Source organism: Marmota monax, unplaced genomic scaffold (assembly GCF_021218885.2).
Source record: "Marmota monax isolate L192 unplaced genomic scaffold, Marmota_monax_Labrador192_F-V1.1 WCK01_AAM20220418_F8-fsc00160, whole genome shotgun sequence".
NCBI classification, from domain to species: Eukaryota; Metazoa; Chordata; class Mammalia; order Rodentia; family Sciuridae; genus Marmota; species Marmota monax.
In genome coordinates, this window is record NW_026694183.1 from 3,663,535 (window position 1) to 3,732,636 (window position 69,102).

The 69,102-nt window shown below is 52.3% G+C and overlaps 2 protein-coding genes across 10 annotated transcripts; one reads left to right on the forward strand and one right to left on the reverse strand.

Annotated features, from left to right (window-relative positions):
- Positions 1–556: 556 nt before the first annotated feature.
- On the reverse strand, positions 557–22,483 carry Zswim9 (zinc finger SWIM-type containing 9). Of its 3 annotated transcripts, none has more exons than XM_046465961.2 (4): positions 22,201–22,483; positions 20,900–21,183; positions 13,502–13,814; positions 557–3,369 (listed from the first exon to the last, which is right to left on the reverse strand). In XM_046465961.2, the coding sequence occupies exons 2-4, from the start codon at positions 21,172–21,174 to the stop codon at positions 1,381–1,383; spliced, it is 2,577 nt and encodes an 858-aa protein (XP_046321917.1). In that variant the 5' UTR covers positions 21,175–21,183; positions 22,201–22,483; the 3' UTR covers positions 557–1,380. The 3 variants fall into 3 exon arrangements, with proteins under 3 accessions (XP_046321917.1, XP_046321918.1, XP_046321916.1); XM_046465962.2 differs by having other exon boundaries at positions 22,197–22,483; XM_046465960.2 differs by lacking the exon at positions 22,201–22,483 and adding an exon at positions 21,280–22,031.
- An 86-nt stretch (positions 22,484–22,569) lies between these two features.
- Lig1 (DNA ligase 1) lies at positions 22,570–56,283 on the forward strand. Of its 7 annotated transcripts, none has more exons than XM_046466305.2 (28): positions 22,570–22,684; positions 27,211–27,270; positions 28,452–28,541; positions 31,182–31,317; positions 31,781–31,907; positions 34,213–34,323; positions 37,749–37,856; positions 38,562–38,696; positions 38,939–39,014; positions 40,674–40,754; positions 40,966–41,022; positions 41,709–41,881; positions 42,602–42,768; positions 42,973–43,049; positions 43,492–43,583; positions 43,785–43,884; positions 44,704–44,789; positions 45,454–45,569; positions 46,649–46,744; positions 48,395–48,505; positions 48,997–49,068; positions 50,829–50,973; positions 51,071–51,153; positions 52,244–52,396; positions 54,146–54,199; positions 54,824–54,967; positions 55,832–55,924; positions 56,062–56,283. In XM_046466305.2, exons 2-28 carry the CDS (start codon positions 27,254–27,256, stop codon positions 56,143–56,145), a joined length of 2,784 nt encoding a protein of 927 aa, XP_046322261.1. In that variant the 5' UTR covers positions 22,570–22,684; positions 27,211–27,253; the 3' UTR covers positions 56,146–56,283. The 7 variants fall into 7 exon arrangements, with proteins under 7 accessions (XP_046322261.1, XP_046322259.1, XP_058442070.1 ...); XM_046466303.1 differs by lacking the exon at positions 22,570–22,684 and adding an exon at positions 23,086–23,195; XM_058586087.1 differs by lacking the exon at positions 22,570–22,684 and adding an exon at positions 23,086–23,195 and having other exon boundaries at positions 37,749–37,814.
- Positions 56,284–69,102: the final 12,819 nt, after the last annotated feature.

Sequence of the window (69,102 nt, forward strand, 5' to 3'; positions counted from 1 at the left end):
GTCACCTCAACCAGGACTTTCTAGCCTACATCAGTTGTGACAACAGAAACCCCAACTGAACTTCCCTAAATCACTAAGGTATCTTTTATTTAAGCAGTCCTGTGGTAGAGCAGACTCCAGGAACTCCCATCAGCCAAGCAAAGATCAGACTGTCTTCATGTTTCAGCTCAGTCCTCCACAGTGTGGGTTCCTAGTCACACCATCTCAGGGTGACTGCAAAGCAGGTCTAGACCAGACCATCTCATTCTGAAACTTCTTAGGAATGAGGGAATCTTTCTTAGAAGTTCCACCCCAACCTGAGCAGACTCATTGGCTAGGACTGGTCACAGGTCCATTCTCAAACCAATCACTGGCAAAGATGATCAGCAGGGGCCAGTCATTTGAGGGTCCAGAGGAGACAGACGAGGCCTGAGCTGCCATGGCTTGATTCACTGTGGCTCCTCCATCCATCTGGCCCCAGGAGGCTTTGTTGATAGAAAATAGAGGGACACTAGCCAGCTCAATTTTCTTCTGCTTCTGGACCTCCCACTTTCCCCCTGAAGCCATGAACTCAGCATGGAAACCAAAATAATACTGCTTTATTCCGGTCTTTAAGCACAGTAGTCCAGACAGCTCCCCTTCCTGAGGAGAGTCTCCAGCCCATCCCTCCAGACCCCTGTTGCCCTTTCCCCCTTTTTCCAGGAATGGCCAACCAGAAAGTGAAGAAAAGCCAAGTGGAGAAACACCCAGACCATTCTCCTCTCAGTTCTCTCTCCACCTCTCTTTTGTCTCATCTCCTTTTAAAATTCCCTCTTCCCTGTCTCCTCCTCCTCCTCTTCCTGGTTCCCATCCTCACCCTCTCTTGCCTCCCCTGCATTTCCTTACTTCTTTTCCATTTCTGCATCTTCCTGTGTCCTCTCCTCCATGGGTCTCCCCTTTTATCTTCTCTGCCCTTCCCTCTCCATGTCTTCTTGTCCTCCTCTGCTCCCCCACCCCCTGTGCACTCCCTGGCCGGACGAGTTCAATTCGGACCAGACCGTCCCCACATCCTGGTGTCATCCCTTCCCTCCACTATTGCTCCCTCCCCCCAGCTCAGCCCCTCTCCTGCTTTCCACCTTGGCCTGGCCCTGTTTATACCTCTCATCACACGTTTCCTCTTCCGAGGGAAGCCCTCTGAATCCACCCTGGCCATCGGCAGTTTCCACAGCTGTGGCTCTAGGACCTCAGAGACCATTGCCAGCTTCCCCTTGGACCCAGAGAGGCAAACTGCCAAGATGAAGTCCCTGGATGACCCAGGAGGTGACCAGAGGGACTGGGGTTCCCTCCTTGGCCTCAGCACTGTTATCTTTGGGATTGAAGAATGCCCTCCAAATGGAGGGTGGCAGGTAGAGGGCAGAAGGGTCAGGGCTCCTGGGCGCTCCCCCAGCAATCCCTGAGCAGGTCCATGTGGAATAAGGCTGCCCCGGTGAGGAGGCGGGCTGCAAAGAGGTGCCGGCAGGGTAGGTGTCGAGCCGCATGGATGGAGCAGCTGCAGTGGGTCAGCGCTCCGTCCAGGAAGAAGTCTGAGGTGCCATCCTTAAGAGCAAACCCAGCTCCGGTCCAGTGGAAACCCCGGGTCCCGTGCTGCCTGGCGAAGGCCAGCTCCTCAGCCACCAGGTCTGCCAGCTCTGGCCCACAGGCTGCTCGGAATTTGGCCAGTGGCTCCCAGTCTACCTCCTCCTCTCCTGAGGGGCAGCAAAGCCTCTTTGGTTCCCTTGGGCCTTCTTCACTTCCTTCCTGCAGGGTCTCCCTTGCAGCTGGGGACTCACTCCTCATCACTGCCCGTTCTGGATTGCCTTCCAACACAGTTCCCATGGGGGTGGTGCACAGGACCCCATTCCCCAGCCCTGGACCCCTCCCTCCTGTGTCCAGCCCTTGTCTTGCTCTGTTTGTGGGGCCCATGGACGGGGCTCCCTCTCCGTCTCCATTTGCCACACCTGTGACCCTGGTGTCCCCGAGCTGGATCACAACTATGTCTTCCAGGCCTCGTCTTCTTTTGGCCCCCGACCTCCCTCCTCTCTCTTCTGCTAGCTCTGGCCCCCTCCTCCCCTCTTCTCCCCCCAGGGACCCCCTCCGATCTCCGTTCTCAGGGACTAAATCCAGGGGCTTCTCCAAATGGATCCCCCTCCAGTTTCTGAGACCCAGTCTCTTGTTCTTGTCCACTTCCGCCTGAGGCCCCTTCCAGTCTCCGAGTTTCAGACCACTTGCCCTTTCTTCCTGCAACGGGACCCCCCTCCAGGGGCTCCCTTCAAGACCTCCTGCCTTTTCAGACTCAAACTGGGTTCCCCTCTTTTCTATGATCTCTAACACCCTAATCCTTTGATCCTCCAACTGGCCTCCCCTCCAGTCTCTGATCTCTGGCCCTCTCAAGTGATCTTTCTCCAACTGGGTCCCTCTCCAGATAATCCCATCCAGCCCCCTCACTTTCGGGTTCTCCAACTGGACTCCTCTCTGTTCTCTGGCCTGCAATCCCCTCCCCTTCTCACTTTCTGGCTGAGCTCCTCCCCAGTCACTGGTTTCCAGACCCCTCACCCTCTCATTCTCCACCTGGGTTCCCCCCCTCCCGGGCTGGCTGTCCAGCCATGCTCCATCACCATCAGCGCCCTCGGAGGCTGCCTCCCCCACTGCGTCCGCCCACTGCATGGCCACCAGGTCGCGAAGGCACTGTGCCACACTGTGTGAGGGGCTGAGGCGGCGCAGAAGTCTCTTGCGGTGGCCACGCACCAGGGCGCACGCATCCAGATTACGGGATGCTTCATAGGCACGGAAACGCACCCACATGTCATGGCGGGGTGCCCAGTTGTGCTCGAAGTATTTAACAAAGGCGGCCGGGCCCTGGGCACGCAGCTCGGCTAGTGCCTCGGAGTAGGCTGCATAGGATGACGCGCCAGCCAGGCGGCACAGCAAGGGCCACAGACCTGGGTCTTCTTGGCTGGCACCGCCCAGCTCCTGAGCCTTGCTGAAGAGCGTCTCGAGGCCTTGCGCACGGCAGATCTGCACTCGTGCGCATGGCAGCAGCTGGCGCACGGCCCGCAGCTGTGCTGCCACTTCTGGCCCCGCAGTGAGGCAGCGCACTCGGCCCTTGACGTCGGGTGCGCTTTGAAGCAATGAGACCAGCACAAAACGTAGGAGGCTTGGCGTGCCAGGGCGCGCCACACAGCAGGCAGCCTGGCGTGCGCGTCCTGCGCTGTCCACGCACAGCACCGCCAGCAGGTCCAGTGCGCCCTGCAGGCCGGGCAGTCGGTCCACCAGGAGTATGCGCGGGAAACGCCGCAACAGCGCCCTGGTGCGCGATGTCAGGAAGAACACAGTCTCTACCACAGCTTGATCCTCTACGAACACCAGCTTCACCTGCGGGCGAGGGCAAGGAGGCAGGAAAGAAGTCAGGGAACAAAGGGGCCACCCCGCCCAGCTCCCCAGACAGAGGCCAAAGGGGAAAAAAAAAGCAGACTGAGCCCGATTGTCTGGGTTTGAGATCCAGGCACCACAACCTGTTAGCAATATGATATCTGCACACACACTTTTTGCCTAGCTTCATTTTTTCCTGCTGGGAACGGAGTGTTCATTGCTTCATGAGTCGTCAGGCGGCCTAGGGGCAGTGATTCTCAAAGTATAGGCCCTGGACCAGGAGCAGCAGCTGACGGATAGACATGCACCTTGTGGGGTTCATCCAAGACCTACTAAGGCTGAAACTCTGGGTGGGGCCCAGAAATATTTTTTTACTCCTCCATGCTGGGGCTTCCTAGGGCTGAATTAGGAGGCAGTCTAGTGGTAAACGGTGGACCAAAGAGGTAGAACGTCCAGATTGAGTCCTACCCCTACCATAGCCTAACTGCTTGACTTTCCCTCTCAGTATCTTAGTTCAGTTCCTCCTTAAACCCTCTGGGTTCTGAGACTTCTCGCCCTAGGAACTGAATACTCATTTCTTCCAGCAGAAGAGAGCAGCAGTTGAAAGCAAAGCCCCTGAGGACAGACTGACTGGCCAGACGTCCTGGGATCTCAGTCCTGACCCTTCCTGGCTCGCTGGCTCTTGAAATTTCCCTAACCTCCCTCTCATCTGTAAAGTGATAATAGAGTTCCTCTGTGAACAGTCCTCAGTGGGCAGTGGCACGCCTGTAATCCCTGCACCCTGGAAGGCTGAGGCAGCAGGATCACAAAGTTTGAGGCCAGCCTGGACAACTTAGCAAGACCCTAATAATAATTATAGTAGTAATAATACTAGGGCTGAGTATGTAGCTGGGTAGTAAAACAACCCTGGGTCCAATCCTCAGTACCACCAAACAAAACAAAACAAAAAAACCCCCTCTGATTGTTAGGATGAAATGCATCTAGAACTTTTCCTGGCACAAATAGCATCACTACTGTTATTCATTTGACAAGTTGTAAGTGCTCTCTAAGAGTTCAATATTAGAATAATGAGCTCTGCCCCAACACCACCATCCCAATTAAGCCAAGGCCCCATCTCTCTCCAGCTCCTGTGGGACATGGCACTTGCCACCCTCCAGGACTTGGTATCTTTTTTGTCAATTCACCCACTACCTGTTGGCCCTCCCTAAGATGTAAGCCCCACAGGGCCAGAATGTTGTTCCCTTTTGCATCTCTGATGCTTTTCAAGGCACCTGTCCCAGGAAAACAGTTTGAAACATCTGGAGGGAGGGAGGGAGGGAAATCCAATGGCCACTTCTCAGGAGTGGAGTTTCAGATAACAGACTGCATTTGAATCTCAGGTTTGCCTCATTAGTTATGGGACCCCGGGCAGTGACATCCCCCTCAATGAGCCTCAATTTCCTTGTCCGGCAAAATGAGAATGTCTATTTAAAATGGGATGTCCTGGTGAGGCTAAAATGAGGTCAGTCCTGTCCAAGGTTTGCAGCAATGCCTGGCATGTACAGATCCCAGCTATAGACCATCCACCTGTAGCTCAGGCCCAACACTCGGGGCGATGCTTCTTTTCTCTCCTTCTCCATCCTCCATATGCAATCCATGCCTAAATCCCAGAACTGTTCCTCAGAATGAGTCCAGATCCTAGCCACTTCTCCCTAACCCCACGGCTACCATCCTGGCTGGGGCCACCACATTCTCCCACCTGGGCTTCAGGTGTCCACTTTCACCCTGTCTGTTCCCCACAGTGGCAACAAGAAGCATTTTCAAAACTCCCATTAGATTGCTCCCTCCCCTGCTTGAAAGAGCTTCCCAGGCCTTCTCCTCCCACTCCAATTAAGATCAAGAATCCACATCACAATTATGGGCCTTGGGAGATGCTGTGGCTTGAATATGGGCAGTGTCCATATGCTTAAACCTTGTCCACCAGGGCAGCAGTATTGGGAGGTGCCATTGGCCTTGAAGTGCTGGGGCTTGTTAGGAGGTCCTGAGGTCATTGGAGATGTGTCCCTCAAGGGAACTGAGGGACCCATTGGACTCTCACTGTCCCTTTCTCTCTCTCTCTCTCCTTCCTGGATGGACATCTGGGTACTTGCTTTGGCCTGTATAGGCACCGCGAGGTGCCATCCTCACCAGAGCCCCAAACCAGTGGGGCAGCTCCATCTTGGACTTGGACCTCGTAGAACCATGAGCCAAAACATACCTCTTCTTATTTCCCAAGCAGCCCATGCCTGGTGTTGGCTACAGTGATACAAAGCTGACTAATAGGGGAAATTAGCCCTTTTGATCTCATCTTCTGTCTCTCTCCCACTTTGGTCTCAGCCACTCTGGCCTCATTATTGCCAAAAAGTCACCTGATGGGGAGGAGAGATTGGTAGCTATGAGCCAGGGTCCCCCATACTGTGCCAGTGGCTGGGGTCCCTCAGCCAGTCCCTAAGAGAGCTGATGCACAGCTGCAGAATGAGGCAGGATTGAATCCAGTTGTCCACACGTCTCTCCATAAACATCTGCACCACCCAAGCCCATCCTACAGGACTGTTTCACGTTTCAAAAGTGTTGCGCTGTGCTCTGTTTAAAAAAACAAAAACAAACCTACTGTTCGGTTCAAAAAGAAGAATGAAATGCTTTCCTAACCCTGAAATAATATATTCAGCATTGAAATTCAAGATATTTCTTAAAAAACCAGTATGCTTACAATTGCGTGAGTTACATAACTGCTAACAATTTTTTGACCATCATTAATCTGTACATTATTACTCTATGATTTAATCTTTTTAGTAGATGTTCAATCTAGACCAGCTCTGTCCTGCTAGCCATGAATCCCATGTTTAAATTTAAAAATTTAAGACTAGGGATGTAGCTCCAGGGGTAGAGCCCTTGTCTAGTATGAATGCATCTCCAGCACTGCAAGAAAAAAATTTAAATATATAAAAATTCATTTCATCAGCTGCATTAGCCATATTTCATGTGTTCAACAACTACATGAGGCTAGTGTCTACTAGGCAGCAGAGATATATAACATGTCCATGATCACAGAAATGGACAGCAATGGTCTAGAAACTGACTTAAATATAAAAGCCATAATGGGTTTTTATAAAGTGCACATTTCTACAGAATTAGGGAAGTTCACATCTTCTTCTCCCTGGGAGTCAGGAATAGAGATAGACAGTAAAACATTTGCCTTGAGACTTGTCCAAAAGCAAGCACTTGACTAACCAGAAGCTAATTTCTGCTCTTCCATGAACTACTCTGATTCCTGATCTTGGGTTTTCTTCAAAGTGGGGTCTATAAGCTTTTTCTTGTATACCCACTTTTTCTTTAAACCCTATGCTAGGCCAAAAGGAGACAAAAAGACCAAGGCAGGCCCCAAGTCCTGCCCTGTTGGACTGGTCAAGAGTCAATGAGCAATAGGACAGTTGGTGCTGCTTTCAGCTGAGAGGCACAAGGATCAGAAAATTAAGAGTTCCTAGAGCCAAGAGCCAGACTGTCACAGAAATCCAAATCCAGGTTTGTCTACCTACCAGCTGCGTACGTTTACACACCAGCTGTGTGACTTATGGAGAGTGTCTGTATTTCTCTGTGCTTCACTCTTTCCTGTCTGCAAAGACAGGGAGCATAACTGCATCTACTTTATAAAGGTAATATGAGGACTGAAAGGGTTAATCTATGTGAAGCACGCAGGCAGTGCTGGCGTGAGTGTTCGCTGGGTGTTAGTGGTTACCTGAGTGTGGAATGCATGCTGAACAGAAAGGCTAATGGGACCGGGTTGCTGTGTCTCCCTCTGATGGAGTAAGGGTCATCGCTGAGAAGGAATCATTATTTCCCAAGATTGCAGATATGCACACTGAGGCTGAAGGGCCCGAATGTGCAGTAAAGGATGAACTCAACAGACCTGGGCTGTCCAAACCCTGCACACTTCAAAGAAAAGTCTGGTCCTTGATCAGCTTCTGGGAGGGCCCTTCTAGGCCCTTGGCCATTCTGCCTGATAACAGAGTCTCTGTTCCGCAGACACAGGTCACATCAAGCAGTCTATGCTAACACTGTGTGACTCATGGTGGGGGCCTTGGGCCATGCTGTATATGCTGGACCTCTGGAGAGGCTGGAGACTAAGGTCAGACATGTCTATGTGACAGACCGCCACCAAGAACCCTGGACACCAAGGCTCGGGTTAGAGTCCCTAGGTGGTAATGCTTCATGCAATGTTGTCACCTGTCACTGCTGGGAGAACTAAACATTGTTTACATCCTCTCCTCCAGGCAGGGACACCTGAAATCTCATACCTGGTCACTTGGATTCCATCTGGTGTGCCTCTTGCCTTTGCTGACTTAAATCTGTATTTTTTGCTGTAATAAATGCTAACTATGAGTATAATGATTTCTTTGAGTTCTATGAGTCCTTCTAGTGAAACACTGAACCTAGGGATGGTCTTAGGGACCCCCAACTACCCCAGGGGAGTGACCTGCCAAGTCCATGGAATTAGCAAGTGGAGGGGCTGGGAGCCAGGTTCAGGCCTTTAGGAATGGTTGGGGATCAAAGGTAGGGGTGGGAGGAGATGTGTGGGTGGTACTTCAGGGGTGTGGTGACATGACCAAGGTGGGATTATGTAATGAATGCCTTGTTCTACCAAAGGCTTACTGGGCAAGTGCGATGTGCTGGGTACTGGTCTGGACACTGAGGAGAACAATAAGACATCCCAGAGTGGGAGGAGACAGCCAACAAACCGAAATGAATAAATATAAAGAAGATGATTTCTGTGAGTAAAGTCCTTGGGAAGGTAACAACGCACATGAAGTGGGTTCCCTGTGCCAGGTACAGTCCTGTGCACTGACTCTTTTAAACCTTATAACCACCCTATGAAACAGAATTATCATCTTTCCATCCCTCTGTACTCCCTTCCCCAGTACTGGGGATTGAACCCAGGGGTGCTTTATCAAAAAGCCAAACCCCAGCCCTTTCTGAGACAGGGTCTCATTAGGTGCCGAGACTGGCCTTGAACTTGTGATCCTCCTGCCTAGGCCTCCCAAGTTGCAGGGATTATATGCACACACTATCATGCCTGGGTCATCTTCCTGTTCTGGAAGGGGAAACTGAGGCACTGAGGTCCAGCTGCTTGCCTCAAGTCACCCAGATAGTACCTGCCAGGTAGAGCGAGGATTTGATCTGTTTGTTATCACTGTACACTCACGACTTTGTGAAAGTGACCAAACAGGTCTGACCCAGAGTTTTCTGGCTGGAGGTATATAGTGCATGGTGGTTCATTTGGGGGCACACAGGAGCCCAGGGAGGAGCAGACTTTGAGGACCCAAGTGAGTGTAGGTGTCACTTCCAGACACACAAGTTGGTAACAGAAAAAGCATCTACCTTAGAAGATTCTACATGTGCTAACACCAGAAATCACAGCACTATGTTCTACCTATGCCTCTTCCTACATCTGAGTCTACATTTCCTTTATCACAAGATCAGAATAGTACTATTTTCCACTCTGATGTGCGGGGGACGGCGGGGGGGGGGGGATTGAGGGAATAAAAATACTAGCTGGAGAGCTAACACCTAGAGGGCTTCCTACTTTCTGGGCATTGTTTTCTCCTCTTCCTGTTACATACAAACCTATTCCTCACATAGCAATAGGTATTATCTGTTGTTCTATAAGGTATTATCTATTGTTTTTGTCCCCAAACTGAGGCTCATAGAAATTAGGTAGCCTGTTCATAACTTGTTCAATGTCCCAAAGCCACACATAGCACAGTCAGAATGTGTAAAAAGCTGTCTAGCATATATCAACATAGAAGTTGGCAGCTGTTATTTTGTCCTTCCAAAGTTGGCTGATCTAATGCAAAAATAGGCTCTCATAGAGAACACTCCTGCTGGGAGTGAGCTGCAGGAGGCCCAGAGTCTACAGAGCAGGGGGACCCTGAGCCCCAGATTCAGGCAGGGTTTTGGGAGGGTCTTGGTGAAGTGGCTCCCCAGAATGTCCTTTATCCTTTTCCAAGTAATTGCAGTTCTCTCCATCCGGGACACTAGGTAATTATGCACCTCTCCTTACTACTTGCAGGTAGGCAGGGTCATGTGACTTGCTTTGGCCAATGAACTGTGAGCAGAAATGACCTCAGACATCACTTCTGGACAGAGCCCTAACTGCCATCCCAGACAGATAGAGTACAGCCTGTCCTTCTGGGTGCCCAAATGAAAGACTGGCAGTATTTCCTGCTTCCTCTCCTTGTGGGTGAGCAGTGAGTAAAGCCCACTGAGCTCAGCCACTGAGATGCCAGGGCTGGTTGTTACTAGAGCAAACCCCAGGCCTGACGCAGCCCCATCATTTGCCCCCTAATTTTTCCTCTTAAAAGAGAAACAAATGGGTATAGTACATTGGGACTATTTCACACTTTTCATTTTCTTTTTAAAAATTAATTATTGGAGCTGGGTATGGTGGCGCATGCCTGTAATCCAAGAAACTTGAGAGGTCTGTAAGTTTGAGGCCAGCCTCAGCAACTTAGGGAGGCCATGTCTCAAAATAAAAAATAAAAAGCGCTGGGGATGCGGCTCAGTGGTAAAGTGCCCTGGATTCAATCCCCAGTGCCAGAAAAAAACATTAATGGTTTGAATGTGCAAATTTCACATGGCCCAAAAGTGAAACGATGGAATTCATGTAATTAAGCAATTAAATGTCACACTCACAGCTCTCCATTCTAATCATCCCGTTTCTGCTCTCTATTCCACCCCATCCATTTCTCTTGGCATGCTTCTAAAGTTTCTTTCTGTGAATATAAGCAAGCATACCTGTATGTCTTATTTTCTCTAATTTATACATAACATGGCGCATTGTGTGCAGTTTTGCAACTTGCTTTTTTTTTTTAAACACAAAAATGCATCTGAGAGGGGCTTGGGTTATGGCTCAGTGGTAAAGCACTTGCCTCGCATGTGTGAGGCTCTGGGTTCGATCCTCAGCACTACAAAATAAATAAATAGATAAATACATAAATAAAGGTATTATGTTCATCTACAACTAAATATATATATATATATATATATATATTAAAAAATTCATTTGAGAGATCTTTCCAGATCAGGGCCTAGAGTTTTCTCATTCCTTTTTAGAACTTCATAGTGTTCCATGATGAATGTGCCATAGATTAACTAACCAACCATCACCCACTGGTGACATCTGGTTGTTTCCAATCTTTTGCTTTCACCAATTACAGTTATCAACTTTGTACCCAAGTCACCCCACAGCTGTGCTGCCCAGTCTTGGACTGGAACCTCCAGAACTGTGAGATACATAACTTTCCCCTTTATAAATTGATTGCCTTGGGCATTTTGTTACAGTGACCCAAAGAGATACATTCTCCTTTGGAAGACTGCTGCAAATCGAAAAGAATAATGTATGACACTTGCTTAGCTAGTCTTGGAATGACAATAAAGCATTCTTTTTTATAATTATTGACATATTAATAATGCAGAACTCTTTAAATAGACCCTTTAAGTGAAAGCAAGCTGGTGAAAGTATGTGAGTGATGGCCTGGACACACCTCACTTTCTCTTGAACCTCAAACCCATCTATAGGAATGACTTTTTACAACCTGAAAGAACAGGGGCAATAGGAAAGATGGTAGGTACCAAGCTTTGGAATTTGGAAAACAGAAGAACAAGCTGACTCCTCTCCTACCAAAAAAACCCCATAAACCTTAAGCCAGAGCTAGGGAGTACTGAGTACCAACCGCACAGTCCTCCTACGGACCTGGCAAATCCGCAGTGAGAAGTTACAATACAGGTGCAGTAAAGAAGCAACTTGACCCCCAAATCCCACCTTTCCCTCCTCCTACCCTGTCTGCTGGTCCCCATTACTGTAGACAGTAAAGCAGAAAGGGGCACTGGCCTTGGGGAATCAGGCCCATCTGAGGATGAGGGAGGGGGAATCCCATATGGGACTGGGTGCATTTTGCTGACCAAGAGCCAGCTCCCCTGCCTCTTCCCTGTGAGGTTCCAGAAGTGGGCAGCCTGGCCTTCTCCTCCAGCCAGGAGGATGGAGCTTTCTCAAGGGGATCTGACCAGCCCCAGAGGAAGAATGAAAGACACTGACCCCTGGCCCTCCCCAACACAGAAAGCCAGAAGCAAAGTCGTGTGCAGAACACGCAGCCCTGCTGAGTGGCAGGGGCGGAGGAGTTAATGAGGTTAAAAATACAGAAATGCAAACTTACCTGCACATTTATAGCACTGTGCTGTCCAACGCAGAAGCCGCCAGCCACATGGGGCTGTTGAAATTTCCATTACTTTAAGTTTTAAAACTCCAGTTCCTCATTCATACTAACAAAGTGGTCAGTAGTCCCAGGAGCCAGTGGCTACTACACTGGACAGCACAGATGTTTCTATCATTGTAGAAAGATCCACTAGTCAATGCTGGGCCATAGAATAAGAAGATATTAAATCTATGAGCAACTGGTGACTCTGCTGACCTGTGAGGAGGGGACCTGGGGCCAGGAGGTGACAAAGGGGCTTTTCATTAAACCCAGTTTGGGTTGGCAGCATTCAAGATGGAAGTTTTAAAGCCAATCCCATTCCACAAATGGCTTTAATTCATGGAAGACCTGCCGGGTGCTTCTGGGGAGACCACCTGAGGTTTATTTATTCAGTGGGGACAGTGGGTGACAGTTATTAGCTCTGTGAAGACCAGTGGAGTAGGGAGTTTGTGTGTGCATACCCCCATTTTTCTCAGGGCAGCAAACTGGCTTGGGTAGGGCTGTTACCTTCTGAAGGATGGGATTGTTGGAGTGGGGCTGGGCCATGCTTCCAACTGGGCAAGGGCACAGCAGTGAAGACTACAGCCTGGATCCAGACTGTGGGCCCCAACCCCGCTTTGCCATTAAACAGCTCAGGACTCTGGGCCAGTTACTTGACTTCTCGATGCCTCAGGGGTTTTGTTTGTTTGTAAAATGGGGAATGAGAATAGTGAAGGCCCTCCTCATTCATCTGAGGTGAGATTTCAACAGTGACAACGAGGGCTGGCATGGAGCTCGTGGTAAGCACTTAAAGCCCTGGGTTTGATCCCCAGATCAAAAAACAAACAAACAAACAAAGGACAAAGAACAGAATAAGGAAGGAGGATATGGAAAGCACCTGATACACTGAAGACTTTAGCTAAGTTATCAGCGTTATCTGAGGATACAGGCGGTTACTGGCCAGGTGATGGGTGAGTACTCTGGGCCTGTGCAAGGGGGATGGGTGCACATCTCAGCTCTACCCTGAGCTGAGTTCATTTCTAAGCTTGAAAGACAAAGACACAGCCACGTGGAGATATCAGTTTCCTCCCTCCTTGCCTTTTTTAAATTAAACTTCAAGCCCCCTCCCTGGGCTGCAGAGATGGAGGGGCAGCACCCTCGACTCGCCAAGCTTGCTCCAGCCTCTAGGCCTTGGCACTGGCTGCCCCCTCTCCTGGAGCTCTTCCCTCTGACGACGTGGGCGCCCCGTCCCTTCCCTGATTCACCTTCTCTTTAAAAAGGCCTTGCCTGACCACTCAGATCAAACAGCACCCTTGCAGCGCGTCTCTGAAAGCCCCGGCCTTGCTCTGCATTACAGGTCTCCACTCGGTCACCTTCTAGGGCACAGCACCCCCTTCTCATTCTTGATCTGGGCGTGGAACCCTGTGAACACTCTTCAAACTATATACTGATCGTTTTGTACTGTGCATTTTCTATCTGTAGTTTAATTTAAAAACAATTAGCATCTTCTGCCAGCTTTGGCGTCCTCCCCCTATTCCCCCGCAGTACTGACACCTGGACGTGTTTGTCCACTGCTGCTTTCTCCTACTGGAACTGCAAGTAGCCGACGGTCATAAATGGCTATGTGAATTTCAATGGATTAATATTAAATGCATCCAGTTCCCCTCACACTGGCTGCAATTCAAGCACTCACAGGCACAGGATCAGAACATTCCCACTGGGGACAGGTGCACATTTCTGCAGGGGACAGGGACGAGTCTCTCTCTGCCCCATGCCGGCTGCCCACAGAGCTAAGGAATGTGTGGGTGCAGGGAAGGGGTGCGGGGAAGGGGTGCAGGGCAGAGTGGGTAGGGAAGGGACAAGCGACTCGCTGTCTCCTGAGATCCTACCTTGGCCTCGGGGTCGGTGCGGAAGAGCCCCTCCAGCACGTGCAGGGCGTCCAGCACACCATGGTCGGGGCCCTTGCAGTGGGACAGCAGGCGGCGCACGTCGGCGGGGGCCACGAACTGCTTGGAGATCTGGTTGGTGATGCGCACTGGCAGGCAGGCGTTGGCCAGCAGGTGCCCAGGGCGGAAGTGGTAGGCAAACTCCCGCGGGCAGGCCGGGTGCGAGTGGGTCAGCTGGCACTCGGACACCACTAGTCGGTCCCGCAGGGGGCTCAGCTTGACGGTGATGAAGGCCGGGCAGCTGGGCTGGGGGGGCCTGCGGGAGGAACCACCACAGCAGGTCACATCCTTCTGCCGCTCTCTCCTTCCTCTCTGTTTTTTTCTTTCTTGTTTTTAAATAATTAAGTTTTAATCATAGAGAAGAGTAGTGGGCCTTTTAAGAATATGCCGGCTGTGTGATCTTGGGCAAGTCACTTCAGGTCTCTGTGCCTCAGTTTCCACATACATTCAAAGGTGGGTTAACAATCATCAGACCTTCTTCATAGGGTTGAGGATGGAAAGGGCTGATACGTGTAGAGCACACAGTAAGCACTACATGTTTGTGAAAATTCTGTACCCACCACCAGCTGTCAAAAGTGAACCAATGCTTTATTATATTACCTCCAAAGACTTCAGCAATAAAACATCTTAGTCTTGTATCTGCTTCTGGTTTAGCAATAACAGCATCACAAGTTGAAGCCCTGGGTGAATTCTGCCCTAACAAAACCCTCTTCATTCTGCCCCCAGAGGCAGCCACTACCAAAATCATGGACTTCACCTTCCCACATGGTTTTACGTGCCCCTAAGCAAGGGAAGGTGTGTTTCTCTGCTTTCCAACTTCATATACCCCAGGGGCAATGACCAAGGAGATGACCAGTGAAAAACCCAAAGAAATACCACTACACACCAGTAGGATGGCCCTAAGAGACCAGTGAGGGACATGGTGGCAGGAGCCTGGAGTCCCAGCTGCCTGTCAGACTGAGGCAGGATTGCTTGAGTCCAGGAGTTCAAGGCCAGTCTGGGCAGCCCAGCCAGATCCCTGTCTCAAGCAAAACAAAAAAACACGAGAGAGAGAGAGAGAGAGAGAGAGAGAGAGAGAGAGAGAGAGAGAGACTCTGATAACATGCAGCCTTGACAAGGACACAGAGCAACCAGAACTGTCATGCCACCAACAGGAGCATCAATGGAAAACCGTGTGGCAGACCCACTGGCAGGGCCCCGGCTCCCTGTGCCCTTGCCATCGTACTCCAGATAAATGCCTGCACATGGGCACCAAAGGAGACGTGCAGGTGCTGTGAGCTGGCTTGTTCACCGCAGTGCCACCTACCAGCCAAATACACGAAACCCAACATCCAAGAGTGAGAAAGCAAGTTGTGGCAGATCCCAAGAGTAAAATGCTCATCAACACTGAGAAGGCACAACCTTTATGATCTCCAACATGGACGCCCTCCACACACCAGCTGTCAGAAGCCAGATAGACTTCAACAGCAGGCAGCAGCAAGTGGCTGTTGGAGGAGGCTAGACAGCGATTTCCCTGGGCTTAACCCTCAGGGGAGGGAGGCAGTGTGTGGGGGGAGTTAGACATGTTCTGGCTTCTGTTCAGGGTGCTAGTTACACGTTTGATTTTGGGGAAAAATCACCATGTTGCCCATGTATGATGTTATATTAAACTTTTTGAAAGTTTGATCCCAGTGGCTCTGGGAGGCTTAGACAGGAGAATCGTGAGTTCAAAGCCAGTCTCAGCAAAAGCGAGGCACTAAGCAACTCAGTGAGGTCCTGTTTCTAAATAAAATACAGAATAATGTATTTTGTATAGGGTACAAAATAGGGCTGTGGCTCATTGGTCAAGTGCCCCTGAGTTCAATCCTTGGTACCAAAAAAGAAATTAAAAAATTAAGGGTCCTAAAATGGGGGGATTCTGGATTATTGGTCGAACCCAATGTCATCTCCTTCAAGAAACAGAGACAGACGAAGATGCTGCTCTGTTGGCTTTGACAATGGAGGTAGGAGCCGAGCCAAAGAACTTTGGTGGCTCCAGAAGCTGGAAGCAGGTTCTTCCAGAGCCCCTGGGAGGACCGCAGGCTGGAGTGAGACCTTCTGACCTCCAGAACTCTAAAATAATAATTATCATCTCGGGCAGTGTGGTGGTCGTGGCTCATTACAACAGCTATGGAGAGAGAGATGGCGTCACCATGTCCCTTGGCAGCCTGCCAGCTACTGCTCAGAGGTTCCCTTTTCAGCCTCGTTCCTTCACCCCTGCCTCACGCTCACTGCAGACTCTCTGGCTGGGAGGGTTCGCAGGTCTTCCTCCTCACAAACAGCATCCCACTGGGCCCTCTCCAGGCCACCTCTGAGTGTAAGCAAGCTTGTCTGGAGGGTGGTCCTCAAACTGCAGGGTGTAGCCCATGGCACAGGCAGTTAGAACCCCAGGATGAAGAATGAAATAGAACGGGAAAAAGAAATTGTGTTTGGGTTTGATTCCCAGCACTGTAACCAAACCAAATAAAAAAAGAAACAAAAAGTCTCAACCCGCATCTCCCTGGTAATGTTCATGTTGGCATCTGCTTCCTTAAAGGTCGGGGAAGGGCCAGTGCTTCTCCATGAGGGTGTGACATCAGCATCGTTGGTAGGAGGTTTCAGGTTTGTGAAGGAAACTTTTTCCACAAAGGGCCAGATAATAAACATATCCTGGAGCTCTTCTACACACATGCCATAGACAATGTGCAAATGAATGGATGTGGCTGTGTCCCAATAAAGCTTTAATTATAACAATGGGTCACAGGCTGGGCTTGGCCCCAAGGCCTCCTACTTGGTTGAGCTTGGTAACATTCCAGGGCCCAGCCAGTAGTGAAGAAGCCCTGGCTCCTGGTGAGGCAGTAGTGCCCCCTAGAGAATGATCACACATTTTCTCCATGTGCTCCTGAGAAAGGGACCCCCCTCAGGACCACCAGGATAAATACTCAAGAATTTTCTTGTTAAACCAAAAGGGGATCTTTGACACCCCCCCTTTCCTCTTACATGACAGTTTAAGAAAATCTGGAATTAGAAACTTTTTTTTTTTTTTTGGTACTGAGGATGGAACCAAGGGGCCCTCATCCATTGAGCCACAGCCCCAGTCCTTTTAAATATTTTATTTAGAGACAGGGTCTTGCTAAGTTTCTGAAGTTGGCTTTGAACTCAGATCCTCCAGCATCAGCCTCCATAGTCTCTGGGATTACAGGTGTGTGTCACCACACCTGGCTAGAGTTAGAAACTTTTTGCCTAATTTAAAGCAACAAAATAATGCAAATTGAGAAAAATTTTAAGCATGTAAATCATTATAAATAAAACAAATGTCCACTCACCACGCGGCTTCAGGTGAAAGCAAAAGAAACTGTCAACAGCAGTTTTGTGTTGGTTTGTTTTTGCAGTGCTGGGGAATAAACCCAGGGACACTCTGCCACTGAGCTACATCTCCCAGCCTTTACTTTGCCCAGACTGGCCTCCAACTTGATCCTTCTGCCTCGGCCTCCTGAGTCACTGGGATTACAGCGCCACCATGTCCCACATGCAGCTGTTTCTGATGTACCAAATGGCAAGTTCACAGGATTCTACCCAGGCCATTTTCCTGGAACAGTTCATGCACTTTTGTGAAACTGGTCTGGCCTCTCTCAGCCTAGGAGTTTCAGCCCCTAGGACAGGCCCTCCCTCAGGGGAGGCCACCTCTTCATGAAGTCTCACATAACCACCTACAAGTGCCCCAACACACCATTGTTGTGATTTCCTTCCACCTGTGGGTGGGGGTGGTAATGCTACCCATCCCCCACTCTAAATGCAAACTCCACATGGACAGGGACTTTTGTCTGTTTTACCCATCTTTGTGTCCCCAGCACCTAGACCAGTACCTTGCCTCTGCAGGTGTTCAGGAAGTATACAGTTGGCCCTCCATATCCACAGGTTCCACATCCTCAGATTCACCCAACCATGGATCAAAATATTTGAAAATAACTTGTGTACTGAACATATAGACCTTTTTTTTTTTTGTCAATTCCTAAACAACACAGAACAATTTACATAGCATTTACACATATTAGGTGTGTCACCTACAATTTAAAGTAGATGGGAAGATGTAGAGGTTATGTGCAAATGCTAAGCAACTGAATATAAGGGACTCAGCAGCTGAGGATTTTGGTATCTGGAACCAATCCCCAGGGACAACAGTATGATAAGTGAACGCCTGAATCCACTTGGTGACCTGGACACTTGTCACACCTTCCCTGGGATATGCACCCCCATCCCATCAAAACCATCCATCACCACCACCTGCCCATCACTCCTCGGAAACCTCTCTTGACCATCCAGATTTCTCCACAGCCATCAGTGCTTCCTCCTTCATGAAACACCCTTCTCCCTTCCTTCAACCTAGTCCACTCTTACTCATCCTTCAACTGCAGAACCAGCACCACCTCCTCCAGGAAGCCTTCCCTGACCATCTTTGGTCTAGGACAAATTCCATCACACACCAAGGTGATGGGTTTGATTGATGCTGTCTGTTCTGTACACTCCTCAGAAAACCCCAGCATCGAAGGTATATACCCTGCACTTAGCAAGTGCTCAAAACAATTCTCTTGGACAAGGAGGCTTGTGCCTAGAACCAGGAGATCTTTAGGGTGCTGGTATGTTCAATTCACATACTGACTGAAGTAAAAACAGAGGGAAGGGAAGACCATGGCTATAAGAAGCATGACTTTGCAGTCAGACAGTGGAGTCCCAATTCTGGTCTCCCTCTTAGCAGCTGTGCTATCTTGGGAAAGTCTGTGCCTGAGTTTCCTCATCTGGAAATTGTGGCTGAAATAATATCAGCCTCACAGACAGAGTTAAATAATGTAGAAAAGGGGTGAGTACCTAACCAACACTTGAAAAGCAATAGCCACTATTTTTAATACATTTTTTTTCTTCTTCTAAAAGTACTTTTGATTTATTTGTGTTCTCCTTGCCCCTTTTACTCTTGATCTTGCAGGTTTTAAATATCTTTATGTTTTCAAAGGCTGGAGGGTGTTGGGAAAGGTTGAGCAATCCTGACCTAGAGAGGGAAGTGCTCAGAGGTGAGGGAGAGGGACTGGCAGTTGGACAGCTGGAGCAGCAGGGAGACTTGGAGGGGGTCACTGTGCAACTTTTGGAAAGAGGGGAGGAATGGCCAGGAAGAAACCCCCTGTTTCCTGGACCCCAGGCTGCAGGCTCCTTTCTAGCCTCCCAACTCTCCTCCATACTGTCTACCAGGTGGCTCAGAGGGATTTTGCTACACCCAGAGCTGATCTTGCTCAAAGCTTTCTGGGGCTCCCTGGCACCCCCAGGATACAATCTCAGCCACTGGACTCAGCCCTGCAATGTTGAGGCCTTGAAGACATTCCTCACTTCTGCCTCTTCTTACACTAACTTTTGAGTCTCAGACCTTGGCTCAGGGACCGTGACACAGAAGAGACCCGGCTTCAAGCAGCTGGGGGTAGGTGTAAGAGCTCAGAAATGATTGATAGGTCCAAGTCACTGACCCCTCTTGAGCTTCCCACCCCATGGTCCAACTGGTCACCAGGCCCATACCCAAGGCACTGTCCTCACCTACTCTATAGCCCTGTCTGTCCTGCCCAGGGCTCTGATAATCATTGGGACATTACTTGTACATACTAAGCACCGTGTACTTATGAAGTCAAACACTGTGCATACATAAAGATAGAAACAAAGTCCTTCAAGGTTCCAATTACTAGTCACCTCTTATAGAAAGCCTTCTACAAACCATCCTGTAAGCTTTCAGGTATTCAATCTTACTCTCGGAACTATGGGCCACTACTTCCATTTACTTATTTAGTCTTCTCCATCAGATTCTGAGCAGTTCAGGGGCCTAGGTAGCTCTGGGTTCCAAATGTCCAGCAAAAGGTGTGCACACAGTAAGTGCTCAATAAATATATTACATTGAATTGGACCCTGTTAGTGATTCCTGATTAGGCCTGAGCTTCTTGCAAGCCCATGTTCTAGACTGCCGTGTGATGTGTTGAACGTACCAGCACCCTAAAGATCTCTTGGTTCTAGGCACAAGCTGTAGGGAGGACTAAGCAGGATGGACACTGTTCTGCTTTTGGCCTCGAGTCTCTCCTTCTAGAATAAAGAGGCAACTAGAGAACAGTAAATGTTAAACAACAAATGTTTAAATAACTGTGGGCGAGGAGAGCCGTGGAATGCTCCTTTTGTATTGGATGCGCTTCTGAACAATTAACATCCATCAGCTCACTCAATCCTCACCAAACCTATCAGACAGACTCCTCCATCTTCCAAGTGAGGTAACTGAGCCAGAAAGGTGAAGTCACATGCTCAACAGCACTGACTCATCCTCCACAGAGGAAGTTCATTCTGCACTTTTGACTCTTGTTACGGCCATCATTTAACCAGCTGCCCTGGGTCCTGGGGCAGTGCCCTTCTCCTGCACAATCTCACAGCATCCTTACAACAGCCCTCAGAGACAGATACTATGACAACCCCATTTCAGGACTGAGAAAACTGAGGCTTGGAGATGTGAAGTCCATTGCCCAAAGACCTGTCTAGTAGGCAGCAGAGCTGGCCTCAGGCAGCCTGAGGCATAGCCTGTGTTCTTAAAACACACCACTCTTATCTATGGCTCCACAACCCAGGATCTCAAACTCACACACCTGCAGAGGCCAAGCAGGTAGGATAAGGAAAGTGAGAGCACTGAACATGAAGCAGCAGAGCCACAGGGCTAAGCACCAAAGCTCTAAAGAAGAGATGGCCGTTAGCTCCCTTTCCTGTCCAAGGGAATCTAGAAACTCGGCTTGACTTAAATGAGCTATTTAAATGTGGATCAATGAGAACACCCCTGGCCCTGGTGAGAACTGGCTTCCCAGGATTGTTCTCCTGCCCCTCCTTGTCATATTTCACAGCTGCAGGGAGCTACCTGTGAGCTGGATGTACATCTACCTGTCCAGTCTGAAAGTTCTAGAAGGACAGGGATTTTGCTCAATGCCCCCAGCCCCACCCGACTTCACTATTGTATTCTCTTGACAGAGGAATCTTTAGGTCTTGCGGCTTTCCCTACAATTTGGTCTCTTACTTTTTCTCTCTGTGTGCTAAACATGGCTCTCTTTCTCTGGCTTGCTCTGAAGTCTCTGTAATTTTCTTTTCCTGTCTTTTGGTTGTGTCTCCCTCTGTTAAAGTCTACAAATTGGACTCCACCTCCATCTTAGGTAAGCGTCCTTCCTTGACTCGCAGTCTCTGGATATTTAGCAGCCTCAGTCTGGCTCTCTCCCTCACATGTCTGGGTGCGGGGCTCCCTGCCCTCCCCCCCCTTGTGTCCCTCCCCCTGCCGAGCTCACGCACCACGCTGCGGGCTGGTTGGCCGCGCGCATGTCCTTGCACACCAGTAGCACGTAGCTGTACTTGAGCACGTGGATGAGCCTGTACAGCGGGGGCGCGCTGGCCCAAGGGCTGCGCGCCACATGAGTGGAGCTCTTGACTGAAAAGACGACCAGCCGCTGCTGGCACCATTTGTCGAAGAAGCGGCTGAACTCAGCCCAGGAGAAGAAGGCTCGCTCCAGCAGCTCCTGCTCTTCCTTCCCGGCCGCTGGGCTGGGTTGGGGCTCCGGCAGTTCCATCCTGGGGCCCTGAGTGGAAAGGGGGAGTAGTGCTATACCTCAGAACCATCCCCACCCAGGGTATCTCATATCCTTAGTCTACCCCGTCTGCGATGGTACCTCTACCTGTAGGGACCCCAGCTGGATCCAAGATTTTTTTCTCTGGATATGAGTCTCCACCCCATCTTTCTTCTCTCCTTGACCCATTTCCCCCTGGCTCACTGGAACTTATTCTGACTGAGGTAAGGTCCAGTTGGGCTACTTCTCCCAATATGACCCTGAAGCTCAACCGCAGATGACTCCTTATTTTCTGAACTTCAGACAAGGTTTCTTTCCCTTGGCATATGTCTCCCACCCTCGGCAATCATCTGAGTGTCCCATTCATCGGCAACTCCCCTTTTCAGGTGCCTACACTTGGCTATCCATGCCCCTTTCTGCAGATGCTCCATCTCCAGATGTGCTTCCCATATCCAAGCACGGCCCTCTCATCCTCAGGCATATTCTTCATGCACCTGTGGCTCCCTCCTCCCCACATAGATCTCCCATATGCAGCAGTTGCCTTTCCCCCAGATGTGACCCTATGAATCATCACATTCAGCTGTGGCTGCTGCTTCCCAGAGATGCTCTCATGTCCAGACGTGCTCCCCACGTTCAGTCTCGGACCCTTTGCCTACAGGTTTGTGGCCCACTTGTGGACAGTCCAACTCTGAGGTATCACCAATATTCATCTGTGGTGCACCTCCTCCTAAGATGCATGCCCCGCAGGTCAAGTTGCGGCCCCCTCCTCCCAGCTAGAGCCACTGTCCTTTCCAATGTGCTTCTGGTTTCAAGACAGGGCCCCTGGTCCTCGGACCGGCTCTTCACCCCAGATGCTCCCCCCATGCCCGGCGTCTTCCCCTCCCTCCTACACCTCCCTCCAGCCTTCTCCCGCCTCCCCAAGCGCTCCTAGTCCCGCTCGCCGCGGCCCCTCCCGCCCCGCCGTCCCTCCCAGCGGCGCTTCTCGGCTCCCCCAGATGTGCACCCTTCCCGCCCCCCCAACTCACCTACCCAACCCCGAGCGGCGTCCACCTCCCACAATGCCCCGCGCCGAAGTCCGGCCCGGCCCTCGCTCCCGGGATGCCCCGCGCGGCCTCTCGCCTCTCTTCCCGCCGTGCCCGGCGCGGCGGCTTCCTCCGAAAGGAAAATCCCCTTTTCCCGCCAGTCACCCCGGGGGCCTGCAGCCACACCCGCTCATTCAGGAGAGGGCAGGCTCGGGCCGGCTCGGGCCGCTTCCCAGCATGCTGTGCGCGAGGGCTTGCCCGGCTTCACCCTCCTTTCCAGGCTGCCTCACGTTGAGGAGACTACGACTCCCGGCGTCCTCCGTGCGGCGCCGGCGGTACCCAGGCCCCGCCCTCACGGCCCCGCCCCGCCCCGCCCCGCCCCGCCCGCCGAGTTCTGCGCGCGAATTCCGTGGCGCGAACTTGGGACTGTAGGGTACGCGGCGCCGAGCTGAGCGTGGCGTCCGGAGGAGCGGCGCGCGGAGCGGCGCGAGGCAAGTGGGGCCACTGGGCTGGGGCTGGGGCTGGGGCGACGAGCGTGCCGCACGCTCCGGACCCATGGCTTCGCCGGGTTGGGGTGGCAGGCCAAGGAGCGGGTGCGGGGACGCTGAGGCGGCCGAGAGCGCAGTGGAGAAGGGAGCGCGCGGGCAGCAGGCTACCGGCCGCCGGCAGGAGAAGGGCAGGTGGCGGGGACGGAGGATGAGGACCCGGCCGTCTGGGCGCCCCTGGGTCTGCCTAGGGGCGGGGACGGGGAAGGGCTCGCACGGGCGTGGTCAGTGGGAAGAGCCGGGGAGGCGGGGCCGCCTGGAGGCCCTGGGCTGCGGGTCGGGGATAGGCCCGGCGGCTGGCTCGGCGCGCGGCGTTCGCGGGACGCGCGCGGCGGGGGTGGGGAGGAGGGAGGATAAGGGTGAGGTCCGGGTGGAGGCCTCGGGCCCGCCGAATGGGTTCGAGGGCTGGCCTGTGTGTACCTGGGCCCGGGCGGAGTAGGAAGCGGGCCCGGAACAGGTGGGCCGCAGAGGCGGGGCCCCGGAGCGCAGGGAGTCGGGGCTCGCCGTTGCCCTGGCGGAGAGCCTGGGGAGGGAACCGGCACGCGCGGAGGGGCGAGGGCAAGGAGCTGGCAAAGGAAGAGGGACATTTGGAGAGCGGGCCTGGCATCTGAAAAAGCAAAGCTCCGGGACGAGAGGGCGGCGGTTAGCGAAGCGGGAACTGGAAAATGGGATTAGGACCACTTCTTGCCTTCCACCCCAATTTCTGCCTACCTGAGAAGCAGGAGGGCTTGAGGGAAGGTTGGGAAGGTCAAATGTAAGAAAGGGCTCCTTGATTTCCTTGTCTTATTCCCCATGAGCCCTGGGGCTGCGGCTTCCCACTGTGATTAAAGTGCGGGAATGTCACTATGGGGGAGCGGGTGGCTATTCCTTGGCCGGGCAGTCACTGAAGGCCACCGGGAGGAGGTGGCTTATAAGGACAGAGCTTCCTGAAGCTAGGACGTGATTCTGCAGACAGCCTAGTCTTGGGGGTAGGAGCTGTGGGCAGCCAGCTTGGTTGCAGCAAAGGACCTGAGGAGCTGAGGCTTGGGAGCCCCCAAGCCGGAGGTAGGGAGGGGATCCCGTTACCCGCTGACTGGCTGATTGAACTTGGGAGCTTATGCTAAGCGAGATGGGAGGAGAGGGGACCCTGCTGGCCTAACCTGGGTCTTAGTGGAGTGGCCAGCCATGGTTGATTGGGTTTGTCCTTTGGAGGTACAGCCAATGAGACTCATTAGTACACGAATTTGGGGTGTGATAGAAAGCATTAGTTAGCAGGAACTCCAGGGTTTTAAAAAATGTCTTTAAAAGTATTACATACAGTAAAGTGTACTCATTGGTGTGAATATTTTGCTGTGATTTTTGAAGTAGGAGTGGAGTCATGTAACTACCATGATCAACTTTCAGTTCTTTTACCCCTAAAAATTGCCTTGCACCCCCTTTGCAGTGCATCTTTTCCCCAGCAACCACTGCTTTGTCTTATCCCTGAGGTGTAACCAGAGTTCGTTGCTTTTTATGGCTCAGTGCTATAAAGGAACTTCAGTACACAGACAGTGGAATACTGCTCTGCAGGCGGGAAAGAGCCTTTTCTAACATATATACCAGTCATCTTTTACCCAAAGGACACTCAAGTTGTAGCCAGAATTTGATGATTGATCTCAGACAGAGCTGCTATAAACTTTCCCCCAATAACTGCTGGTGGCAGGCAGCCAGAGCCAACTCGGTTATAGTTGTGTCGGTGGCTTGTGGTGTGGAAGCTTGCCTTTCTCCTGGCTGCTTCCATTTTCTCAGCTGAATGAGGGTAGAGGGGGAGTTGCTGACTGGGAAAGCGGTGTGTGGGTGAGCAGGAGAGTTGATGGGCTAGAGAAATGTCCGGAAGTTCCAAGGGATGCTGTGGGATCCTGTAGGTGCAGGAACAGAGCATGTGGACAGTGGGTTGAATCTGCTTTGTGGTGTTTGTTGCCAGCTAAGTGACAGAGTGAGGGGGGGGGGGCGGCAGGAGCACCAGGATGGGGCAGGGCCCCTGTGAAGACGGAGTATATCTACCAGGTGTGCAGGCAGGAGCTGAGTTCTATAGGAATTTGGCTGGAAAATGTGGCGCTGGAGAATGGGGTGTGACAGAAAGCATTGGTTAGCAGGAATTGAGACAGACAAGGTCAACATCAGTGAATAAGTGGTGTTTAATGCCAGGCACTGAGTCCTTAGCTGAGAATTGAGAGGTTTTGGTTGAGTTCATTGATTGGCTTATTTGTTCATTTCTTCATTTTTCCCCCTGCATGTGTCTGTCCTTTCTTGGACAGTGAATTCTTTTTCTTCCCTACTTTTTGCAGAGGAAAGAGCCTGGATGAAGTGAGGGAGACCAAAAGTAGAAAAGTTATTCGGGTCTGGGATTCATCAGTTTTTAGATCAGTGTTCAGGGACCCCTGTTTCTTTTTTTACATTTTTTATTGTGTTCAAATAGGTGTACAAATTGATAGGATTTGTTATTGCATGTTTTTATATGCACCCAATATAAACAATATAATTTGGTCAGTATTGCTTCCTAGCATTTCACCCTCCCTCCCCACCTTCCACCCCTTTGTGGGGACCCCATTTATTATGAAATATCCCACCAGTTTCCAGTCTTTTCTCATTACAGGTAGTGCTGAAGAGAGGAACTCTGCTCACAAGACTTGGCCCATGCATGCATGTCTCTCTTGGCGTTGCCATTCTGATGGCGAGGACAGGAAACCCTCTAGTGAAGTTGGCCAGCTTGTCACCCACCAGCCCAGCAATATGAGGCCAACTTTTAAAATCCCCAGGGTAAAGAAGAAGGAGCTTGGGCTCTTAGCCAGCCACACCTGGGTTCCAGGCCCTGCTGAAGCACCAGTTATGTCCCTCTGTCCTCAGTACCTTCATGTGGAAAGTGGGGCTGATCATACCTCTTTAAGAGCTGACTTGAGTATTGGTTGGGAATGTAACCAATTTGTCAGATGTTGAGTTAGCCTCCAGGTCAGTGGCCAGCTCTTCCTTCCTCCCTTGCACCTCAGCCTGTGGTTGAGAGGTGAGCTGTGGAGAAGGCAGGTCTGGGTGGAAAGTACTTGGTCTAGATTGAGTCCGTGTACCTCTCTGTACCTCAGTTTCCTTATTGATATTAGGGTTGTTGTGGAGATTGAATAAGATAATGCAAAGTTCCTGCAGGGAGGCACTCAGCAGGGATCAGAGTCATCAGTGTGCCTTTCTCTTTCCTCAGGGTTTTGGTGGCTGATTCCTAATCTCTTTTCTTTGTGAACAGTTCTAGAGGGAGTTTGGCTCACTTCTTGCTTCCCAAATCACCTTAAGGAGCCCTGTTTAGAAATTAATATGTTTTCTGATTCCAAAATTTGAGTCTGAGTTCCTGGAGCCAGGACTGTACTGGGTGAGGCTGTGGGAAACGGGCAGACATGAGGCAAGTGTCACTGTGCCGACAGAGCGTTATCCAGGGTGCTAGAGTAATTCCAGCTGTCCACTCAGAGATCCTGCTGCTACTTCTTGCTTTATTGCCAGTATTGATAAGGCTCAGTTCCACTTGCAAGTTGGTAAAAATTAAGTTATGATTTATTTTTCATCAAATTTCATAGACCTCTTGAATTGTATTCTTGGACTCCTGTGTAATAGGAATATTCTGTGGACACCAGATTAAGAACCTTTCTTTAGGGTTGCTCTATAGAAACCCTAATGACTTACGATTTCATTAAGCAATAGATTTATATTTAGAAATACTTAAGTTTTAAAATGACATTTTGTAATGTATTCGGGTGGCCTTGCACACAAAAGGGTACACAGTAAACAGTCTCCCTCAGTGACTTCCCCCAAGATTGGCCCCCAAGAGCGCAGCATTGCCCATTGCTTTCTCCCAGCAGACACATTCTGTGCATGTAGAATCAAAGACACACTCTTCCTTTGTTTATATCATGTTACATATTCTTCCTTTTTTATTATTTTTTAATTCTAATTTATTATATACGTCAGCAGAATGCATTACAATTCATATTATACATTCTACTTTTCTTACTGTCTGTGGTGTACTGCCCTTCATTTCTATTAACATGTCTTAAAAATTGCTCAACAGCTGGGTTTTGTAGACCAGTAGGTACAATTTTATAAATTATATTTCACAGTCAATTTAGGGCTTTATATAACACCTAAAACCAATTTTTCTCTAACCTTAAAACTTCCAAAGAAAGGAAAAAAAACCCCTCAGGTCTTCAGTGAATTAGTTGAGAAACAGGCTCCATTTGATAAAGGAGACATCTTCCCTTTTTCTCTGATGTACATTTATTCTTCACCAATAAATCTTATTAGCAAATCCGTTTTGGTTCATAAAAATGGGAGTTTCTTCTTGAATAGGAGACTCCTGTTTCTGAAAGTGGTTTTCTTTTGTTTTTTTTTTTTTTTTTCCCCCTGAGGAAGGGTTTTTTGTGTTTTGGCTTCTGCACAACCAGTATCTTCAATAAGTCTTCGGATTTCTGTTTCAGAAACAGCTGAGAAAAAAGAGGAAGTGAGATTTAAAGACCCATCATGCAGCGAAGTATCAGGTAAGGACCCTGCCATCCCCCTTATGTTCCCCAAACCCCTAGCTTTTTGTTCCAGATGTGGCCTTTTCTTAGAAAAACTCCAAAAGTAGATTTCATGTCATAATTCCCAAGAGTTGGCTAGGAGGGAGAATGGGGAAGGGAGTATTAGAGATAGGAGTATATTAACCAAAACTCCTTTTGATTGCAGGGCAGAATCCCTAACCCAAGGGTCCTCAGGCAGCAGTGCTGTTGCCCCCAGGGAAAGTCTGGTTATCACAGCTTGGGGTGGGCGGTCTGCACGGGCACCTCATGGGCTGGAGTCAGTATGCACCAAGCATCCTGTGCTGCATAGGAGAGAGCCCCATAGGAGAACCCTGTGGTGAAACATGGCCTGGCCTCAAATGGCAGTAGTGCTAGGCTGAGAAACCCTATAGTAATTAATGCAGGTGGGTTTTGGGAAAGAAAGGGGACTTTATGACTTAACTAAGTGAAACCTCGAGTAAATGGTCTTAGGCTTAATGGGATCCATTTGCCAAAGCTTTGTCACTCGGACCCTGTCTCTTGTTCAGCTCTGCAATCTTTGATGATATTGTTACAAGGCACGCTTGTCCTGTATTAACAATCCCAGAGGAAAGAGAATTTTTCTCTCCCAGCTGTTCCAACAATATATAGTCAAGTTTCAGGGGCTACATCCTGAGCAGCCACTGTGGCCACAGGCATGCGATGCATGATTGGCCAAGCCTGGGGTGTGTGTCAGTGTGCGGCTGTAGGTGAAAGGTCAGCCCTACTTTTATCATGTGAGCTGAGAGAATTCTGGGGGAAGACATCCCAAGAGGAAAATGGAGGGGCTGTTACCAGAAGCAGGAAATGGATGCTAGACAGACCCAGACCTGGACAGCTGCTGGAGAATCTGGGAGTCAGTGGCTCACATGGATTCCAGGTTGCATTTTTTCCATGTGATGAGGAATTTGGGGATAGTCGGTCCTGGGTTGACAACACCTTCAATTGCTTTATGTTCTCTTGCTTTGCTTCCTTTTCTTTCTTCCTTCCTTTCTTTTCTTTTTCTCCCTTTCCTTTTTAGGTTAAAAAAAAAAAATCTGTGCTGGGTTGGAAATGGTATCAGAAGTTGTAGGGCGCAGCACAGATAGGAGGGGTATTGGTGCTGTTATCATTTCCCATTTTCCCCCCTTGTGTTCTTCTAGGTCATTTTTCTACCCCACAAAAGAGGGTAAAGCAAAGAAACCTGAGAAAGAGACAACCAACAGCAGCAGAGAGACGGAGCCCCCTCCAAAGTATGTATAGGGACCAGGATGTGGGCTCTTCCCTCAGTGGTCATGGTTCTCTGAGTTGCAAGTGTTATAAATCTCATTCAAAATATCTACGACTCCAAAAGGAAAATTTTTTACTCATGTAGCTGGAAGTCATAAGGCAGGTCCAATTTCATGCACAGCTGGATCCAGGCCCTCAGATTTGTCTTCAGGGCTCTGTTTCTACATGTCTTGGCTTCATTCTAGACTAGGCTTTTCCTACAAGGTCATGGTCTTAGGGAAGTCCTTGCCTGGGTCACATGACCACCCTTGGGCCAGTCAGCTTGCTAGAGCATGTACTTGAGCCAGATTTAGTTCCTGTCCCTCATTTGGGACCCTGGGTAGGTTTACTTCCTGTGCCCCAATTTCTTCACTGTGAAAGAATATCTAATCTACACCAGGCTGTTGGATTCCATGAGTGAACAGATGTGCATTTTGTAGAACGATGCTTCATTCATAAAAGGTACTCAATAAGTGGCCAGTATCAAATAATGAATTTTTTCCAACATCTTGGATTTTCAGATCTGGCCCTTCAATGTACACATTGCTGTAGTTATATTCACACTTGGTTTATTTAATTTGAAAAACCAAATTATACTGGTGTGCATCTGTGTACACTTCATTAACTTGCGCCTTTAGTTAGCATCGTGACAGAGGTTTTTTCTGCTCAGGAGCATAGGTGCACCTTAATCCTTTCACCCTCTACTTGTGCTCCATTTTATTGACGGTCTATAGAAATTGTTAAGCATGCCCCTACTGCTGGGTGTTTTGGTTGTTTCCAATTGGTTGTAATAAGTCTGTGGTACAGGGAGGAGATAGCCACATGTGGAGTTACACGTGGCAATTATAAAAACATCAACTCAGAGAAGTAGACAAAGCAAAAATTTAAACTTCTTCCAGTGTTCACTTCCCAGTTTGAGGTAATACATCTGACACAGTTATTGGCATGTAGTAGGCACTCAGTAAATACTCCTTGGGTGAATAAGCATCCCCCCGTAGTAACAGGAACTGTCTGCTCACTTGAATAGCTGGCATGATGCCTGTTGTAATAGATTGGCGACATACAAATGCCTTTAGTATGTTTTAAAATATCAAAGTAGGGCTATTGTATATGCATACTGCTTGCATATTATTGGCAAACACTAATTTTTCTTTACATTTCCACATTCACCGTTCAGAAAATAGCTATTGAGTATCTGGTGTGTTCTAGACCCTGTGAGTTCAGTGGTGAACAAGATGGATGACCATCCCTCTCATGGGCTCACAGCCGATTTTATTTTTTCCCTCATTAAAAAAGCCATAGAGAGGTCTCTTGGCATTGCATATGAGTCTACAGCATTCTTTGACACGGTGTTCCATAAAGTGAGTGTCCACAATGGTAAGCAGGGACTTGGCGGTATAAATGCTGGGCTCTCTGTTCAGTCTGTGAGCTCTGTGTGCAGAAGCTTGGAGGCAAAGGCCATGTTCTTAGTGCCTGCATGACCTCCATCAGCATGCATGGCCCCTGCATTGTGGTGGACCGTGTCTGTCACCTTCACAGATCTGGATCATGTCAGGGAGGTTGGGCTGCTTTAACACTAACCAGAGTCACTATGAGTTACTTAAAGTACATGTTACCCTTCTCTTGTAGGAGACCTGAGCTGTGGTCAGTGTAGAGCAGGTGGGTGGCCCAGTACCCCAGGCTGTCCTGAGGGCTCAGGCTGATACCCTCATCTGCATTGTCAGTGAGTGGGCAGGTCAGTTCCGGGGTGTAGCAGAGTAGGGGGCTGGCAGTAAGGAGCAAGTTGTTTGCCTCTTCTGTGCCACCTGTATCCTGTTGGTTAGAACTTGTCACTTTCCCATACCTAGCTGCAGGGATAGCTGGGGAGAGTCCTTGGTTGGGTGGCCATGAGCCTTACAGAAACTCAGGGGCTTGTGTTGAATAAGAGAGACTATCTTCCAGGGGATGTTGAAAGCCAGCCCTGCCCTTGCCTCTCAGTATGGCCCGTCACAGGGCAGGTGTCATGACATATGACTAAACTGGTCAGGATCACTCCAAGTGAATTTGGGGACACAGACACAGAAAGTACCTTTTCTTTGGGTTCATTAACCACTCCTCAGCTACAGCTCCCACAGGGGGAGGTAAGCAAGAAAGAAAGAGCATGCCTCAAACCCAGGTTTTATTGGGGAGAAGCCATTCAAATGAGGCAAAGGGTCAGGTTTCAGAGGTTTAGCTTTGTGAGGTCTTGAGTTTAGCTTTGTGAGGTCTTGCCGTCAGCAGGTTGACTGGCATCTTGGAAGGCCACACCCATCTCTCATGCTGTGTGATGATCAAAGGCAGAGTGAGCAACACCTACGTGCACAGCCCAGCCAGAGCAGCAGCATCAGTCCTGTCCGCTTTGTGCGCTCAAAATGCTCACAGCTCACACACAGCTTGTGGCTGGCTCATCACAGTCGGGCACTAAGGGGCCTCTGGAGTCCTGGGACAGAGGGGTGAGTGGATGATAGGGAGTGAGTGCCCAGGAGGCACCTAGAAAGTGTCCCCTGAGAGCTTGGAAGGCAGAAAGGAGAAGTACAGTGAGACAGCTAGAGCTTTGGGGGTAGTGCTGCCACACTGTCTAAGGCCCACATGGCCCTGTTTTCCAGAGTGGCACTGAAGGAGCGGAATGGAGTGCTGCCCGAGAGTGACTCACCAGTGAAGAGGCCAGGGAGGAAGGTGGCCCGGGTCCTGAGCAGTGAGGGAGAAGAGGAGGATGAAGCCCTCACCCCACCCAGTGGCCAGGTAGGTCCCCATCAGCCTGTCCGTTTGCACCAGAACCCTAATTCCCATTTGCTTGTGGACCTGGGACATTCCCTTAGAGCAGGGCAGGTGCTCTGGTTATGCCCTGGAACACAGAGCTGTGGGCGTCAGCACGGCAGGCCACCAAATGCAGTCCTTTGGCTCATGACCAGCCAGCGGGAAGGAGGCTGGAGATGTGGATTCTTCTGTGCAAAGCTGAACGGCAAATTCTACTGCTTAAATAGCATTGTTAATGGGTTTTTGGTGGGGAGAATCTGGCACCAAAAAGCTATGCGAGCAAATGGAGAGATGGCCCAGGTGGGACAGGTGCCTGGACTGAGGCCAGGACTGTGGGCCAGGAAGGAGGGTAGGCACAGCCCCAGCTGCTCTCAGATGTTGGGAGCTGAGATCACCAGGTGGTTCCTCCTGCCTCCCCTCATCTAGAACTTTTTCTTTTCCTTCCCAGAAGCCTGTGCAAGACTCCCCCCAAGGCTCTCCTCCCAGTCCTGCCCTGTCTTCTGGGAATAGCCCCTCCATCTCCAACACCTCCCTTGCAGACACCTCCCCATCGAGGATCCCAAAGCGTCTCACAGGTAAGGACATCTGGGCCCCTGCCCTTTCAGCTGCTATCTCCCTGCTGGGGTTTCTGTGCCAGGCAGCCATCGTTCTTTTAGCATGCCCTGATCTCAGCACTGTGGTAAAAGCACGGCCTCATCGTTCACTGGCTGCGTGACCTTGAGCAGTGACTTACCTTCACAGAGCCTTAGTCACTTGATCTAAAGGTGATGGCACAAGAGTCCAGGGGTTAGAGGTTATTAGTATAAAGTGCTGGGACCTGGCCCTGCCCACAGGAGCCCTCAGTGGACGTTGGTCGTGCAGTGATGAAAGCTGCAGAGCTCAGGGAGACTTCTGGAAGACGGGTTGACCATGCTGTGCCCAGAAGGGCAAAGAGGAGTCAGCTGGGAAAGGAGGAGGGAAGAGCATGCATTGGCAGGTCCTTGGGGCTACTGGGGTCTGGGGAGCGCAGGATTGAGGGCTTGGCGTGGAAGGTGGAGGAGGTCTGCACAGCCAGCCTGAGGAAGGGCGCCTTTGTCCTGAGGGGAGGGGAAGGAAAGGGGAGATGCACACCTGACGCAGGAAACTTGAGCCTGCTGTGCCTGTGGCCTGCTGTGCACTGGAGTGAGGGCAGGGTGACCAAAGGGCTGAAGTATAATGTTGAGCCATTTTGATTAGATTAACGTTTGGAAGCCAGTATGAGTCAAGTATCCCTAATCCAAAATTCAAATTCTGTGAAATCAGAAACATTTGAGCATCAAATCAGTTCAACTGGTAAAGTTTATGCAAATAGTAAAAGATGAAAACTCAAATCTGAGGCGCCTCTGGTCCCAAGCATTTTGGATAAGGGATGATTAGCCATTCTAGGATCAGTTAGTGAAGACTTTGCAGTGTTTTAGCAACAACTTGGGTGTGTGGATCTACTGTTGCCACTATAAATTTTATGAGACCTAAAATCACATAAATATTTCTGCTAAGTTTTGTGTCCAAGTTGTGATGTGCAATCAAGGCATCCAGTTTTGAAAACTTAGCTTAAAAAAAGAATGTTGATAGTCTATTATTGCGCATGTTGGGATTGCATTTTGGATGTATTGAGTTTAGTAAAATAAGTGGTGAAACTAAGTTTTTTTTTTTTTTTTTTTAAATGGCTGCTCTGAAGTTTAAGGTCGCGTATCTGTTCTTTGACCATCTCCCTGGATAGTGCTGTACCAAAGAGCATGCTGGGAGCTCAGAATTCAGCCGGCCCAGAGGAGGCGACAGCTGAGCTGAGTCTTAGCGGATGGGATAGGGCTGGCCGTGCTGAGAAAAGGCAGGTGGAGAATGTTACAGACAGGAATCTGCACGGGGAAGGCCTGGTGGGTTTGGAACACCACAGGTTTATCTGTAAGAGAAAGCAGAGTGTGTGGTGTGGAGGAATGAGTTCAGGAGGAGAAAGACTCAGGAGGGTGAGTGGACATCAGGAGACCCTATCCTGGGAAAATGGAGAGTGGGGTCTGGCAGGGTCCTGAGCAGGGAGGAGCAGCACTGGCATGGCTGATGAAGGTCCTTCTGTATGAAGGAGACCCTGGGGGCCAGGAGACCCTGGGGGCCGGGAGACCAGGGAGGAGCTGATGCAGTGGTCTAGATGGGCCCTGAACTTGAAGACACCTGTGGCGGCCTTTGAGTGAGTGCTTCACTGCGAGTTGTATGTGTTTGGGGTCCCAAAGAAGCAGCCTCTGTAGCGCTGAGGCGATGTTCAAGTGCAAGGTGTTTCTTGGGGAGGGGCCATCCACAGGGATGACTGGGAAGGTCAGCAGCCACTGGACCTGTATTACTAGGTCAATTACTGCGGTAGACAACTGGAGCTTAATTCTGTATGACACCTGGGAACAGCATATATGTGGGCTTCAGAGTCACCCCCAGGTTCAAGGGAGCTGGGTGGTCATGTACCAGTTCCCATCAGTCACTGGGGCAAGGCCACACCCATGGCCTGTGGATTCCCTGCCACTTCTGGACTTCTGAGGTTCCCAAAAGCCATTTGGAACATATGGAGATAGTAAAACCACAGGGATGGCGGGTAGGGTGCTGAGAGCACCTGTTGGAGTCAGGTACCCAAGCCAAGCATGTCATCTGAGTCTGTTTACTTGTTGGGATCATTTCCAAGTGCTGAAGAGGGAAGCACAAAGAGTCCAAGGGATCTGTTCAAGGACTGGAAGGGTGAGGCCTGCACTAGGGCAGTGGCTGTGGGCAAGTGCAGAAGGGAAGGGGTCCAGACCTTCCCAGGGCCCTGTCAGTGGGATGTGATCCCTCAAAGGTAGAGACAGGCCAGCAAGTTCAGCCACACTGAGCCCTCTGCCTTCCCAGCTCGGAAGCAGCTCCCGAAACGGTCAATGCAAGATGTCCTGGAAGAGCAGAGTGAAGACATGGAAAGAGAAGCCAAGAGGAGGAAGGCAGATGAAGGTGAGGTCCCAGGAGGTGAGAGCACTGTGTGGGTGTGTCTACTCACACGCATGGTGGGGTCTGGAGGGCAGGGAGGACTGCAGGAAGTCACTGATTTGGTGCCTGTATCCAGGAATCCAAGCATGTCAGTCGGAATTTCACACAGCACAAGAACTTTGCTCTAAGAATCATTTGGAATACTCTTTGGTCCTGTTAACTCAGTACTAATTCATTCATAGTTTCCATTGTTGTCTAGTGTTCTAATATTAATTTTATGGAAAATATTTCTTTTTCCTTGAACATTTTACCATAAAGTAGAGGTTCCCAAACTTGCTTGGTTCACAGTGCACTTAGTTTCTCAGTAATTTTAAGATATTGCCCCTCTGGCAGTCCCTTAGGAGTTCCATTATTCAGTGGTTGTCTGAACAACTACTAAGATAAAAACGTTGAAAGAAAACACTGTTTTCTTTTTAACTGCAGTCATTACTAATAAGAGGTACCCTGGCTACTATACAGCATCTCAGACTGGAGTATAGTATAAAACTGTCCTCATTTCCTATCCCACATTGGTCTCTGCACAGTACTTGATTTTTTTGTTGTTGTTGTGACTGGGAATTGAACTCAAGACTCGAGCCACATCCCCAGCCTTTTTATTTTGAGGTAAGGTCTCACTAAGTTGTAGAGGCTGACCTTGAATTTGTGTTCCTCTTGCCTAAGACTCCTGAGTTCCTTGGATTGTAAGTGTGCATCACCACACCTGGCTAGTTTGATTTTTATAATAGCAACCAGCAAAGACCCAAATGTGCAGAGATGCATTTTCATTGAGAGGAATATGATCTCACACAGTTGACCCTTCATATCTGAGAAGGTTGGTTCCTGGACCTCCCTTGGGTACCAAAATTTGCAAATGTACAAGCCTCTTACATAAAATGGTGTGGCCTTTGCATAGGACCTACATACCAGATACAATGTAAATGCTGTATAAATAGTTGTTACACTGCTTTTTAGGAAATGACAATAAGAAAAATGTCTGTACATGTTGAGCACAGACACAGTACTTTTTAATTTTTTTAATTGTTTTTAGTAGTTATACGTGACAGTAGAGTGTATTTATGGGTGTGTGTGTGTGTGTATATATATATATATATATATATATATATATATAAATGAATTTATGTTCATATATATTTTGTTGTTGAACATACAAGTGTGTATGTATATGTATGTATGTATATAAAGTAATACTATCTGTTTCGTTCTACTATCCTTCCTATCCCCAGGTCCCCTCCCCTCCCTTCACTTCGCTCCCCTTTACCTAATCTAAGATAACACTATTCTTCTATAGTGACCCCCTTGTTGTGAATTAGCATCCACATATTAGAGAAAACAATCAGCCTTTGGTTTTTTGGGATTGGCTTATTTCTCTTAGCATGATATTCTTCAACTCCATCCATTTACCAGCAAATGCCATAATTTCATTCTTCTTTAAGGCTGAGTAATATTTCACTGTATATATATATAATCACATTTTCTTTATCCGTTCATCTATTGCAGGATACCTAGTTTAGTTCCATAGTTTAGCTATTGTGAATTGAGCTGCTGTAAACATTGGCATGGCTGCATCACTATAGTGTGCTGATTTTAAGTCCTTTGGGTACAAACTGAGGAATGGGATAGCTGGGTCAAATGGTAGTTCCATTTTGAGTTTTCTGAGGAATCTCCATACTGCTTTCCATAGTGGTTGTACCAATTTGCAGTCCCACCAGCAATGTATGAGTGTACCTTTTTCCTCACATCCTCACCAACTTTTATTGTTGCCTGTATTCTTGATGATTGCCATTCTGGAGTGAGATGAAATCTTAATATAGTTTTTATTTGCATTTCTCTAATTGCTAGAGATGTTGAGGGTTTTTTTTTTTTTTTTTTTTTTTTTATTGTACGAAATTGAACTCACAGGCGCTTGACCACTTAGCCATATCCCAGCCCTATTTTGTATTTTATTTAGAGACAGGGTCTCACTCAGCGCCTGGCTTTTTGCTGAGGCTAGCTTTGAACTCATGGTCCTCCTACTTCAGCCTCCAGAGCTGCTGGAATTACCAGTGTGTGCCACCATAGGTATCTTTGAATATTTTTTTTATATATTTTGTTGATTGAATATATTCCTTGTATGAAGCACATAAAATTTTTCTCAAGTATTTTTGATCTCTGGTTCATTAAATCCAGGATGCAGAACCCCTGATACATTGGACCAACTAATGATACTGAAAACTAAAGAGGCCAAGCTAGTAGTTCCTAGAGCATCCAGCAGGTGTCGCTGGGTTTCCTCTGGGAATGGGAACTGCCTGCTGCTCCTCAGGGAGTTCCCTCCACATAGAAGCAGCAGTGAAGACCTGCCCGTTGACCACTGGGGACCTGGAGTAGGCTCCACCAGTTGCAGCCTTTGCCACAGCCAGGGTTTCATTTCTTTATTGTGCTCAGATTCTCCAATAATTTGGAGATCCGAATTTGGTGGAAATTGGATTTTCTATCGGCATTTTCTAGTCAGTAATAAATTTTATTGTAAATTAGGCAGTTTTGGCCATTGTGGGTGTCCAGGGATGGGAGGTCAGTAACCTTTCTGTAAGGCATATTTTTCCCAGTTTGCAGTTTTTATGTTATCTTAGAGGTATGCCTTTTTTGTCAGTTTTCAAAAATTTTATTTTTTGTGTATCACAAGCTATCATATGCATTTTGAACCCTTTTAAATTTCTATTTTGAGGTAATACTCAAGGAATAGTTTATGAGAAAATATTTGCATTTGTTTTTCAACTGCAAAGGTGAACAATGAGATTGGATTTCCTCAGAAGTCCCTGCTGCTCATGGTTGACCAGGAGCAGGCCCTGACAACTTCCCACACTTTGCAGACCCAGTCTTCCCTTGGTGTCTTGGGTACTGGTTACAGGAAACCCGCAGACACCAAAATCCAGGGTGCTCAAGTCCCTTACGTAAAATGGCACAGTATTACGCCTGACCTGCACCCTTCTTATCATACAGTGTAAATCATCTCAAGATTGTTCATATGCTTAGCATAACGTAAACACCATGGAAACACTTGACACTGGATTCTCAGGCAACAGTGACAAGAAAAATAAGTTAGTACATGTTCAGTATAGATGCACTTTTTAAAATTTTTTTTTACAACTTCATTTTATTTATTTATATTTTTATGAGGTGCTGAGGATAGAACGTCTTACGTGTTCTAGGCAAGCGCTGTATCACTGAGCTACAACCCCAGGCCCCAATATAGATGCACTTTTTGAAAATATTTTTATTAGTTGAATTCACAGATGTAGAACCCACAGATGTGGAGGGCGGCTGCACTTGATTGGTACAAGAACGAACAGTGGAACAGAGTGTCTTGAGTGGAGCACCTGGGGCATCAGAGTCGAGTTTTGCTCTCTGACTTTTCTGTCATCCATCAGAAGCAGACACCCCAAGAGAAAGTCCCACAGAGGCTGAAGTGGTAAAGACAAAGGAAGAAGCTGAAGGCGAGCACCCCAGCACACCCCCTGACCCTCCAAAGCCCCTTAGTGAGTTCTTCATCCTCTTCCCCCAGGCCCATCGCTCTGATTTTGGGGATGGAGTCTGAGGGTTGGTTAATTTACTCAAGGTGTGGATTCTTCAGTTTGTTGTGTATATGTAAGATCTGGGAGAATCAGATGCATTATTATGATCATTGGGTGTTTTTTTTTTTTTTTTTTTTAGTTTTCCCCAGACCTGTGAGAAAAGAGGAAAGAACCAATCACCAGTATTTACAGCTTTTAGGGGTCATAGGTGCCAATTAAATGGATTCATTGAGCAATGATTTATTCAGTGGGCCATATAAGCTGGGTCCAGAAGTTGGGCTCACCCCACAGGCTATGGGATAGCTCTTGCAGCCAGTGTCCCTGAGCCCCACATTAGAGACAGCACTGTAGGGACAGTTTTAGAGATACCACACCAAATAGGGTTTCCTGCAACTGCAGGAGAAGGGAGAATCTTTTCTTCCAATACTATTGTGATTTCTTTTTGCTGCCATCCTGGGCCTCTGATTTCAGGCTAACTGCTTTGATTGTAGTGGTCAGCACTGAGGAGTAACACCAGGCCCCAGAGGCTCAGAGCCTGGGCTGTGGAAGGGAAAGTGGAAGAATTCTCTACATTTCCCCACCAGGCAGAATGACCTGGGGGTCAGGAGGGCAACGGAAGTGGAAACAGGTGGATACAGTGGGTATCGTCTTCTGCCCTCTTTTTCTTAGAAGCGGAGACTCCAGCAAAGACAAAAGGCACTGCGGCACCTGAGGCACCCAAGGCAGTCAGCCGACAGGAGCCACAGGAAGAGGACCAGAGCAAGCCTCCTCCCAGAGCCCCCAGGACGCTCAGCAGTTTCTTCAGTGAGTGTCTCTTCCCCTCTTGTCCCTGGACTGTGCAGGCAGGAGGTGGGTGTGTCTGTCTGTCCCTCTGAGAGTCCTATCTGTTTAGAAAGTCTGACTCGTCTCTTGGCTTATCACCCATTGCTCTGAGTGATTGCTACCCTGAGTAACTACCCCAAATGTCAGAGTGATGCTGGGTGCAGAAAGATGGGAGGTGGGGGCCATCAGGAGAAAAGACCTATTGTTCCTGCCTTCATTCCTAGCCCCCCGGAAGCCGGCGGTCAAAATAGAAGTGAAAGAAGAGGAGTCGAGTGCTCTGGGAAAGGACGAGGCCAAGGGGTGAGTCGGCGTTCGGTCTCACCAACCTCTCCTGGGCATGTTCCCTCTTCTCCATTCCATGGCCCATGCTTGGCTCCGCTTTCTCCTCTTGCAGGGCTTGGCAGTTGTTTTTCTTCTCTGGAGATCCTTAGGTAATAGATGTCTTGGGCTTTGCTGGCCACATGTGGCCCCCTTTGCAAAGCCATTCTTAGCTCACAGGCTCAAAAAAGAGTTGAGGGTGGAGTGGGCCCACCCTGCCCAGCCTCTTCTCTGACCTCCAGCCTCCAGTTTGCCATCCTCAGTTTGACCCCCACAGGGCCTGGGAGCATCTTTGTGATACCTGTAATTGACCCTGCCTCACATGGCTTCCTGTGTCCCCAGGAAAAAAAGATCTAATCCCTTGGCCACGACCCCCACCTCTGTCTCCTGCTTTCCCCTCTGTTCCAGTTGCACTAGACTCGGTGTATTTGGAGGGTGCCTTTGTAGCAGCAGGCAGGTTTCCTCTGCAATCTTGGTGGCCTGTGAATGGAGTTAGACCATAGAGAGCCATCCCTCCCTGTCCTGGACCCCTTAATGCCTTCATTAGGACAATGAAGGGTTAAGCAATCACGTCATTGTAATTGTTAATTCTTGGAAAAGAAGATACCTAGGCCCATCTGTGATACCTCATAGATAGGAGGCTTCATGGAAGATTTGTTGAATGATCAGTTGGAGGGTGGACAGATAAATACCCTATCAAGTACCAAGATCAGACCCCATCCTTGCCTGCTCAGAACCCCTCTGTGGTTCCCCAGCACCCAGCATAAGCACTGGGTTCCTTCCGGCCCTTGAAGATTGCCTGGGCCACATTCCCGGCTCCAGACAGGGCCAGGCTTCTCCTTGCTCCCCCAGCACCGCATTCCAGCCAACTCTCCCTGCTTCTGAACGTGCAGGCCCCTGCCTAGAGCACTGCCCCAGCCCACTCTGCCCAGCAGGGTGCCCTTAGGCTCCTCCTCTCTCACCTGCTCAGGGAAGCCAGATGCTTGCTCTTCCCTCCTCCCACTGTCAGAGCCAGTGCCAGTGTGTGTCCCCAGCACTAAGGATATGTGCTCTTTCCCTTGGGGCTAGTGCTGCTCTGCCCTTGAGGTCCAGTCACTTCCAGGAGTGCATCTCAGCACATTGAATACTGGGCATCAAGCTTCCAGCAAGCCTTTGGGGGACGTTCGAGACCCAGATAATAGCAGGGTATAAATAGCAAGTGAGCAAAGTGTGTCCCGTGACAATAAGTCTGTGAAGAAGGGTAGGGAAGGACCAGGGGAAGCAGCTGGGAGGAGTGGCCACAAGGGTCAGTGGAGAGGTCCAGAGGGTCCTGCTGGGGAATGTGAAATTTGTGTAAAAGACCTGAAGGAGATGAGGGAGTGAGCCAAGGGGAAGAAGGTTCCAGGCAGAGCGAAAGCAGGTGCAGAGGTCCTGAGGTGACAGCTGTGGATATCTATGGGTAGTGAGGAGCCCTGTGCCTGGAGGAGAGTAGGCAGAAGGGGCAGTAGCAGGAGACGGAATTAGGAGGCAAAAGGGTGCAGGGTTACTGCCCTTGGGCCCAGCCTGCCGGGCACCTAGTTGGCTCTTAGGAAACACTCGTTGGAGGATTGGCGTCTCTGGCTCAGAGGTCCATCCAGTTCAGTCTCCTTTTTGCCCCCACAGACCTCTGGATCCGACTAGCTACAATCCTGCCAAGAACAACTACCACCCCATTGAGGACGCCTGCTGGAAACCAGGCCAGAAGTGAGGCTTCGCCTTCCTAGACCGTGGGGTCTCCAACCAGGGCCTCGTGGAGGACTGACCATTCTCCCTCCTGTCCTGGGGCACAGTCGGCAGTGTGGAAGGGACAGTGGGCAGTGAGCAGAACAGCTTCATGCCCCTGTGTTGGCGAGTGAGGGGGCGGTGCTGAAGCACCTGGGGCCATCCCAGCGGCTCTCACCTCTCTTCCTTCCAGGGTCCCTTATCTGGCTGTGGCCCGCACATTCGAGAAGATTGAGGAGGTTTCTGCTCGGTAATTATCAGGCCTGAGTGGGGCAGTGGCCAATGGACAGCTCATCTGCTGTCCCCTGTATGACAGTGGACACTGCCTCCTGCTGCCCACTTCTCTGCCCTCTCTTCTCTCCCTCACATGTGTGACATGGGTGCACAGGCCTGTCACAGGGCGCCTCCAGGTCCTCTTGAGGCCCAGCCTCTGGAGACACATGGTAGCATTTCTGCCTCATTCTATTGTCAGAGCAAGATATAGGACCAGCTCAGAGTTGTGAGGTTGGGAAACATGCTCCACCTTGGGACAGAAACGGCTGAAACTGGCCATTTTCAGTGGACTTAAGTCACCAAAAGTGACTTCATTCTTGCTTCCATGCCTCATGGTTAGTGGAAGGAAGTTGGGTCTCAAGGAAGTTGGGTTATATTGTGAGGGCATTTCTCTCACAGAGCCCCCAGGCCTGGGGACACCCTAGTGCCAGCCCTAGTGCCCTCTGCAAGGGAGGCTTTTACTCTGGGTGTGCTTGCCGCCCTCATCATCACTGTCACCGTCAGCCAGATTGCTCCTCCAGCAGCTACTTGGGGTGGTGCTGGTGGCTCCAGCTCACACAGCGGCTTCTCTCAGCTTTTCCTGTTCTTTCTGATACATCCCCGAACCCTCCCACGCTTTCCTTGACCTTGAAGAGGCAAGTGTGACCCTGTCCCCTCCTCCAGGCTCCGGATGGTGGAGACGCTGAGCAACTTGCTACGCTCCGTAGTGGCCCTGTCACCTCCAGACCTCCTACCTGTCCTCTATCTCAGTCTCAACCGCCTTGGGCCACCCCAGCAGGGCCTGGAGCTTGGCATTGGTGACAGCGTCCTCCTTAAAGCAGTGGCCCAGGCCACAGGTGAGGGGGTTGTGGAGGGACCAACAGGAGAGGAGCTCAGAGGGAGACGTGGGAAGGGCAGAAGGACATGAGGGCTGATAGGAGTTGAAGGTGAAGCCAGGAAGGGAGGACCTTGAGAGGGGCCCAGTCCCCATATCACCTTTGAAGGGTGGGGTTGTAGGTGGCCTCATCTCTGCATTCAGTGCAGACTAGGAAGGCTGTGCCACAGGGTCTCTGGGACCGGGTTGTTGGTCATCTGTCATGATGATTGGTGTCTCCATCCTCCTAGCCTCCTCTTACCTCTAGGGGTGTCCTTGGGGCCCAACTCTGGACAATAAGACTAAGGGATGTCCCACATACAAATTGGTAACATCAAAAGACACAAAAAGGAAAAGGCTCATGTTTGCTGCCATGAGACATAGTGCCAACTAGAAATGGGGTCCCTTGGCCTCTGCCCTGGGGTCTCCTCCCGCCATCTGCACAAGGGTGCCCACTCAGCCGTCCCTGACTAGGCCTGGTGCACCCAGCTGCTGGCCTTTGCTGTGAGCAGATCTCGGGCTTCTTACCCTGACATGATGGAGACAAGTTTCAAGAGCTTTCCCCACCAGTGGGCGGAACATTGCCATGGGGGTGTCCAGGAACGTGCCCAGCATGTGGAGCCAGAGGACACATCCTGCCACCAGCAGTGGCAGCTGTGTGGACATGTGTCCCCTCAGCACTGCCTGCCTTCTCCCCTCCAAGGTCGGCAGTTGGAGACTGTGCGGGCTGAGGTGGCCGAGAAGGGCGATGTGGGGCTTGTGGCTGAGAGCAGCCGCAGCACCCAGAGGCTCATGCTGCCGCCACCACCCCTTACCACCTCTGGGGTCTTCGCCAAGTTCCGCGACATCGCCCGGCTGGCCGGCAGTGCTGTGAGTGGGGCAGGCGGCTCACCCTGTGCAGGACATCCGGGCACCTCAGGCCAAGCGGGTGGCTGGAAGGCTCCTGCTGCTGGAGTCTAGGGATGAGGACACACTGCTGGGCGGAGAGGGAGGACAGCCAGAGGCTGTGGAATGGGGAGGACAGGGATTCCCCCGTGACCACCAGGCACTCTCATCTTTCCCCACCTGCTCCAGTCCATGGCCAAGAAGATGGACATCATCAAAGGCCTCTTTGTGGCCTGCCGCCACTCGGAAGCCCGGTTCATCGCCAGGTGAGCGGGTAGGGCCGAGGGGGCGTGCACCTGGCAGGTGAAGGTGGGAGGCCTGGCGGCTTGTGGCCTTCTTCAGGTGGGAAAAGCTGGAACAAGAGCCAGACCCTGAGGGCATAGGAGAGCAGCCCAGGTTTCCTCTCACAGACTGTCCCCTTCCTCCGTGGTACTGCTGGAAAAGGACCTTGGGTTCTTGGCCAGGCCTGCCCTGGTTTATCAGTGACATCTACCCTGGCCTGATGGGGCTGTGAGCACAGAGCCATGAGTTTGCTGTGAGGAGCAAAATCGTGCCAAGTGTTCTCCCAGGGCAACCCTGGTTTCCTTGCTCCCGTGGACAGGGGATGTAGGTATGGGGGTTAAACCAGCTTCCAGCCAAGGAGGCAGAAATAGGCACACTAGATTGGGAGGGAACCAGCCATTGCACACCCTGCTGGCCTCTTTCCAGGTCCCTGAGTGGACGGTTGCGCCTTGGACTCGCAGAGCAGTCAGTGCTGGCCGCCCTTGCCCAGGCTGTGAGCCTCACACCCCCGGGCCAAGGTGAGCTCCATTGGCTCCTCTTCCTGCCCATTTTTGGTATTAGTGGTCTTCCTTCTCCTCAGAAGCCCGTGCCCCACCCGACCCTCACAGCCCCCACAGCTCCAGCCCCTTTTCGCCTTAGAAGAGTGCCCAGGCGCCTGCACCTGCATTCCTCACCTAGCAGTAAACCACTGTCTGTTTTCCTGCTGGCTCTTTTCCTAGAATATCCCCCTGCTGTGGTGGATGCTGGGAAGGGCAGGACAGCAGAGGCCAGGAAGACGTGGCTGGAGGAGCAATGCCTGATTCTGAAGCAGACGTTCTGGTGAGATCCAGGGGCCTTGGGTGCAGCAGGAGTCCCAGAGAGCAAGAAGTGGTGATGGGGATAAAGTGGTGATGAAGATCAGGAAGGTGGCAAATGTGAAGGGTGGTGACCAGGGAGACTGAGATGCTGACCTGGAGTGAGGACAGCAGGTGTCAGGAGGCCTGAGTTCTGGCCACGCTTCACAGAAAAGGTCCTGAAAGACCTGGGAGAGGCTGGAGACTGACCTGTATTGAGAGGTTGTGATTGTCACAGAACATGGTGGTGAGGCCCCAGAGCAAACCATGTGGAAGGGCCTCAGCCAGCAGCTGGCCTAGGGCTAGTGACAGCAAAACAGTGATTGTGTCAGGCAGGAAGGCTGTAAACAGTTCCACACACGCTCCCAGGACACTCTCTCTTGGCCATGGCCCTGGGGCTGGGTGTACGGCTGTGACCAAACCCCTGATCTCTCCTGGTCAGGCACCGGCTCCACCAACTTGTGAGCTCAGGCCCTGACCATTGAAGTCAGGGTCTTTGCAGGTGGCGCCTGGTCCTGAGAAGCTGGGTTTAACTTGATTGGTCTCCCTGTGCAGCTGTGTAGAGAATTGCCAGCTTCACGGAGGGGGTGGGGGGTGACAAAGGGAGGTGGTGACTTTAGTGACTGAGGGAGGACACAGGGTGGCAGGGAAGCCGGGACATGGTCATAGAGATGGGCAGAAGTGTTCCTGATCTCAGGTCTGAGCAGGGCTGAGGCCCTGCCTGCAGCATGTGCAGCCACACAGCAGTTTTCAAGTTGTGCAGGTTCTAGAAAGACTCCTCCATACTGTTCTCACCCTACCCCAGTGAGGTGCCTGACCTGGATCGAATTGTCCCTGTGCTGCTGGAACATGGCCTGGAGCATCTCCCGGAGCACTGCAGGCTGAGCCCAGGTACCACCCATGGGTCCTGGAGGCTGGGTGCAGACCACCCTTTGCAGGGCAAGTGCAAGGGGCCCTGCCAGGTGCCTACTGAAGACCTAGAGTCCCCTTTGTCCCCACCAGGACTCAGTCCTGCTCCCTGGTCCTGAGACCCCCTTCTTGCCTCCCCTTCTGGATAGCCAGTGTGTGGTAAAGCTACTAAGGTAGCCCAGAAGACAGTGGGTTGTCCAGATAGAATCTGTCCCACACATGAGTGTCTAGAACAAGGCAGGTGGCCAGGGAGGGTTCCTGGCTGTGCTCCTGGGGTCATCCAGAGCCCCATGATCCTTCTATTTTGTCCCTCTGCCATTCTGAGATTGGTGCTCTGACAGGTGTGAGTTATCATGTCTTCGTGCCAGATGGAGGGGAGGCAGCTATGTTGCTTTTAAGGCTGTGGCCAGACATTGGGCACGTGCTCTGTTTGTTTTCTAGTCACCTTTCCCAATTGCCAGGGAGACTGACAGGTACCATCTCAAGTGGGGGCCCTTCAGAAATGTGGAGGCTTTGTTTGTTCTGCAGCACTCAGGGGAAAACAATCCTGGGCATTTGGCCACCTCCCCCCCACCCACTCTGATTCAGGAACTCCCCACCCTTCCTCTGCCCCAGACTTCCCTAACATGCTCTCCCCCCGTCCCAGGGGTTCCCCTGAAACCGATGTTGGCGCATCCCACTCGGGGCGTCAGCGAGGTCCTGAAACGCTTTGAGGAGGCAGCCTTCACCTGCGAGTACAAGTATGACGGGCAGAGGGCACAGGTAGGGGTGGGCACAGCCCTGGCTCTGAAAGGAAGCACCTGGCCTGAGCACAGAGCCAGCCTCTCGTGAGCTGCCTGTGCCTTGCTTGCCTTTGGGCTCTGGTTTCCTCTCCGCAGTGGGTGTGGTAACCCCCAGCACACACTAGCTTGTCGGAGGGTAGTCCATACAAGTCCTGACCTGCGATAGGGAGGTCCATGATACCTGCTCCGCTTGGGGATGCTATGTATGAGGCCATTCTGGAGGTTCCTATGTGACCCTTTGTGCTCTGATATGTGCATGTCCTGTGACCCACAGGTGCCATTGGTCTTGGCTTTCAGTGTGGGTGTGTCATGGCTCTCTTGTCCTGGTGGGGTCTGGGTCCATTTCTGTGTTCACCACATAAGGATGTGGGGCATGCGAGGCAGGTGATGTCTATGGAACTCTGAGGCTGTTATGAGCAGGAGATTCCATAGACACAGTGTGACAGGTAGATCTTACAAGTAACATTGAGAAAACAAGAATAACTTACAGAGGGGTCGTGATTTTAAATACATAACTACTACCTGAGCCAACACTTGTGAGATGGCTTGTGTGTAGCCCTGCATGGGGTGGTGACTTAAAATAAATAACCAACAGTAGAAACCAGGGGCCAGGCGCTGTGGCACATGCCTGTAATCCCAGTGGCTCAGGAGGCTGAGGCAGGAGGATCACAAGTTCAAAGCCAGGCTCAGCAATTTAGCAAGGCTGTAGTCCCTAAATAGAATATAACGAGGGCTGGGATGTGGCTCAGTAGTTAAGCATCCTGGGTTCAATCCCTAGTACCAAATTAAAAAACAGAACAGAAACCAGGGGGCAGGCATAATGATCTTCAGACCAGTGTGTGCACTTGCAGCCAGGGAGACGTGCCTGCAGCAGCAGAGTAGGACTGGGGGTGGTGACATGGGCAGGAAGTGCCAAGGAGACGATTCGCTCAGGTCTCCATCTTGGTTCCTCAGAGCTGCTGAACCTCTGCCGGGGACGTGGGGTGTGAGGAGAAGAGAGGGGCTGCGTGGGCTGGGCTAGGCTGGGCTGAGGTTTCTCTTCTCACCCCTTGATGGCAGATTCACCTTCTGGAAGGCGGGGAGGTGAAGATTTTCAGCAGGAATCAAGAAGATAACACGGGAAAGTACCCCGACATCATCAGCCGCATCCCCAAGGTGGGCACCCACCTGTGCTCTGCAGGGCTGCAGGGGTGATGCAGAGCCCTGGGCCCATGCAGGCCAGCAGGACCTGGGGGGTCTCTCCCCAATAACTATTACACTTCCAGAGAGACAGAAGGGGTTCAGCCTCTGCTGTTCCTCTGAGAAGGTTGTCACTTCATGGGACTCTTCCCCCACCACTGGCCAGCACTGGGTGCCATGGCTACCCTAATGCAGCAGAGGTCTGGGAATAGGAGCTCTACAGCCTGTCTCTCCAGCAGGAAGGCGGGAAGGCTTGGGAGGAGTGGGCAGCGAGCCAGCCTGGAGCTCAGCCTGGAGTCTCAGATTGTGAGCCCAGAGATGTGGCAGTGCTGGGCCTGGAAGCAGGGGGTCCTCTGTACCCAGAGGACGTCTGAAGCCTGTCTCGGCAGCCCCCCCATTGAGGAGCACCTCCCCTCGCCTGCCCCTGATCAGAGAGGAAGTTGTTTCTTCAGTGAGCAGAAAGCACAGTTGGGGATGCTCCCTGTTACAGGCAGTGAAGGCAGTAGCACCTCCACGTACCCAGTGGAGTCTCAGTGCTGAGCACCGGGCGATGTTTCCTGGCGCATGTCAACACGCACACACCCATGTGACCAGCATCGCAGTCAGTGTAGAAAACATGGCCGCATCTCATCAGCCAAAGAGTTTCCTCGAGGCTTGGTGTCTGGGCCTGCCCCTCTGCCAGAGGCAGCCCCCGTGGTGCTTCTGTCTCCCAGGCTGGCTTTGCCTCTGGAGCTTCCCAACAATGGCATTGTGCAGTCCATGGCCTCTTGCTCACTGAGCAGGTGTTACTGGGGGCCTGCTCTGCACCAGGCCTTTGCTGAGCCCAGGTGTAGCATGGATGGCCCTGGCCCAAGCTTCTGTCCTCACAGGCAGGCGGGCAGACCTTTGTCAGGGTCTATGCTCTGGCTCTGTGATTCCATAGGGAGATCAAAGCTCTGAAGAAAAGATCCAGCATGCTGTTAGCTGATGTAAGAAACAGACTGGTCACACAGTCCCAGTGTGCAGGTGAAAGGCACCCCCTGGAGTTGTTACCAAGGGAGAAGAAGGCTTCCCAGGAATGCCACGGGCAGGACAGGAGAAGGGTGGGGGCAGGCATCCCAGAAGGACCAGCCCGTGCAGAGAGCATGGTGGGACAGGCACAGCCCATTTGAGAACTGGAGAGGCTGATGTTCTGGCCCATGGGCCAGGTGTGCTGGGGAGAACCAGGGATGACGGAGGAGAGTCCCCACAGCAGGTTTGAATGATGATCCGATTCAGGGTTTGCCACAATCCCTTGTCTGCTGCAAGGAGAGTAGATTGATGGGGTGCACGAGGGGACCCCCCAGGACAGGGCAGAGAAGTAGGAAGAGGTGGCTTAGATTTCAGGGGAAGTCACAGATTCCTAGGGATTGAGTGATAGAGAGGAAATGGGAGATGACAGGCTCCTGGGCATCCAGTTGTGGGACTCCATAGTCTTAGAGAAGTTAGTTCTGCTCAGTGGGAAGTCAGAAGGGGCCAGTGTTCACGTCTCGGGTTGGCAGCAGTCGGTGGAGTGCTTTGGAAGGAAAGGCCATTTGTTTCCCTGTGTCTGTTTCTTGAACTCATCTCCTGTGTCTCACAAGTTCTGAATCTTCCTTCACTCCTCAGATTAAACTCCCATCAGTCACGTCCTTCATCCTGGACACGGAAGCTGTGGCTTGGGACCGAGAAAAGAAGCAAATTCAGCCATTCCAAGTGCTCACCACTCGCAAACGCAAGGTAGCATCAGCCTGCCCCCGCCACCTGCCGTGGCCCCTCCTCACACTGTCACTGTCCTGAGGGGGCTGAATGCAGTCCTGTTAGCCTTTGGTAAAGTGACTGCCATAGTTCCAGCCATCATGTTCTACCCCAGCATCCCAGTTAGGAAGAGGGGAAAGACCCTTTTTCTGTATCTTACTTGTTTTAGAATGAAAGTAGATCTGTCCTGGAAGGTCCCCCAGGCTTTCCCTTTACCACAGAATGGTCAGAATTGTCTGATGTCACCACCATTAGCTGCAGAGGAGACTGGGAGAGCAAACATGAAGGGAAATGAGGCTGCTGGGGTTTGCTAAGAGCCATCTTGACTCAGGACCTGCCTTCTCAGGTGCAGCTGCAGCAGGGGGAAGGGGAGAGTGTAGGTGACTGGTGTGTCCTGGCCATGGCCAGTGGGAAGGGACGCGGCCTGCCTGTCTCACCTCGCCCACTCATCGTCTCTGTTCTGCCCCAACCAGGAGGTAGACCCCTCGGAGATCCAGGTGCAGGTGTGTCTGTACGCCTTTGACCTCATCTACCTCAACGGAGAGGTGAGTTCCACCTGTGGCTGGAGCAGCCAAGGGCTGGGGTGGGGGTAGGCTTGGGGCTGGCAGGGTGGCTTCTATTGCTTATTCTGCACTCACTTAGCTGGGAGACCATGCTCAGGCAGTGCTTTGAATATGTGATTCCAGGACCCCTGGGGTCCCCAGCCCCTTTGAGGGGGGGTCTGTGAGGTCCTATGGCTCCCCATTTGTGGGGAGCAGATTTCTCCATGTTTGTCACCCAGACCAACATTGAAGCCATCAGAGTGCCATAGGCAGATATGAAAAGCCAGACAGTAAAGAAGCGGAAAAGTGTCAGGCAACACCCCTCTTCTCACTTTTTTTTTTTTCTTTGTTTCTTTGTTTTTTTTTGTTTCTGTTTTTAAACAGAGGTGTGTTTTACACAATGTACTGTTTGAGATCAGGGAGGTGGGTCAGTGGTACAGCACTTGCCTGACACATGCGAGGCCCTAGACTCAGTCCCCAGCACTGCAGCAACAAGAAAAAAGTGCTATTCTGATGAGCATATTGGATTTATTCTTTAAATGGATTGCTATTATTTTAATTTCCCATTTTTAATTTCTAAAATGGTCGAATCAAGATATATAACCCACATTAAAAAGGAAATAAAACTCTTTGGAGTGAGTTCTCAATACTTTTTTAAAGGTGTAAGGGGTCCCGAGACTGAGAAGTCTGAAGATGATTGCTTTAGGTGTCCATTAAGCCTCTAGGGGCTGAGGCAGGAAGCATTCTCGCCCTGATCTGGGAGGGGAGAGTCATCCTCTGGTGGGAGTGAGGAGAAAGCGCTCTTCTTTCTCTTGCCTTCTCCCTCTGCCTCTCCTGAGATACTCCCACCCACATGATGCTGGGCAAGGAAAAGGCTGACCCCAGTCCTGGGAGAATTTAGAGCCTAGGGAGGACGGGCTGCTAATACCCAGAGAGCAAGTCACCTGAGTTCATTTCAGGGCAGAAGTGAGCAGCATCCACCACTAGACGTGGTCTCATCCAAGCCCGGAGGCTCGCAGCCACGTCTGTCCCATTCACCACCTGTGTTTGTAACTGAGGCTCTGCTGGAACGCAGCCTCACCCTTTCACGCACTTCAGTCTGTGGCTGCCTTTGCCCCACAGCAGCAGGGCTGGATGGCTGTGGCAGACACAGCCAGGAACACAGTTGCCTTTGCATTTTCAGGCTCCACGACTGTGGGTTCCAGCAATCTGGGATTGAAAATATCCGAAAGAACTGCATCTGAATCAATGTGTGCAGAGCTTTTCTTGTAATGATTCCCTAGTCCCCACAGCGTGGCTCGCACTTACATTTATACTGCACTAGGTATTGTAGCTAATGGAGAGACGATTTAAGGTGTGTGTACTCGTGCTACTCCCTGCATTACAAGGGGTCCTAGAACCAGTCCCCAAGGATACCAGGGGACAACTGTATTTACTCTGGTTCTTACTGGAAAGAAGTTGCCAGATCCTGTGTTGATGTAGAAAACATGTTCTTGGGAACAATGTTACTAACCTTATGGCCGTTGGTTTCTTCTTTGCTCTACTGGGCTGGCGTTAACAAGAAGTACATGAAGTCCATTCCAGCTCTAGCCAGGCCATGCTTCTAGCCAGGTGCTCCCAAGGTCACCAACAACTCTAAGCTGGGTCCACCCTCTTGCTGATGCCTCAGCTTACGCTTTACATTCTGAGTTCTGCTGATGACCTGTGCATGTGGTTCCCTTTGGCCTCAAGGTCAGGGCTTATGGTGTCCCTCCCCTCTTTAGTCCCTGGTCCGTGAACCCTTGTCACGACGCCGGCAGCTGCTCCGTGAGCACTTTGTAGAGACAGAGGGCGAGTTTGTTTTTGCCACCTCCCTGGACACCAAGGACGTTGAGCAGATTGCTGAGTTCTTAGAGCAGTCGGTGAAAGGTGAGGAAGCCACTCTTCCCTCCTGCATGGTCCCCAGCCTGCGCCAGCCTTGGTGAGTTGGGGAGTCCCACCAGCCATGCTTCCATGTCTCCCTCAGACTCCTGTGAGGGGTTGATGGTGAAGACCCTGGATGTCGATGCCACCTACGAGATTGCCAAAAGGTCACACAACTGGCTCAAGGTGATTACTGCCCAAGTCTGTCCTACCGGGGCCTGAAGCTGGTCCCTGTTTCACTCAGTGATGTTTCTGTAGCTGCATGCGTGCTCCCAGGTCCCCTCCTGTCCATCCCCGTGTCAGACGTCCCCTAGATCTCCTGGCTGACCAGCCCACCAGGAGTTGGCTGTGATCCTCTGGCCTAAGCCCCCAGAGCTGTGAGGAGGAGGCCAGAAGAGGCTCCACCTTTCCTTGAAGGCTTCCCTATTGGCCAGGATCCTGGGAAGGGAGTCAGCCAGATATGGAGGGAATGAAGTGACCTCAGGGCTAGTGAGGACGGGCCTCCTCTGGGTCATCCAGAAAAGCCCTTCTGGAAGCAGCGTTGGGTGGGGACCTGGGTGGAAGGAAGGGGTTGGCCACATGGATGTTTGGGCAGGAGACCCACAGGTGCAAAGGCCCTGAGGTGGGAGGTGTATGCCGGGAGCAGGGTGGAGTGGAGAGTGGCCCCAGGTCACACAGCCACTCAGGCCATCATAAGATAAAAATTGGATTTTCCTCTGAAGGTTTTGGGAAGCCAGCAGAGGTTTCATACAGGAAGTCACATGTCTGATGACCTTTTTATGGGTCCTCTGGCTGCTCTGTGGCTGTGGCCAGACGTGCTGGGGGTTGAGCAGCAGTGGGAGTGGGCGGTGGGGGCTGGAGGGGAGCAGGTGGGCAGGATGGGAGGGGGCCAAGCAGCAGGGCGGGAGCTGAACTGGCCGGGCCGCTGTGTGTTTCTGTGTGTCCCTGGTCTGTGTACCTCCTGGACTAGGAGCAGCTGTGAGCACACAGACCTTTCCTGTCTTGGGAGGTCTGCACTCTGCTACCCACAGTCCCAGGCACCTGGGGAGAGGACTTGGGGGAGAGGGCGTCAAGTGGCCTCCGTGCCCCCCGTGCCCCCCCATCCCTCCTCCACACATCGGCTTCAAGCCTGGAGGCTCTTCCCATGTCTCCTTGGGGTGGCCACTCCTGGTGTTCTTTCCAGAAGTTCCCAGATACCCAGGCCCTCCTCAGCCCACTGCTGAACCTCCAGCCTTGAGGTGCCTGGGTCCCCCTCACCTCTGGCTCCCTTCCGCAGCTGAAGAAGGACTATCTGGATGGCGTGGGCGACACCCTGGACCTCGTGGTGATCGGCGCCTACCTGGGCCGGGGGAAGCGGGCTGGCCGGTACGGGGGCTTCCTGCTGGCCGCCTATGATGAGGACAGTGAGGAGCTGCAAGCCATATGCAAGGTCCTGGGGAGGGGTGCCCACCTCTGAAGCAGGAGACCAATAGATGAGACTCTGGGGGGACCTGGACCAAGAGGCTCTCACCTCTTGCATATGGGGGATGATTGTTTTCCTCATTCTGTGTTTTTCTAATTCTCTGAGTAACTCTTGCTTCATATAGAAAAATAGACTCATCTAGAAGGCATGCAGAGGGAGTGTAAGGAATGGAGGTCATCCTGCACAGGAGGGGGAGATCGCTACAGGATGAGCAGTCTCTGGAGCAGGCACCTCTGCAGCCTGCTTAGGGACCTGGGGTCCTCCTGTCTCTCCATGGTCCTTCTTGTCATATGCTCTGGCTTCCTTGTCACAGTGTGGCTGCAGGTGTTCCATCATGGGATTCGTGTCCTAAGCCGCAAGAGGAAGGCTGGGGTCCAGGAGGGGCGGCCGCCTTCTCAGTCCCAGCCAGGACTGTCAGAAACTTGTCTGCCCAAGTTTCTTGTCAGAGTCTTACTCCATGGCTCACTCCTGTCCTTAGGAAATGTGGGCTTTTTTTTTTTTTTTTAAGTTTAGAAAGTGTTTTAGAGCTGTGTGCATTGTGACTGGCCTTTCCTGTGCATTTCCTGTTTTCCTGTATCCAGCGACTTTGGGTCTTTAGTCACAGAGACAGAACAGAATATCACCTAGGAAGACTCCCACTGCTGAGCACCAGAAGCAGGGCAGGGCAGGGCGTGTTTCATTTATGTTCTATGATGTTGCGATTCTTCTAAGTAATTTTTCTTTTTCTTTTTGTCTTAAGAATACGGGAGGCTGAGGCAGGAGGATCATGAGTTCAAAGCCAGCCTCAGCAATAGCGAGGCACTAATCAACTCAGTGAGACCCTGTCTCTAAATAAAATGCAAAATAGGTTGGGGATGTGGCTAAGTGGTCGAGTGCCCCTGAGTTCAATCCCCAATACCCCATAAATAATTAACTTTATTTCAAATGCTGTCATGAGTTTAAGTAGCATGGTGACCAGACTTGATACTTGCATAAGAGTCTTCAGGGTCCAGGCCCCATTTCCTGAGCCCATGCCCTATGTTTGATGATCAGACTCTTGCCAGCCTCACCTAGGAATTCATGAGCCCACAGCAGTGAACAGAATGATCTTATGATTCACCACATTTTGGGGCACCAGTCTGTCACCATTTTACATTATTCCTGTAGCAGAGATACTTTAAGTAGCTGCTATTAGGACAAGAGGGGAAGTATAGGAGCAGGAGTCTCCAGTCGAGACTTTCTGTCAGCGGCTTAAAGGTGCCTGTCTTGTCTGCTGGCTGTGACTGTTTTGGTAGTTGAAATTGTGGGCAGTATTAAGATGGAAGATTTCAGCTGGTTTGCAGGCGGGTGGGATGTGTGTGAGCCCAGGGGAGCGACTTCCTGACCTGGTGGAACACCAAGAGGAGGAGAGGAGGGCGTTTCCTCCAAACACAGGGCAGTGAGTGGTTGAGGGGCTGCCTGCTGGATGAGAGGTGGCACCCGCTTGAGGGTCCTGGCCGACCATCCAGGTGCTGGCCAGTGCTGGCCGCAGCTGAAGAAGGACTATCTGGATGGCGTGGGCGACACCCTGGACCTCGTGGTGATCCACCTCTTTGTCCTGATTCTATAGACTGGTTGAACCAGAGTAGGTTGGGGGCTGTCAGTGTGCAAAGGTGTAGTCCTTAGCTGGCAGAACAGGGAGGAGGTGCTGGGCCAGCTGGCCAGCCCAGCTTCTGACCTGCCACGTGCTCCCTGCAGCTTGGAACCGGCTTCAGCGATGAGGAGCTGGAAGAGCAGCATCAGAGCCTGCAGGTGAGCCCCGCTACTGCAGGCCTTGCCCTCCCAGCCCTTGCTCTGTGCAGTGACCGGTCTCCTGCATCTTGGGGTCAGGGATTGGGAAGGAGGGCAGCAGTAGGAAGACTGGCTTTAAAGCTCCACATATCCAAGTTCGAGGTGCGGCTCTGCCAGTTACCAGCTGGTAACACTGGCCAAGAGGTCTCTCCCTGAGCATGACACATGGCTTTCTCATGGCAGTATGGAACCAGGGCAGGGGTTCCTGTAGGGAGGCCTCTGTGAGGTGCTTGGTGGGCCCCTAGGGGAGGGAGTGCTGTGGCTGCAGGTAATTGGGGTCTCTATGATGTGTATTGGTGTCTCTGGATCCTGGTTCCATCTCTTTCCCATTCTTTGGATCTTTCTCACTGTCCTCTACCGAGTCTTCCATTCTTGGGGCCCCTGCCCACCAACCCCCTGGTGTCTGTCCCTCCCTCTGGGTGTCTGCCTCTTTTTTTCTTTACTGTCCTGTCTTGTTTCTCCCTGTCTTCCATTCCCCATTTCTCCTTCATTGTTCTTCCCTCTTGCCCTACTTTCTAACCTCCCTACCTGTTGGCCCTGACTCTGAGCTCTGAGACCCTCCCTCTTCCCTGCTGCTTGCCATAGGCCCTGGTGCTGCCCACCCCACGTCCCTACGTGCGGGCTGATGGTGCTGTGGCCCCCGACCACTGGCTCGATCCCAGCGCTGTGTGGGAAGTGAAGTGTGCGGACCTCTCCCTCTCCCCCATCTACCCCGCTGCCCGGGGCCTGGTGAGTACAGGGGCCTGGGCGAGAGTGGGCCTGGCCACATCTGCTCTCCCACGTGATGGTTAAGAAAGCTTTAGAGTATTGGGGTGTCCAGTAATGAGGTTGGAAATCATTTCTGTAAAAAGAGATTCTCAGGTGGTAGAAAGAGAAGTGACCTTGCTCTGTTAGGGTCGTGGTCCTTTTGGCAACTTGGGTCTTCTGCGTGGACACTCGGTCCAGCCCCAGGCATCTCCTTTCAGGCCCGCAGTTGCTTCCTCGCCCAGGTTCTCACAGTGCTGAGTGTAGATCCCAGGGGCGCTGTTGCTCCCTGGGTTCTGCCCTCAGAACCAGCGGTGGTTGCAGTGTGACCGTCCCTTATCCTTAGTGCAGGGAAGCTCACCTTTAGTGTCGTGCTGCGAGTTTCGTCCCATCCTCAGAACCTAGCGGCATGTTGCTGTTAGAAACTTAAATTTTCTCCCTCATGCTGCTCATTGAGTCAGGGTGTCCTGGTCACACGCGCAAGGAGCTTTCATCTGTCCTGTGCTCACTGTGCAGCCAGCACTGTGCTAGTGACCAGCATGTCCCTCATGTAGTCCTTACAGAAACGTCCACAGGAATATCTCCGTTTTACACACCAGGAGATGGTGCCTCCGAGAGCTGAGGTGACTGGCCAAGGCCACCTGGCTCTGAGGGCAGCAGCTAGGTGGGAGCCTCACATGGGCCTGGCAGCTGGTGCCTCTGAAGCACCAGGCAGGATCCAGACTCTTCCTCAGCTGCTCTGTGCCCCCCTCCCCCCATTGCTGAGCCCCACTGTGTGGATCAGGAAGCAGCAGGACGGGGCAGGAGGAGGACCCTGGCTAGAGTACCTGAGCCTTGCCTCCTCCCCAGGTGGACAGCGAGAAGGGCATCTCCCTTCGCTTCCCTCGGTTTATTCGTGTCCGTGAAGACAAGCAGCCAGAGGAAGCCACCACCAGTGCCCAGGTGAGACCCTTGGAAGATGGGGTTTGCCTAGGGTGGGCGTGTGTGGCCAGACCAGCCTCTTAGGGAGGTGACTGGCTTGGAGTCCTGCACAGGTGGAGCAGCAGGGAGTTGCTGACCCACCCCTGCCCCCTCCTCAGGTGGCCTCTCTGTACCGGAAGCAAAGTCAGATTCAGAATCAACATGACACAGACTCAGACTCCAACCCTGAAGATTTCTACTAAGGCCTGGCCTCTCTGGGGCTGGTGAGGAGCCCAGGGTGGAGCAGGTCTGCTTTCGCACTCTGGTGGGGGGGTGAGGGGGTGTTACACTGGGTCTGGGATTCATTCTGTTATTTCTTTCAATAAATAATTACCAAACTCTTGGTGTGTGACAAGGGCCATGCTGGGCTCTGGGCTCTCACACTGGGCATTGAAGAATACTATGGGGACTGGGAGCCCATGCTGTCCCACAGGACCCTCCACAGAGCTAGTGGAGTTTTTGTGCTCCATGTCATATGGTGACAGCTGACAGTCACCTGTGGCCATTGAGTTCTCCACATGGGGACAGTGCAATCAAGGACTCAAATATTTCATTTTGACTATGACAGTTTATGTTAGCTTGTTGGATCTCCAAGCAATCCAGCTGGTGGTCCCTGTCCTAAGCCCTGTGTGCAGACATCAGTGATTTATCCAGGGCCCTTTCTAATGAGGTCCCATCCTCCTGGGAGACAATAAGTTCAGTGGTCAGTGTGTGGCTTCCAGTTCTGCACCCCCATCTGGGGACTAAGTATCATTTCAGATGCACTACACAGTGTTCCAGGTGCCCCACCAGAGCAAGCAGTGACCACTCCTGTTCTGGCTGTTATGCCCTGGATCCAGGCTTGGAGCCTGGCATATCCTAGCTGCTCAGGAGATCATGGCTGAGTGAGTGAGAGCCGGGCATTGTTGCTAGGCTGCTGGTCACCCCAGTTTCCCCATCCTCCCACCACTGCTGTGTGCTTCAAGCGTAGGGGCCCCTGGCCTGTGTATAGACACTTGGAGCTGGTCATGGTGGCCCTGTGCAGTTCCACAAGGCTTCGGTGACACAGGCCAGCAGTGGGACTTTGGTCAGTGCAGTGGGAATATCTTGGGTCTAGGGGGAGGAATCTTTTGCAAAAGCTTGTTTTCTGAGAACTGCAGCCTGGCACCTTCCGGGGGACTTGCAGCTGTCTTGTGGTCACCAACTGGAAGAGGGTGGAGCAGGGCCCAGATCTGCACACCTGGGGCCTCTCTGTGGCCACCAAGCTGAGGAACAGTGAAATTCCCCATTGTTAGGCAGTTCTCGGGTGGGTCCTGCTTGCTGCAGTTGGAGGTACCCTCAGGGCTGCTGTGATAGTGAGGCAGGGAGAGGAGGGCTTGGGGCCGAGGAGCTCAGCAGGGTCCTTGGCCTGGATTCTCTAGAGAGCCTGTGGTGAAGGCCTGAGCCAGGGCCTTCTGCCTGGCCTCTCAGCTCCTGCACTCTTCTCACTAACGACAGCCCTGCGAGGTGGGTACATCCATATCTCCATTTAATAGGTCGGGACACTGAGGCTTGCGGGGAGTTGCTTTCCCTGTCTCACTATCTGGGAAACAGCCAGGATTTGCCTGGGCTGTTTGCTCCAGGCCCATGGTCTCTGCCATGGGCAGAGTGCACCTGTGAGGATGTGGGACCTTCTGCCATGGCATGATGTGAAGTGGTCAGGTCTGGAGGGGAGAGATCTTGCTCATGTGCTCACTAAAGGCAGGAGCCTAGAGGTGGGGGAGCAGTGGAGACCATCTCCCTCCAGAGTGGGATCCTCTTGGACCCTTAAGGATTGTCACCACTCACCAGGGTAGGGTGCCGATGAGCTGGACTCTGGGTCATGCACATGGCAGGTTTGGAGGCGGCACACCAGGAAGCAACACTCCCTGCTCAGGACCTGCCTTGACCAGAACACAGGGTCCCATCACATGACCACAGGTGTCGGAAATGTTGCTGGGAGCTCCCAGCAAAAAGTAGTTCACACTGAATGGAGTTCCCTGGAGTTTTCGATGTCGGAGTGGCCGTTGGTTTTCTTCCTAAATGGAAATAAAATGAGGCAGAGGTGGCCCTCAGCGTCTGGTGCATTACCTACCTTAACTCACCCCAGAAATCTGTCGAGTTAGTACAGTTATGATCTCTTATTTTTCAGATAAGAAAACACTTGTCGCTATCAGGATTTGGTTGCCAGCTACAAAGCTCAGCTAGTAGGAGGTAGACTGAGATTTGGCCAGGACTCTCAGCCTCCTAGACTCTGCCTTTACCTGTGCCATCAACAAGCCAGTCCCTGCTTCGCACAACATATTTTCTCCAACCTCCTCCCAGCTCACTCTGGGTAGAGATCAGTGAGCCCTCTGCCCCCTCAACAGCTAAGGGGTGACGAGGCTGCTCATTCAGGGAAGTGCCCACTTTGCAATGCCATCTTCTTATCTGGAGCGTGGCCTCACCAAGGCCCTTATCATTGCCTGGGGGTGGCAGAGCTATCCTGGGCACAGTGCCAGTCTGCTTCAGTGTGAAAGTTCCCTGCTCTTTAGCAACAGAAAAGGCAACAGCTCGGGTTGCAGCCAGTAGCCTTCAAGTAAAGGGGCCACTGCTGATAGCAGTCTCTTCTCCCATTGTTGGATGAAATACCCAAGGAATGCTGAAACAAAGAAAGCAAGTTTTATTTAAGAAAAAATAGGGATCGACTGACTTATCAGGAGAGAAGTCAGGCCCAGAGCTGGATGCTCTGGTCAGAGATGGTGTGTCTTGCTTTTTTATAGATCCCAGATTCTCTCCCTCCCCATCTTCTTTTTCTTCCCTGTGTAAGTGCCTATGGGTAGGAAGGGGCAGCCCAGGGGGATAGTCTCCAGAGGTGGTACTTGAGGGGTGGGGTGCGGTTGGAGGTGTTGGCAACACATTGCCTTTTCTTTGATAACCAGCCCTGACTCTTTCCTCATCGTTTACTATCTAAACTGACTTCCTGTCCTCCCCACTCTGTCCCATCTCAGTGCTGCTTCCCTAGCTGACACTCCCAAGTCAGTTAAGCCCTCGCCAAAGGGTCCAGAGGGTTGGGACAGCAAAGGTTTTATGGGGCAAAAGGCCTTTCTCCAGAGTGGGGACCATTTGAAGGCAGAGGGAAATTTCTCTTTTGGTCTTGGAGACCAAGTGTGTGTTGAAGGAAGAGGACACCGTCTTCTGAGATGAGCCACACGGGTCGCTTATTAAGGAGACTGCTCAGGAGACCACAGAGCCTAGAGCTGATCTCAGGCCCCTTCCTTCTCTCCTGTGTCTTGCTATGTGTGTCTTTCCACTCCGCCTCCCCTCCAGCTGCCTTCCTCACATCCCAAATCACTTTGCGATTACAGGTCACTGCTGCATGTTGAAGTGGACCACGGGACTTACTATTTCTCGCAGAATCTTAGGTGTCAGTGGGTAGGATTGGCCTCAGCCCCCAGCTGTGCTCTTCACCCTGGTTCTTGCCATTTGTCATTAACCTCTTACACTGAGCTCCCGGCCAGTCCTGCCTCACCTCCTGCACGGAAAATATGCCCAGGTGGACGAAGTCAGGTCTGCCCTTGGCATAGGAGCAGGCGCTGAGTCCCCTTCATCCTTGCCATCTGGGGCCTCTCGAGTGAGCAAGTCACATGGACCTAATATGCAGTGCTGTCTCTCAAAGGCCCTCTTGAAGCTCTCAGTGAGGCAGTGACAGACAAAGGGGGTACTCCATGGAAAGCCAGGCACAAAAAGCAGTGAGTGGGAAAGGCGCCCGCAGGGGGAACGGCTCCGAGCTGCTCACTGAGCCCCCAATCCTCAGGGTCGGTGGAGAGCCCTCAGAACCCCAGGAGAAGGACCCACAGCTTTGGCCTCATTTTAAGGCTCCCATCTCCTCTCATCCCGGGTTTCTGAGACGTGGGCCAGGCATGTCGCTAAGGACTCCCAGGCACTTAGCTGCCCTGAGGAGGTCTCAGTGTGCAGTGGAGGGGACAGGAAGGGGTGTGAGGTGTGCATGGGAGGAGGTGACACAGACACAGCTGAGAGCAGGTCCCTGGGGGGCGTGGAGGGCATTTGGGGGGCAGATGTTACCTTGGATCTCGTCCTGCCCCAGGGGTCGCTCCTGGAGGGAATGCAGGGAGGGAAGGTGGAGAGACAGTCAGGGTCCCGCGCTCCTCAAGCAGGCGTGGCTCCTCCACGCCCCTGTTCCCTTCACCTCTCCTCCTCCCTCCCCAACTCCCATTCCTCAGCTTCTGCTCTACTTCCTCCCCATCCCCTCTCACTCCTCTTTCCTGTACTTGAACCTGGATCTGCTCTTTCCCAGACACACATTCCATTGTACGTGGAGTCCGAGCCTCCCCAGATGGACAGGGTGGGATTTGCTGTCCCAGCCCAGGTGTCAGAGGCTGGCTCTGCTGGGGCTCCTGGCATTTGAACCTCAGGACAACTCTGGGAGGGAGACCAGGTATCATTCCCATCTTACCCATGAAGACTCTCAAGAACAGGGAGGTCAAGGAAGCTGCTGAAGGTCACACAGCTCTGAAACAGCAGGTCCCCGACCAAGGGAGGGGAAGTTACCCTTGAGGTCGTGTGGCAACTAGAGTCGAGCACCAGGGCTCGAGTCCAGGGCTCCCGACTCCAGGTCAGAAGTCTTCCCAGGGCATCCCACTGCTGTCCCCACCTGCCTCCCCTTCCTCCCAAGAGGAAGAGTCCCTTGGGGTAGACCAGACCTCAGTGGCGTTTAGGAGGGCCACTGAGTGCCAGCAGGACCGGTGCCTGCACCTCTGCGAGCGTCTGCCCTTCACTGCCCGACCCGCTGCTGGACATGGCCTGGACACCTGCAGAGAGCCTAGAGGCTCCACCAGCCTGGCCTCCACCCTCTAGCTCCCTGGCCGTCCCCCAGTGTCTCTCTTGCTGTCCTCTGTGCAGTCTCATCTCTGTCCGCCCTGTCCTTCCTTCCCTTCCTGACAGTCGCAAGCACAGGAATGGACCCGCCTGCCCTGCCACTTCCTCCCTGGGAGCTTATGGCGAAGGACTCGTGTCTCAGCACCTCGGTTTCTTCACCTGTAACACGGGAGTGAGTCTCGGGGACCTTGGAGTTGTTCTGGGAGTTAAATGACATCAGGAATGTGCAGACCTTTGCACAGAGCTGGCCACACAGCAGGGACTTGGTAAGTGTCCAAAATTGCCATTGTCACCATCACTGGCCTCTTGTGTCCAGAGCAGAGAAAGGGACACCATCCCAGCCCCCGTTTATTTTCCTCACAAAGCCCCCTCCTGAGTTTACTGTCCCCTTTCATCCTGTGGCCCCTGGGAACCCAGAGCCCCCTCCTGTGTTCTGAGCTTCCTGGTTCCTGCCGCTCACCTGCCCCTTCTCCCCCTGCCCCACCCCCTCCCTGCCCGCCCTGCCAGTTGCCCTGCCTCGATGCCCTTCCTCAGGAAGATGCAGGTGGGGCCCGCAAGGAACTGCATGCGGCAGGCGTGCTCTCAGGTTTGTCCCTCTGGGTGGCCCTGTGCCTGTCCCTGGCAGCCCAGCCTCCTGCTCAGTCCTGTGCCAGCTCTGCTGCCTGTCTGGGCCTCTCCTGCGAGCCTGAGTCTCAGAGCTGTGAAGGCTGGGGGACCTCGCCCAGGCTGGGAGGGATCAGGGCTGCGCCTGCCTCCCCATCTGGCTGCAGGGAGTCAGGGGCAGGGCCACCTCAGGCTGTGACTCAGCCCAGGATGGCACTGGAGAGCATTTGAAAGTAGGGATTAGGGCAGGCGCCTGTCCATTCACTGTATCCACCTGCATCGCCTGTGCCCACTCTCTATGCCTGTCCTTTGGGCCGTGGCACATGCAGAGGACAGGGTCTGGCCCCAGAGCTCTCCTGACCAAGTCAGGCCCGTGTGCAGGGACGGCCTGGTGACAGGGGGAACAGTGGTGGAGAGGGCAGTCTGGGCTCTCCCCTGTTCCTCTGGTCCCCCCTGCTCTTCCTGAGTAATTCAGTGGCAGCAGGGAGGGGGCCAGGGTGTGAGAAGTCATGGTGGGCTCAGGGCCAGGGGTGGAAGCTCCTTGGCCACACCAGGCAACTGCAGAATCAAAATCAGTGAGGATGGCAACAAATGATGCAGGAAAACCCAGGAAAGCAGAGTCCACAGGAGGTCAGGGAAGGGTGAAGTGGACGGCCTGATTGCCCAGCTCAACGCGCCCACACACAAATCTCAACTCATTCCAAAGGGAAGAGTCCCTTTTCTGGAAGAGTGGAAAAATCAGGCAGATGCCATCTTAATCAAATGACCCAAAGAATGTCATCAATAATGTGACAAAATCATGCCCATCTTGAGGACACAGCCTCACTTTCATGATCTTCCTGAATCTCGTCATGGGAAGGTGTCAGGCAAGCCAAGATGGAGGGGTGACTGACAAAATAACTGCCTGTGACCTTCAGAGAGGTCAAGGTCAGGAGAGTCAAGGGAAGACTGAGGAACCCCCAGCGGGGAGCAGACTGAGGAGACATGAGCAAACCCAGCACAGACGTCTCCGCTGGATCCTTTGCTACAGGGATCTCCATGGGGACAGCAGGTGGCTTCCTGTCCAACCCTGCTGTTCTGTGGCACATAGGACTGTCACCCTGCTCCCTGCCTTCATGGGCAGCTGGTCTCCTACCCGTGTGCAGGTCTCCCTTGTGTCCAGATCTCCCTTTTATACAGACACCAATCCTGGAGGATGTGGGTCCCCTATGACCTCACCTCCATTTGCTCACATCTGTAAAGACCCAATTTCCACAAAAGGTCACAGTCCAAGTACTGGAGGTTGTGACATCAGGACCTTCTGGCAGGACACAGTTCAACTCCTGAGCCCTTCTTTAGGAAAGGCAGGGTGTGACAAACAATGGTAATGTCCCTCAACATTGGGTCCACGCCAGATGCTGCCTGGGGTCTTGAGACTCCTGTCACCCTCTCCAGGATTCAGGTGCCAGGTGTGATAAGGGGCACAGGCATGAAGGGCCCACCAGGGTCCTGGGCCTCATCACTGAGGGAGAGATGAGTAGGGGGAGAGGACAGGAGGGGAGGGAGGAGGGAGGAGGCCAGAGGAGCAGAGGGGACAGCTGGGGACACAGTCCACCTGAAGAAGAGTGGGGGAAGGGATTTGCGGGTGGTAAGTGGGACAGGGCCCATGGCGGGGGTGAAGGGAGCCCAGGTGGACAGGGAGGCTGTGCTGTGACAGCAGGCCAGGAGCCACATGGTCACACAGCGTCACTCAGCAAGCTTTATTAGGCACCTGTGTCCTCATAGCTGACTTGGCCCCGAGGATCTAGCCCATGACAGGGGCCCATTCCTCCTTCCCTGGGGTCACCCGCCCACGGGGGCTGCAGCAGCCAGGTGAAATGACAAAGGAGAGTTAGGTGGCTTTGGTCTCCACCACCACATCCATTTTGGCCACATGAACATTGGACACGGTGGCTCTGATGCTCAGGGAGCCATCCTTCAGCTCCAGGGCCCCCTGAGGGGTCTGCAGGATGCACTTCACCACCTTGGGATCCGGGGCCTCCTTCTCCATGATGCCATCAAAGACCTGCTCCAGGCCGTCCTGGGCCAGCGGCCCCCTGAGCTCGGCCAGGGCAAACTGGATGCGATGGAGGGTGTAGCTGAAGGGGACGGAGAACAGCAGGGCCAGGTGCTCGTCTGGGCCCTGGTAGGCCAGCAAGCCCGCCGTGCCCTGGAAGCTGGAGCTCGTCTTTGTGAAGGAGCAGTGGACAGTGGACTTCGGGGGAAGCACAGGTGGTGGTCTCACGTGGGCCTGGCCACTCCGACAGCAGAGCCTGGGAGAGGAGTTGGGGCCCCGTGTGTCTGCAGGCAGTGTTGTGCACTGCATGAGAGGGACTCATGGCTTGGGAGAGACACTCGTCCACTAGGTACCTGATTGCCCCAGCCCCACCACCTACCGTGGAGCTCCTGTCGGCTACATTGATTTGTCCAACATTATGAACGCTAAGCACACGTGTGCAGAACTCGGTCTACAGCTAACTCTTCCCCTGCGTCACACGCCATGGCACCCGCCAGAGGGCACAGGATGGAGCTCTGTCCATGTCTCCAATCCCATGTCACTCAGGGCTTCTCCCACACCCTCCCTGACCCAGCCTTCATCCTGTTCCTTAAACAGACCTAAGTCACTCCTGCCAGGACCATGGCTACCTGCTCAGCATCCAGGCCCAGGCCACAGGCTCTCTGGGGCCTTCCCAGAGCACCACCCCCTTTCCTAGGACCCTCGTGTCACTCCCAGCACACACTGAGCCCTGTGTCTTCACAGCATGGACCTCTCTCCACACCCACCCTGCAGATCCTTGGCTCCCATGTGTGGGTCAAGTGTCCACCCAGCAGGACGGAAATCCCTGAGGAGCAAGCACCTCCTCTGAAATGCTTGCTGCCATACAGGTATTCAGTAGGCACCCAATAAATGTTTATGGAATGAGTGAATGGACTTTGTGATGAGCAGGGCCGTGGGGCCTGACCCCCAGGGCTGTAAGCCCAGTGACAAGGACAGAGGATCCACAAGCAAGAACAAGCCCTGGGCAGGACACGAGAGAACTCTGGGGTGGTGGGAAGGCTGGGGACAGCAGAGTGGGTGACAGGGAGACCTCTCAGGTTGGGGATGGAGATTGGCTCCTGGCAGGACAGAGACTTGACCTGAGGTGAAGGGTGACAGCCGACGACGGATGGGAGCCAAGGGGGTGTCCCTACACCAGCAAACAACCTGCCTGAAGGAGGGGAGGGCCACAGGGCTCAAATGCAGCTTGAGATGGTGGTGGGGGCTGAGTCCCGCCACCGTCTCTGCTCTTCCTGGAGTCTGTGATTGAGGGGTTGTACCCACACTCTAGAGCCATAGGGTGGCTCCTGTTGTGAACTGAATTGTGTCTCCCCGGCAGCCCCCAGACTCGCAGAGCCCTGGTGCCTCTGAATGGGACCTTATCTGTACAGAAGGTTTAAGAGGTCACTCACTTGGGACCCAATCCTAGGTGCCCTGTGTCCTCAGAGGAAGAGATCAGCATGCACACAGAGGGGGACCAATCTGTGAGGACACAGAAGACGGCCACGTGCAAGCCAGCAGAGTCCTCAGGGGACACCAGCCCTGCACACGCCTGGATGTCCTTCAGCCAGGCAGTGCCGGTGAGAGCCACCTGGTCTGTGGTCCCCAGCAGGCCAGCACGAGTCCCTTAGAGCACAGGCGACCATCAGATCCCCCAGGGGAGGGCTTGCTGGCCAGGCTCAGAGGGCTTACTCTCCCTGAACGCTGTGCCCTGATGCTCCCAGTTTCTGCCAACTGCTGCTCAGGGCTGGAGCAGGACGGTGTGCACACTGTGCTGGCCGCAGTCTTCACTCCCTGACCACGTGGCCAGCTGCCGCTCTGGGCTCTCACTGGCACACGGGGCAGCTTCCTCCAGGGGGGAAGTCTGAGAGGACAGGCAGGTCCTCGGAATTTAAGGTCACCATGAGCTGACTTTGGGTTGATCTTCATGACTCTGGCTGTGAAGTCTTCATGGAGGAGGGAACAAGCTTCTAGAGGTGGCCTCAGAGCTAGTATCAGCCTGAGCCTTAGGCCTGGCCTCGGACTTGAAGTGTGTGCCCTAGGGTGTCAACTGATCAGAGGGTGGGCTGTGAGGAGCCCTCAGGGCCAGAGAGGGAGCAGACAGGAAGGGACTTACTTGAACGTCACACCTGTCCTGTTGGTGATCTTGATGCCCACAGTACGGGAGCCTCGGACGTCTACCACTATGTCCTCCAGAGAACACTCCTCTTCATCCCCAGCTGGGAGCTTTGGGTCCTCGCTGAGATCCAAGCAAGAAGCTGTGACTTTCCCCCACAGGGACCTCTAGAGCCTGGGCAGCTACTAGTGAGACACAGCAGGGAGGACCCCGATGCCCCCTGAGGTTCCCACCCAGAGCCGCTGCCTTCAAACACATTTCCCCCAGTGACAGATTCAGGAGCTGCTGAGTCTCCCAAGCTCTGCTGCAACCCCACCTCCAGCCCACACAACGTACCTGAACTTGAACTTGACTTCTTGGTAGAGCCCTCCTGGGCTGGAGATGGTGAGCTCCTCCACCTCTCCTGAGCAGAGCTCCTCAGGGTCCCTGGGGCTTGAGCAGGTCTCTGTGCCAAGGGCCGACCCAGGTGCCAAGGGCAGAGAACTGACAAGACAGGGCACAGTCCTGCACCGTGGCAGCTCTGGCCCTGCACCTGCACAGCCTGTCTTGTCCTGTGTGCACACTGTATACCCTAGGGTCCAGGGAGCAGTGCACGGCCTTGTCCCGTGTGCTGCCTCCTGAGTGCTGCAGCTTGAGCCCCAGAGAGGCTTCACCCAAATGGTGTCACCTGCCTCCATTTCTATCCCCAACTGAGCAAAGGAACCCAGAGGTGGTAACACTCAGTGCTGGCAGAGTGGACCCAAGGGACTCAAGGCATTCATCAGGGGCCACATCAGGGTTGTCCCATGTCTGGCTGAACTGTCAGACCATCAGGGAGATCTCAGGGAACTGGCTGCCCTCAGGTCCTCTAGCCACACACAGCCTCCTCAGTCCAGGGCTCTGACTCAGTTTCCCCAGACTCCTCCTTCCAGGAGGCCCCGTGACCACAGAGCCAGCACAGAATCCACCAGCAGGACATGGACACCTCACCAGCTCCCATCACGGGGGCTCATCTGCCTCCACCCCACACTCACAGCCACCAGGGCACACGCAGTAGCACTGCCACGTCTTAAGGACCAGAAAGTGGGTTCCCAAGCTCTGCAAGGACCAGAGTCATCAGCAACGCAGCTGAAGTCATTCCATCCAGGAAAAGAGTCCCCACTAACCCCCTGAGGGCATCCACTTGCTTACTTATGCCCAATTCTCCTGGAGTTTTCTGCATGTCCCTGTCCAGTGTCTAAGCCTCTGATCAGGCAGAGCCAGGCTCTCATGGAGTCAGCGCCCACAGCTGTAGGGACACTGTCCTGAAGGAACCTTCTGCACAGCACAACTCCTGAAGTAGCTGTGATTTGACATGTCCTAAATGCCATCCAAAGAGCATACCAGGCCCTCCTTAGAGCTGCAGAAAGCACATTAGGTCACTCAAGCCCCTGATAAGTCCTACAACAAAGAGCACTGTTTAAATGTCATCTGGACAGGGGTGACTTTTGCTCTGTGGCGACATGGGAAGTTCTAGAGACAGTTTGATTGTCATGTCTGGGAGGTGCTCCTGACTTCTGAAGGGCAGAGGCCAGGGACTGAAAATCATCTTCCAGTGCCCTGCGGCCCCACAGTAGGGCATCATCCAGCCCACACGTCAGCTGTGCTGACAGGGTGGGGGTGGGGGGGCCTGGGCCACCTGAGAACCAGTGTGTGGGGAGCCCTGCACCTTGTGGATGGGGCTGGATGTCTGGTGATCCCCAGTGGGACAACCAGAGCCTTTCCAGCCAGCTGGAGTAGGGACTCCGTCTTGCAGGAGAGATGGAGAGGTGGAGGCCTGGGAGTGCTGGGCCACTACCTTCCAGTAGGCGCCCACCAGAGAGGCCACAGCTGCAGAAGACAGGAGGTGCCAGTGAGGGGCAGGGACACTGCTGGATATGCTGTGCCATCTGCATTCCCAGATCCCCAGAGCAGGCTTGCATTGCCCTGGGGCCTGGGGCACCTGATTCTGTGAGATGCACCCACACTTTCCAATCAGCTCCCTTGTCTCTTCAATTGTCTGAGATCAGCTTTTTTGAACCAGGTAAAGATCTCAGCCTTTCTAATGCTCTGAACGTCTCTGAATGACTCAAAGGAGTCACCATCATGGAATTTTGAGGAAAATGCTCGAGAATTAACTGAGAATGATTAAGGATGCCGGCTGTTAACTGATACTTCTGTGTGTCCCTCAGGCTTTACCTACTGACCCTGGAGAGGGGCAGAGCCACTTCCCTACCTTCTCCAGAGGGGAGAACTGAGGCCAGAGAGGAACCTGAGGACCTGGAGCTTCCCACCTTGCCTCCCTACGGAGGGACGGAAAGACAGTCTCCTGGGCTCTGTGTGACCTCTGCTTATCCAGGCTCAGGCCACACAGGAGGCATCTTGGTGAGTGCAAGGAGCAGTGTGGGCAAGGTGGGGTGGAGTGCACAGTGACCCCGGATCACACAGACACTCATGCCACCATAAGACAAAACTGTCTTTTCCTCTGAAGGTTTTGGGAAGCCAGCAGAGATTTCATACAGGAAGTCACATGTCTGATGACCTTTTTATGGGTCCTCTGGCTGCTCTGTGGCTGTGGCCAGGCGTGCTGGGGGCTGAGCATCAGTGGAGTGGGCGGTGGGGGCTGGAGGGGAGCAGGTGGGCAGGATGGGAGGGGGCCAAGCAGCAGGGCGGGAGCTGAACTGGCCAGGCCGCTGTGTGTTTCTGTGTGTCCCTGGTCTGTGTACCTCCTGGACTAGAAGCAGCTGTGAGCACACAGACCTTTCCTGTCTTGGGAGGTCTGCACTCTGCTACCCACGGTCCCAGGCGCCTGGGGAGAGGACTGGGGGTAGAGGGCATCAGGTGGCCTCGGTGCCCCTTGCCCCTCCTCAACCCATCGGCTTCAAGCCTGGAGGCTCTTCCCATGTCTCCTTGGGTGGCCACTCCTGGAGTTCTTTCCAGAAGTTCCCAGATACCCCAGGCCCTCCTCAGCCCCACTGATGAGCCTCTAGCTTTGAGGTGCCTGGGTCCCCTTCACCTCTGGCTCCCTTCCGCAGCTGAAGAAGGACTATCTGGATGGCGTGGGTGACACCCTGGACCTCGTGGTGATCGGCGCCTACCTGGGCCGGGGGAAGCGGGCTGGCCGGTACGGGGGCTTCCTGCTGGCTGCCTATGACGAGGACAGTGAGGAGCTGCAAGCCATTTGCAAGGTCCTGGGGAGGGTGCCCACCACTGAAGCAGGGGAGCCATAGACGAGACTCTGGGGGGACCTGGACCAAGAGTCTCTCACCTCCTCCACGAGGGGATGCGACACAGGGTCGTGGGAGCACCAAGGGATTCGCGTTTCACACACCCGAAGAATGCAGGACCCAGATTTAGATGGTGGCAGTTTTATTAAAGGGGTCCCTCAAAGGGTGCTCTTGGTGGCTCTGTGTAGGGTTTTCTATTGTTTTGATGAGGAGTGTCCTTTCATTGGAGGGTCCCCTTGATTGTTCTCTTTCTCTGACTCAGTTGAAAACATCCAACTTTAAGCCC

Excerpts from the sequence above, each read along its gene's own strand:
- Zswim9 (XM_046465960.2), bottom strand. The coding sequence starts at position 21,360 with ATGGGTCAAGGAGAGAAGAAAGATGGGGTGGAGACTCATATCCAGAGA. Across the intron at positions 21,184-21,279 it reads TCCAGCTGGGGTCCCTACAG|GGCCCCAGGATGGAACTGCC; the intron begins GTAGAGGTACCA and ends CTTTCCACTCAG. Across the intron at positions 3,370-13,501 it reads GCACCGACCCCGAGGCCAAG|GTGAAGCTGGTGTTCGTAGA; the intron begins GTAGGATCTCAG and ends CCTCGCCCGCAG.
- Lig1 (XM_046466305.2), top strand. Across the intron at positions 43,050-43,491 it reads GAAGCCCGGTTCATCGCCAG|GTCCCTGAGTGGACGGTTGC; the intron begins GTGAGCGGGTAG and ends GCCTCTTTCCAG. Across the intron at positions 43,584-43,784 it reads CCTCACACCCCCGGGCCAAG|AATATCCCCCTGCTGTGGTG; the intron begins GTGAGCTCCATT and ends CTCTTTTCCTAG.